This window comes from Lepisosteus platostomus, chromosome 5, assembly GCF_059453375.1.
Source record: "Lepisosteus platostomus isolate fLepPlt1 chromosome 5, fLepPlt1.hap1, whole genome shotgun sequence".
Lineage (NCBI taxonomy): Eukaryota > Metazoa > Chordata > Actinopteri > Semionotiformes > Lepisosteidae > Lepisosteus > Lepisosteus platostomus.
Genome location: NC_142615.1, coordinates 20,009,574 through 20,068,465, shown reverse-complemented (window position 1 = coordinate 20,068,465; position 58,892 = coordinate 20,009,574). Strand labels below are relative to the sequence as shown.

At 53.1% G+C, this 58,892-nt stretch overlaps 1 protein-coding gene, 1 long non-coding RNA gene and 6 other non-coding genes across 11 annotated transcripts; 5 read left to right on the top strand and 3 right to left on the bottom strand.

Moving 5' to 3' along the window:
* Window positions 1-703: 703 nt before the first annotated feature.
* LOC148664611 (uncharacterized) lies at window positions 704-4,962 on the bottom strand. The gene is made up of 5 exons (XM_088632881.1): window positions 4,813-4,962; window positions 3,607-3,654; window positions 2,826-2,873; window positions 1,309-1,469; window positions 704-1,180 (listed from the first exon to the last, which is right to left on the bottom strand). The coding sequence occupies exons 1-5, from the start codon at window positions 4,960-4,962 to the stop codon at window positions 1,153-1,155; spliced, it is 435 nt and encodes a 144-aa protein (XP_088489007.1). The 3' UTR covers window positions 704-1,152.
* Window positions 4,963-17,040: 12,078 nt separating this feature from the next.
* Window positions 17,041-17,113, top strand: trnav-aac (transfer RNA valine (anticodon AAC)). The gene has a single exon. It is a non-coding gene; the product is annotated as a tRNA-Val (tRNA).
* A 574-nt stretch (window positions 17,114-17,687) lies between these two features.
* On the bottom strand, window positions 17,688-17,759 carry trnah-gug (transfer RNA histidin (anticodon GUG)). The gene has a single exon. It is a non-coding gene; the product is annotated as a tRNA-His (tRNA).
* A 694-nt stretch (window positions 17,760-18,453) lies between these two features.
* Window positions 18,454-18,526, top strand: trnav-cac (transfer RNA valine (anticodon CAC)). The gene has a single exon. It is a non-coding gene; the product is annotated as a tRNA-Val (tRNA).
* A 621-nt stretch (window positions 18,527-19,147) lies between these two features.
* Window positions 19,148-19,219, bottom strand: trnad-guc (transfer RNA aspartic acid (anticodon GUC)). Its single transcript has one exon. It is a non-coding gene; the product is annotated as a tRNA-Asp (tRNA).
* Window positions 19,220-20,245: 1,026 nt separating this feature from the next.
* Window positions 20,246-20,318, top strand: trnaf-gaa (transfer RNA phenylalanine (anticodon GAA)). Its single transcript has one exon. It is a non-coding gene; the product is annotated as a tRNA-Phe (tRNA).
* A 1,526-nt stretch (window positions 20,319-21,844) lies between these two features.
* Window positions 21,845-21,917, top strand: trnav-cac (transfer RNA valine (anticodon CAC)). The gene has a single exon. It is a non-coding gene; the product is annotated as a tRNA-Val (tRNA).
* Window positions 21,918-38,994: 17,077 nt separating this feature from the next.
* On the top strand, window positions 38,995-56,505 carry LOC148664604 (uncharacterized). Of its 4 annotated transcripts, none has more exons than XR_015936498.1 (7): window positions 38,995-39,077; window positions 41,340-41,395; window positions 42,321-42,391; window positions 48,545-48,614; window positions 49,868-49,936; window positions 50,162-50,254; window positions 54,890-56,505. It is a non-coding gene; the product is annotated as an uncharacterized LOC148664604 (long non-coding RNA). The 4 variants fall into 4 exon arrangements; XR_015936500.1 differs by lacking the exon at window positions 54,890-56,505 and adding an exon at window positions 50,646-50,781; XR_015936499.1 differs by lacking the exon at window positions 38,995-39,077 and adding an exon at window positions 39,302-39,613.
* Window positions 56,506-58,892: the final 2,387 nt, after the last annotated feature.

Genomic DNA, 58,892 nt, shown 5'->3' with positions numbered 1-58,892 from the left:
CACTATACTGGGGCATCAGGACCCACACAGACCGCAGGGTGAGAGCGCCCCCTGCTGGCCCCACTCACACCTCTCCCAGCAGCAGCCTTGGGGGGGGGGGGGGAGGGAAAAAACCAAAAGCTAAACAGATTTTTTTTAATTTTTTTTTTATTGATCCTTAACAAAAGAATAAAAATTACAAGCTTCAGTCCAGTCCAGTCTGGTGTCTCTCAGCTCCAGTCCAGTCTGGTGTCCCTCAGCTCCAGTGCAGTCCAGACTGGGGTCCCTCAGCTTCGGTCCAGACTGGGGTCCCTCAGCTTCGGTCCAGCACAGTCTGGGGTCCCTCAGCTCCAGTCCAGTCTGGTGTCCCTCAGCTCCAGTGCAGTCCAGACTGGGGTCCCTCAGCTTCGGTCCAGCACAGTCTGGGGTCCCTCAGCTCCAGTCCAGCACAGTCTGGGGTCCCTCAGCTCCAGTCCAGTCCAGTCTGGGGCCCCTCAGCTCCAGTCCAGTCCAGTCTGGGGCCCCTCAGCTCCAGTCCAGTCCAGTCTGGTGTCTCTCAGCTCCAGTCCAGTCTGGTGTCCCTCAGCTCCAGTGCAGTCCAGACTGGGGTCCCTCAGCTTCGGTCCAGCACAGTCTGGGGTCCCTCAGCTCCAGTCCAGCACAGTCTGGGGTCCCTCAGCTCCAGTCCAGTCCAGTCTGGGGCCCCTCAGCTCCAGTCCAGTCCAGTCTGGGGCCCCTCAGCTCCAGTCCAGTCCAGTCTGGTGTCCCTCAGCTCCAGTCCAGTCCAGTCTGGGGTCCCTCAGCTTCGGTCCAGCACAGACTGGGGTCCCTCAGCTTCGGTCCAGCACAGTCTGGTGTCCCTCAGCTTCGGTCCAGACTGGGGTCCCTCAGCTTCGGTCCAGCACAGTCTGGGGTCCCTCAGCTTCGGTCCAGCACAGACTGGGGTCCCTCAGCTTCGGTCCAGCACAGTCTAGTGTCCCTCAGCTTCAGTCCAGACTGGGGTCCCTCAGCTTCGGTCCAGCACAGTCTGGGGTCCCTCAGCTCCAGTCCAGTCCAGTCTGGTGTCTCTCAGCTCCGGTCCAGTCCAGTCTGGTGTCCCTAGGCTCCTGTCCAGTCCCGTCTGGTGTCCCTCAGCTCCAGTCCAGTCCAGTCCAGTCCAGTCCAGTCCAGATCTTAGCCGGCACAGAACCAGGAAAGGAACCTGGAAAGAATATTGTTATTGCAGGTGTGAGGGACACAGACACAGACGTCACCATGACATCAAACAGCAAGAGGAGACTCCTCCTTGAATCACAGACACGACCAGGCGGCGCCCCCCTGTCTGCTCACCTGCACCTCCTCTTCCTCCTCTTGTCCTTCCCGGCAGCCAGCTCCTCCTCTCCCTCGCTCTTCCTCTCCTGAGCTACGGTCGCCACCTCCATCGGCTCGTCCTGGTCTTCTGTTCCCACCGACACGCAGCTCAGGGAGTTAAGAAGGGCGCACCAGCGCTTCTGAAGCAGAGACAGGAGAGTCACGTTAAGAGTCGGACTGGACACTCCAGTACATGAACACTGCACTGAGAGAGAGAGGGGTTCATACAGACACACTGACTGGACACTCCAGGACATGAACACTGCACTGAGAGAGAGAGGGGTTCATACAGACACACTGACTGGACACTCCAGTACATTAACACTGCACAGAGAGAGAGAGAGGGGTTCACACAGACACACTGACTGGACACTCCAGTACATGAACACTGCACTGAGAGAGAGAGGGGTTCATACAGACACACTGACTGGACACTCCAGTACATGAACACTGCACTGAGAGAGAGAGAGGGGTTCATACAGACACACTGACTGGACACTCCAGGACATGAACACTGCACTGAGAGAGAGAGAGGGGTTCATACAGACACACTGACTGGACACTCCAGGACATGAACACTGCACTGAGAGAGAGAGAGAGGGGTTCATACAGACACACTGACTGGACACTCCAGTACATGAACACTGCACTGAGAGAGAGGGGTTCACACAGACACACTGACTGACTGGACACTCCAGTACATGAACACTGCACTGAGAGAGAGAGGGGTTCATACAGACACACTGACTGGACACTCCAGTACATGAACACTGCACTGAGAGAGAGAGGGGTTCATACACACACACTGACTGGACACTCCAGTACATGAACACTGCACTGAGAGAGAGAGAGAGAGAGAGAGGGGTTCACACAGACACACTGACTGGACACTCCAGGACATGAACACTGTACTGAGAGAGAGAGGGGTTCACACAGACACACTGACTGGACACTCCAGTACATGAACACTGCACTGAGAGAGAGAGAGAGGGGTTCACACAGACACACTGACTGGACACTCCAGTACATGAACACTGCACTGAGAGAAAGAGGGGTTCATACACACACACTGACTGGACACTCCAGGACATGAACACTGCACTGAGAGAGAGAGAGGGGTTCATACAGACACACTGACTGGACACTCCAGGACATGAACACTGCACTGAGAGAGAGAGAGAGAGAGGGGTTCATACAGACACACTGACTGGACACTCCAGGACATGAACACTGCACTGAGAGAGAGAGGGGTTCATACAGACACACTGACTGGACACTCCAGGACATGAACACTGCACTGAGAGAGAGAGGGGTTCATACAGACACACTGACTGGACACTCCAGGACATGAACACTGCACTGAGAGAGAGAGGGGTTCATACAGACACACCTACTGGACACTCCAGGACATGAACACTGCACTGAGAGAGAGAGAAGGGTTCATACAGACACTGGACACTGGACAGGAGTAAAGAGAGGATCAGAGCATCACCCACCTTCTTTTTCTTCTGTCTCACAGGAGGTGGTGATTGGACCTCCTCCAGCTGGAGTCCGAGGAGGGAGAGAGGGGGCAGGAGAGGGACAGCACAGGGAGAGAAAGACAGAGACAGGTGAGTCAAGTGTCCCAAGAGTACAGAGACTCTGCTGAGATCACACTCGCAGGGAGTGAGCCTGGGTGTAGCCCACTAATACCGACCCACTGGACACCACAGGACAGAGAGGAGGAGGAGGAGAGAGACACACTGCCTGGACACCACAGGACAGAGAGGAGGAGGAGAGAGACACACTGAGGACAGAGAGGAGGAGGAGAGAGACACTGATAGACAGGGCTGAAAGAGAGAGAGACAGAGAGGCAGGGACAGGCAGACAGCAGGCCGAGAGAGACACTGACAGACAGGGCTGAAAGAGAGAGAGACAGAGAGGCAGGGACAGGCAGACAGCAGGCCGAGAGAGACACTGACAGACAGGGCTGAAAGAGAGAGAGACAGAGAGGCAGGGACAGACAGACAGCAGGCCGAGAGAGAGACACTGACAGACAGGGCTGAAAGAGAGAGAGACAGAGAGGCAGGGACAGACAGACAGCAGGCCGAGAGAGAGACACTGACAGACAGGGCTGAAAGAGAGAGAGACAGAGAGGCAGGGACAGGCAGACAGCAGGACGAGAGAGACACTGACAGACAGGGCTGAAAGAGAGAGAGACACTGAGACCCAGGGACAGACAAGACGGCGAAACTCCACCACAGACAGGACAGGGGGCAGGGTGGGACCAGCACTGACCTCCTTCCTCTCTCCTGCCGGAGGAGCTGTCTCCAACTCCTCTTCCTCCTGCAAGTCAAGAGACAGGCTGAGAGAGAGACGGGCTGGCGGGACATCGGCGAACAGAGCTGAAGGCAGAGAGCCGTGGAGACAGGCCCAGCTGGGACAACGCAGGACAGACAGAGAGCAGGGAGACACAGGGAGGGAGACCCAGCTGGGACAACGCAGGACAGACAGAGAGCAGGGAGACACACGGAGAGACACAGGGAGAAAGACAGGGAGAGAGGGACAAACACAGAGACTCAGACAGAAGGACAGAAAGACAGAAAGAGAGAAGTACAGACGGACAAAAAGACAGAGAAAAGGACAGATGGACTGATGGACAGAAAGAGAGAAAAGGACAGAAAGACAGATGGACTGAAGGACAGATGGACAGAGAAAAGAACAGAAAGTCAGAAGGACAGATGGACAGAGAAAAGAACAGAAAGACAGAAGGACAGTGAAAGGGACAGATGGACAGAAGGAAAGATGGACAGAGAAAAGGACAGAAGGACAGAGGGACAGATGGACAGACAGACAGATGGACGGACAGACAGATGGACAGAGAAAAGAACAGAAAGTCAGAAGGACAGATGGAAAGAGAAAAGAACAGAAAGACAGAAGGACAGTGAAAGGGACAGATGGACAGAAGGAAAGATGGACAGAGAAAAGGACAGAAGGACAGATGGATAGAAAGATAGAAGGATAGACGGACAGAAAGACAGATGGACAGAAGGACAGATGGACAGAGAAAAGAACAGAAAGTCAGAAGGACAGATGAAAGAGAAAAGAACAGAAAGACAGAAGGACAGTGAAAGGGACAGATGGACAGAAGGAAAGATGGACAGAGAAAAGAACAGAAAGTCAGAAGGACAGATGGACAGAGAAAAGAACAGAAAGACAGAAGGACAGTGAAAGGGACAGATGGACAGAAGGAAAGATGGACAGAGAAAAGGACAGCAGGACAGATGGACAGAAGGACAGACAGACAGACAGACAGACGGATGGACAGACAGACAGACAGACAGACGGACAGACGGACAGACAGACGGACAGACAGACAGACAGATGGACAGACAGACAGACAGACAGACAGACAGATGGACAGACGGACAGACAGACAGACAGACAGATGGACGGACAGACAGACGGACAGGCGGACAGACGGACAGACTCTGCCCCACTTGCCTCGTCAGACATCTCCGCCTCTCTCCTTGCCCTCCGCACCGGGGAGCCCCAGGCGGGGCCTGGCGGGGCCGGGCGGGCGATGGGGGGCAGGACGGGTGGGGGCAGGGGCAGGGGCACCGCCCCGGGCAGCAGGGGGGGCTCGAGGGGCATGGCGGCGAGGAAGGGGGGGCGGCGGGGCGGGGCGGTCAGGGGCCTGAGGGGGCCGGAGGGGGGGGCCGGGGGCGGGGAGCGGAGGGGGCTCTCGGGCGAGGACGGGGGGGACACCGAGCGGAACGAGCCGGGCGAGCCCGAGCGGGACGAGCCGGGCGACTCTGGGAGCTCCAGATGCAGCTCGGCCGCCCTCTCCAGCTTCTGGACGAGCTCGGGGAGACACGAAGACACCTCGGGATTCTGTCCAGCGGGGAGAGGGGGAGACACAACGCAGGGGGGATGAGACTACGCCTGGACAGGTGAGTGTGGACAGTGAGAGTGTGGACAGGTGAGTGTGGACAGTGTGTCCAGTGAGAGTGTGGACAGGTGAGTGTGGACAGTGTGTCCAGTGAGAGTCTGGACAGGTGAGTGTGGACAGTGTGTCCAGTGAGAGTCTGGACAGGTGAGTGTGTCCAGTGTGTCCAGTGAGAGTCTGGACAGGTGAGTGTGTACAGTGTGTCCAGTAAGAGTCTGGACAGGTGGGTGTGTCCAGTGTGTCCAGTGAGAGTCTGGACAGGCGAGTGTGTCCAGTGTGTCCATTAAGAGTCTGGACAGGCGAGTGTGTCCAGTGTGTCCAACAGTAAGAAGCTGTCTTACCCTGTAACCCAGCTCAGGGGTGTTAGGGGGTGCTCTGTCTCCTCCCCAGATCTCACCTTCAGGCCTGCTGAAATGCCGGACCACTAGGAGACGCTGGAAACGAGGACACAAGACAGAGGTCAGGTCCACAGAGCTCACTCAATCACTACAGCAAGCAGAGACCTCTCGGCCATCAGGACTGTGGGGGTCAGTGTGGGGAGCTGTAGGGTATCGGGAGTTTAGGGGTCAGAGTGGGGAGCTGTAGGGTATCGGGAGTTTAGGGGTCAGTGTGGGGAGCTGTAGGGTATCGGGAGTTTAGGGGTCAGAGTGGGGAGCTGTAGGGTATCGGGAGTTTAGGGGTCAGTGTGGGGAGCTGTAGGGTATCGGGAGTTTAGGGGTCAGTGTGGGGAGCTGTAGGGTATCGGGAGTTTAGGGGTCAGTGTGGGGAGCTGTGGGGTATCGGGAGTTTAGGGGTCAGTGTGGGGAGCTGTAGGGTAGATGTGGGGCACCGGGCCCACCACAGGGCGGCCGGTCCAGTCTCGCGGAAGGCGACCGGGTCAGACTTACGGAAAAGCACCGGGACTTGGGCCGGGACCTCTCCCGCTGCCAGTCCGGGTTCGGCCTGACCGGTGTGACCTGTGAAGACGCCAGACAGCCCATCTCTGAGACAGCTCTAACCACACAGCCCAGCCCAGTCGTGTCGAGACTAGGGGCCTTGGGCAGTCTCTACAGTGTGTCCAGTGAGAGTGTGGACAGGTGAGTGTGTACAGTGTGTCCAGTGAGAGTGTGGACAGGTGAGTGTGTACAGTGTGTCCAGTGAGAGTCTGGACAGATGAGTGTGTCTCTACAGTGTGTCCAGTAAGAGTCTGGACAGGTGAGTGTGTACAGTGTGTCCAGTGAGAGTCTGGACAGGTGAGTCTCTACAGTGTGTCCAGTGAGAGTCTGGACAGGCGAGTGTGTCCAGTGTGTCCAGTAAAAGTCTGGACAGGCGAGTGTGTCCAGTGTGTCCAGTAAGAGTCTGGACAGGTGAGTCTCTACAGTGTGTCCAGTGAGAGTCTGGACAGGTGAGTGTGTCCAGTGTGTCCAGTGAGAGTCTGGACAGGTGAGTGTGTCCAGTGAGAGTCTGGACAGGTGAGTGTGTACAGTGTGTCCAGTAAGAGTCTGGACAGGCGAGTGTGTCCAGTGTGTCCAGTGAGAGTCTGGACAGGTGAGTGTGTCCAGTGTGTCCAGTAAGAGTCTGGACAGGCGAGTGTGTCCAGTGTGTCCAGTGAGAGTCTGGACAGGTGAGTGTGTACAGTGTGTCCAGTGAGAGTCATGACAGGTGAGTGTGTACAGTGTGTCCAGTGAAAGTCTGGACAGGTGAGTCTCTACAGTGTGTCCAGGAAGAGTCTGGACAGGTGAGTGTGTCCAGTGTGTCCAGGAAGAGTCTGGGACGTCCAGAGGCAATCTGTGCTCTCAGAAGGCCATAACGGACCTGCAGCTTGGTGTTCCTCGGACCCGCGACCCTGTCTCTTGAGCCGAGGCGTGTCCTCAGTCAAGATCACCACTGGAAGTGTCTCTCCTCGTCTGGAGGTGTTACCGTGAGACCTGGTCTGTCAAGCGCTTTGCGCTGCTATGTGTGTGAAAGGTGCTCTATCAGTGAAGTTTATTATTATTATTATTATTATAATACAGCGAGCGCTGCTGGGGGCGGAGAGGCCAGTCGGAGGAGGGCTGGACACTGGACGCTGGACGGCGGGCGGGAGGGGAGGACTTACGACGCCTCGCCGGGCCTGGGTCCTGCTGCGACCGCGCACGGCCGTGCGGCATCTCTGTCGGTCCATCGTCCTGCCGAGACAAGCAGAGTCACAGAGGGGAGGGGAGGGGGCGGAGCCACACCGCTGGGCGGCTTGTTCCCCACCCCCGCCCCCCTCTGTGTACAGAAGAGCCCCCTGTCCTGACTGGAGGAGCTCACCCAGCTGTGTCTGGAGAGAAGCCAGGGTATCGGCTTCAACCACACGGACTGGGCGGCCTGTTCCCCACCCCCACCACCCTCTGTGTAGAGGTGCAGCTCCTCTCAATATCTTTTTACAGCACGATCACACCCATAAGAGTTGAGTAACGGTAAAAAAAACAACGTATTTCTCCACTTATTTTGTTATTTCTCACTTTTGACTGACTTACCGATTTCACGGGGATTCTGAAGAGCGTTTCTGAAGTTGAAACTAACGATCTAAGTCGAAGTAACTTTATTGGAAGAAACACGTGTTTAGAAAGGACTATATAGCGCTTTCCTCCTCTTCTCTCTTCACTCCTCTGAGCTCATGGGGCTCCGGCGCCACCCCCCCCGCTAGAATCCGCCGCTCTGTGACGTCAGGCGGCTCATTGTGACGCCCCCGTGACGTCACCCCCGACGCGCTCACGGCTCGGCCGCGAAACAAAAATGGCCGTCATTTTTCACGGTTGTTGTTTTTCTTGGGTGGACATTTTATTTTTCCAACTCTCGGCGGCCAGCCGGGTGTCCCTGTACGACCCCGGTAGTCGCCACCTCGGACAGGCAGGGGAAACGGGTCCAGCTGTTTCCGGCCCAAGGGTGACAAAAGCTGCACTTGAATTTAAAGACAAAATCACGTCGAGGGCGCATTCAGCACCCCCACGTCCAGCACGGGTTTCCGTGGGGTGGGGTTCAGTGAAAGTAGCACCCCCCCCGACCCCCAAGTCAAAGAAAGACCAACCTCCACCCCCCTCTAGCGCCCAAGGGCGGACATTTCGGGCCACGCCACGTCCAAAAAACACGGGTCCCCCCCGTCCTGCGGGGAAAAGAGACGCTATTTTCTTTTCCGAGCGCTGCGTGGGACCTCACGACCCCCCCCCCCCCAAAAAAAAACGGGCTTCCCAGACGAGGAAACCCAGGCACGTCGACCTCTCTACAACACCACCCGGCTGTTTCTGTTTCAGACCGTGGGGAAAAAATAAATAAAATAAAATTTCGCCCCTCACCGACCGCCGCGCAAAAAAACACAACTTCACGCTACAGAAACGGCCTGTGTGAGGGGGGGGCACGGGAAAAAAATAAAACCTGCGTGTTTTCGGCAGAGTAAGCTCAGCGGGGAAACTCCCTGAATCTCGGGGTTGCTTCTTGAACCCCGAAAACGACCTTTTCTCTCTCTCTCTCGTTTTCTTGTTGTCTGGGACGTTCACGAACTCCGCCGCGTCGGTGCGATTCCCAGCGGGACGTGAACATAACCCCCCCGTGGAGCCACAGCGCCCCCGTGTGGCCGAGAGGACCACCACCCGCAGGGCTGAGCTTTTACTGCCGTGTCCCGCTTTCACTCTGGCGATGAAGGAGGGAATCAAGGAGGAGAATTAATATTGTGATCCACCAGTCCATCACAGGACACACACACACCCTGGACAGGACAGCAGTCCATCACTGGACACACACACCCTCACACACCCTGGACAGGACACCAGTCCATCACAGGATGTTCAGTGCCTCTCTCTAATAAAGTAGAAACGCAACATTAAACTCCGTTCGAAACGGGAGAAATCACCAGGACACGATACACCTTGCTCCGGACGATGGGAGAAGACCTGTACCTTCACGAGTCCGGGTTGTGAAAACTTCTTCTGGCAGTTCAAAACGTTTCGAAGAGACTACAGCGCTACCCTGTGTTCCATTTCTATCGTGTATTATTATACAGTCATAAGTATCTGTACTGATCACAGAGTCCCCCTCTCACTGCCAGGACTGAAGCCCAGTGCAGCACGAATAATAATAATAATAATTAATAAGTCTGGACCCTCCACTCAGAGCTCTTCCCAGGTCAGGGGGATCCCCTCCAGTCCCCCCAGTGTGCAGCCCCCACCTGGATGATGCTCCAGTCCGCTCAGCACACAGCAGCTCTCAGTGGGGAGGAGAGCAGAGGGATGGAGCCAGTTCAGAGAGGGGGGGTGATTAGGAGGCCATGATGGGTCAAGACCAGGGGGGGAATCAGGCCAGGACACTGGGGTAACACCCCTACTCTTCTCCAGAGACACCCCGGGATTGTTAATGAGCACAGAGAGTCAGGACCTTGGTTTGACGGCGCCTGTTTACAGTCCAGTGTCCCCCGTCACTATACTGGGGCATCAGGACTCACACAGACCACAGGGTGAGAGCGCCCCCTGCTGGCCCCACTCACACCTCTCCCAGCAGCAACTTTGGGGGGGGGGGAGGGAAAAAACCAAAAGCTAAACAGATTTTTTTTAAAAAAAATTTATTGATGCTTAACAAAAGAACAAAAATTACAAGCTTCAGTCCAGACTGGGGTCTGGGGTCCCTCAGCTTCAGTCCAGTCCAGTTTGGGGCCCCTCAGCTTCAGTCCAGTCCAGTCTGGGGCCCCTCAGCTCCAGTGCAGTCCAGACTGGGGTCCCTCAGCTTCGGTCCAGCACAGACTGGGTTCCCTCAGCTTCGGTCCAGCACAGTCTGGTGTCCCTCAGCTTCGGTCCAGCACAGTCTGGGGTCCCTCAGCTTCAGTCCAGACTGGGGTCCCTCAGCTTAGGTCCAGCACAGTCTGGGGTCCCTCAGCTCCAGTCCAGTCCAGTCTGGTGTCTCTCAGCTCCGGTGCAGTCCAGTCTGGTGTCTCTCAGCTCCGGTCCAGTCCAGTCTGGTGTCCCTAGGCTCCAGTCCAGTCCAGTCTGGTGTCCCTCAGTTCCTGTCCAGTTCAGTCTGGGGCCCCTCAGCTTCAGTGCAGTCCAGTCTGGCGTCCCTCAGCTCCACTCCAGTCCAGTCCAGTCCAGTCCAGTCCAGATCTTAGCTGGCACAGAACCAGGAAAGGAACCTGGAAAGAATATTGTTATTGCAGGTGTGAGGGACACAGACACAGACGTCACCATGACATCAAACAGCAAGAGGAGACTCCTCCTTGAATCACAGACATGACCGGGCGGCGCCCCCCTGTCTGCTCACCTGCACCTCCTCTTCCTCTACTTGTCCTTCCCGGCATCCTGCTCCTCCTCTCCCTCGCTCTTCCTCTCCTGACCCACGGTCTCCGCCGCCTCCATCAGCTCGTCCTGATCATCTGTCTCCACCGACACGCAGCTCAGGGACTTTAAAAAGACGCACCAGTGCTTCTGAAGCAGAGACAGGAGAGTCACGTTAAGAGTCGGACTGGACACTCCAGTACATGAACACTGCACTGAGAGAGAGAGAGGGGTTCATACAGACACACTGACTGGATACTGACTGGACACTGGACAGATGTAAAGAGAGGATCAGAGCATTACCCACCTTATTTTTCTTCTGTCTCACAGGAGGTGGTGATTGGACCTCCTCCAGCTGGAGTCCGAGGAGGGAGAGAGGGGGCAGGAGAGGGACAGGACAGGGAGAGAAAGAGAGAGACAGGTGAGTCAAGTGTCCCAAGAGTACAGAGACTCTGCTGAGATCACACTCGCAGTGATTGACACCGACACTAACCAGCCTCAGGACAGCACTGCTAGAGCACCACAACCCAGACTCAACCACATCACAGCACAGATCAAACAGCAATATCTCACACACTGGGACACACACACACAAACACAACATAAACTGGAATGCTACAGAACCTTAAACAGACAATACACACTAGCTGAATATTTGACCAAAATAAAAAATAACAAACAGAAACAGACCCTGACGAAGTACAGGCTCAGTGACCACAACCTGGCCATAGAAACTGGGCGACACAGGCAGACCTGGCTGCCCAGAGAGGACAGGCTGTGCTCCCACTGCCAGCGGGGAGAAATAGAGACAGAGGTGCACTTCCTACTGCACTGTGACAGATACTCTGGGATTAGAGAAACATTCTTCCCGAAATTCAGAAATCTAATCCCAGAGTTCCCACACCTGCCAGAATCACAACGGGTCCCAATCCTACTGGGAGAGGGAGGAGTGAACTCAGTTGATCTGGCAGCCCAGTATGTGATCTCCTGTCACAGCCTGAGGAACAGTGAGTCTGTCTCCCAATAATGCTCCAGCCGCCTACAGTATATGTCAATATTTTATAATATGTCTTTGTTGTAAATGTCTGTAACGTGTCTGCTTTACGCAGAGAGTGGCGGGGGTTGGATGTCAAGGCCTGACGATACCGTATTACGCAGAGAGTGGAGGGGTGGGATGTCAGGGCCATACGACACTTCTTTATTCAGAGAGTGGAGGGGGTGGGATGTCAGGGCTAGATGACACTGCTTTACACAGAGAGTGGAGAGGTGGGTGTCAAGGCTATACGACAGTGCTTTCCGCAGAGAGTGGTGGGGGTGTGATGTCAGGGCCATACAACAGTGCTTTACACAGAGAGTGGTGGGGGTGGGATGTCAGGGCCATATGACACTGCTTTACACAGAGAGTGGCGGGGCTAGGATGTCAGGGCCATATGACACTGCTTTACACAGAGAGTGGTGGGGGTGGGATGTCAGAGCTTGACGACACTGCTTTATGCAGAGAGTGGAGGGGTGGGATGTCAGGGCTATACGACAGTGCTTTCGGCAGAGAGTGGTGGGGGTGTGATGTCAGGGCCATATGACACTTCTTTACGCAGGGAGTGGCAGGGGTGGGATGTCAGGGCCTGACGATACTACTTTACACAGTTAGTGGTGGGGGTGGGATTTCAGGGCCATACGACACTTCTTTACGCAGAGAGTGGCAGGGCTTGACGACACTGCTTTATGCAAAAAATGGAGGGGTGGGTGTCAGGGCTATATGACAGTGCTTTCCGCAGAGAGTGGTGGCGGTGTGATGTCAGGGCCATACAGCAGTGCTTTACACAGAGAGTGGTGGGGGTGGGATGTCAGGGCCATATGACACTGCTTTACACAGAGAGTGGCGGGGGTGGGATATCAGGGCCTGACAACACAGCTTAACGCAGAGTGTGGAGGGGTGGGTGTCAGGGTTATACGGCAGTGCTTTACGCAGAGAGTGGTGGGGGAGGGATGTCAGGGCTTGACAACACTGCTTTATGTAGAGAGTGGAGGGGAGGGTTTCAGGGCCATAAGACACTGCTTTATGCAGAGAGTGGAGGGATTGGTGTCAGGGCCATATGACACTACTTTACACAGAGAGTGGCGGGAGTGGGATGTCAGGCCCTGACGATACTACTTTACGTAGACAGTGGCGGGGGTGGGATGTCAGGGCCTGACGATACTTATTTACGCAGAGAGTGGCAGGGGTGGGATGTCAGGGCCTGAAGATACTGCTTTTCGCAGAGAGCGGAGGAGGTGGGATACAACCTCTCAGTGGGGCCAGCAGGGGGCACTCACCCTGCGGTCTGTGTGGGTCTTAATGCCCCAGTGTAGTGACGGGGGACACGATCTGGCCCACCAGCGACGAGCAGGTTACCAGATCTAGACAAAGGGGGCAACTCTTAGTCGTATGAGCTTAGTCACACATCGCAGCGATTAAAAAAACAAAACAAACATATTATGTCTGTTACTAACGACTTTTTTTTCCTACATTGAAAGTCTCTTTCCCGGGTGATTTTCTAGCGCGACTGGGGCTCTTCATTTCTCCTCGGTGTCTCATCGCGGGCGGAATTGAAACAGACCACAGAAGATGGTCACACACTATATTATTATTGAGAGAAAGGCTCACTGTACCTCAGGCTGGGACAGTAGATCACACTGTATTATTATTATTAAGATAATTGAGAGTCTGGCTCACTGTTCCCCAGGCTGGGACAGGAGATCCCACACTGTATTATTATTATTGAGAGACAGGCTTACTCTCTGTTCCTCAAGCTCAGACAGGACATCACATACTGTATTATTATTGATTGACAGGCTCACTGTTCCTCAGGCTGGGACAGGAGATCACACACTGTATTATTATTATTTAGAGACAGGCTCACTGTCTGTTCCTCAGAGTTGGACAGGAGATCCCACACTGAATTATTATTTTAGAGAGACAGGCTCACTGTATGTTCCCCAGGCTGGGTCAGGAGCTCACACAGTATTATTATAATTATTGAGAGACAGTCTCACTGTCTGTTCCTCAGTCTGGGACAGGAGATCACACACTGTATTATTATTATTGAGAGACAGGCTTACTCTCTGTTCCTCAAGCTCAGACAGGACATCACATACTGTATTATTATTGATTGACAGGCTCACTGTTCCCCAGGCTGGGACAGGAGATAACACTGTATTATTATTGAGAGACAAACTCACTGTCTGTTCCTCTGGCTGGGACAGTAGATCACACTGTATTATTATTATTGAGAGTCTGGCTCACTGTTCCCCAGGCTGGGACAAGAGATCCCACACTGTATTATTATTATTTAGAGACAGACTCACTGTCTTTTCCTCGGTCTGGGACAGATGGTCACACACTGTATAATTTTTGAGACAGGCTCACTGTCTGTTCCTCAATCTGGGACAGTAGATCACATTGTATTATTATTATTAATATTATTGAGAGTCTGGCACACTGTTCCCCAGGCTGGGACAGGAGATCCCACACTGTATTATTATTATTTTGAGACAGGCTCACTGTTTGTTCCTCAGGCTGGGACAGGAGATCACACACTGTATTATTTTTATTGAGAGAGAGGCTCACTGTCTGTTCATCAGACTGGGACAGGAGATCCCACACTGAATTATTATTATTGAGAGACAGGCTTACTCTCTGTTCCTCAGGCGAAGACAGGACATCACATACTGTATTATTATTGATTGACAGGCTCATTGTTCCTCAGGCTGGGACAGGAGATCAGACACTGTATTATTATTATAGTGAGACAGGCTCACTGTATATTCCCCAGGCTGGGACAGGAGGTCATACATTATATTATTATTATAGAGAGACAGGCTCACTGTATGTTCCACAAGCTGAGACAGGAATTCACACTGTATTATTATTATTGAGAGACAGGCTCACTGTCTGTTCCTCAGGCTGGGACAGAGGATCACACACTGTATTATTATTGAGAGACAGGCTCACTGTCTGTTTCTCAGGCTGGGACAGAGGATCACACACTGTATTATTATTGAGAGACAGGCTCACTCTCTGTTCCTCAGGCTGGGACAGGAGATCACACATTGGCTTGTTATTGAGAGGCAGGCTCACTGTCTGTTCCTCAGGCTGGGACAGGAGATCACACGCTGTATTATTATTATTGAGAGACAGGCTCACTGTCTGTTTCTCAGGCTGGGACAGGAGATCACACACTGTATTACTATTATTGACAGATAGGCTCACTGTGTCTTCACTTGGGCTTGAACAGGAGATCACACACTGGATTATTATTATTGAGAGACAGGCTCACTGTCTGTTCCTCAGGCTGAGACAGGAAATCACACACTATTATTATTACTGAGAGACAGGCTTACAGTCTGTTCCTCAGGCTGGGACAGGAGATCACACACTCTATTATTATTATTGAGAGACAGGCTCACAGTCTGTTCCTCAGGCTGGGACAGTAAATCACACACTCTATTATTATTATTGAGAGACAGGCTCACTGTCTGTTCCTCAGGCTAGGGTAGGATATCACACACTGTATTATTAGTATTGAGAGAAAGCCTCAGTGTTCCCCAGGCCGGGAAAGGAGATAACACATTGTATTTTTATTATTGAGAGACAGGCTCACTGTTCCTCAGGCTGGGACAGGAGATCCCACACTGTATTATTATTATTGAGAGACAGGCTCACTGTCTGTTCCTCAGGCTGGGACAGGAGATCACAAACTGTATTATTATTATAGAGAGACCTGCTCTTTCCTGACTGTTCCTTAGGCTGGGACAGCAGATCATAATCTGCTTTATTATTATTGAGAGACTGGCTCACTCCTGTCTGTTCCTCAGGCTGGGACAGGAGATCACACACTGTATTATTATTATTGAGAGACGGGCTCACTGTCTGTTCCTCTGACTGGGGCAGGAAATGACACACTGTATAATTAGTATTGAGAGACAGGCTCAGTGTTCCCCAGGCTGGGACAGGAAATCACACACTGTATTATTATTATTGAGAGACAGGCTCACTGTCTGTTCCTCAGGCTGGGGCAGGATATCACACACTGTATTATTAGTATTGAGATACAGACTCACTGTCTGTTCCTCCTGCTGGGACTGGAGAACACACACTGTTCTATTATAACTGAGGGACATGCTCACTGTTTGTCCTTCAGACTGGGACAGGACATTCCATACTAGGTTATCATTATTGAGAGACAGGCTCGCTGTCTGTTCCTCAGGCTAGTACAGGAGATCACGCACTGTATTATTATTATTTAGATACAGGCTCACTGTGTGTTCCTCTGGCTGGGACAGTAGATCACACTGCATTATAATTATTGAGAGGCTGACTCACTGTTTCCCAAGCTGGGACAGGGGATCACACACTGTATTATTATTGAGAGACAGGCTCACTGTCTGTTCCTCTGGCTGGGGCAGGGAATCACACACTGTATTATTATTATTGAGAGACAGGCTCACTGTCTGTTCCTCAGGCTGGGACAGGAGATCACACACTGTATTATTATTGAGAGACAGGCTCACTGTCTGTTCCTCTGGCTGGGGAAGGGAATCACACACTGTATTATTAGCATTATTAAGAGACAGGCTCGCTGTCTGCTCCTCAGGCTGGGACAGGATATCACACACTGTTGTAGTGTTCTCTCACGAGGCACCAGTTCTGTAGGGGTTTGGGCATTTACTGGGACAATTATTTTTGTGGCAGTAAATCACAAAATTGATTATTTTAATGGTTTAGAATCCAACCATGCGACATAACTCAAACAATGCACACACAGGTACTAATACACGAGGATACAATATATAGAATATGCATGCAAACCTAACAGATCTTATCGTAAGGCTTAACAGAATACAAAAGATATAAATTCATTCAGTTACAAAGAGTTACACATATCAAGAGGACATAAGTATATCATTCATTTAGACCGTTTCGTAATTGAACTTGTTTACAACGTCTACATGAGATACTCAAAACAAGAACATAACCCTTAGGAATTAAATTGATATCAACTGGTTGGGAGCAGTAATGCAATAAGGTTCAATACTCACTGCCAGTGGGTCCCTTTTCTCACCGTTTCCGTAGTGCAGCGGTTATCACGTTTGCCTCACACGCGAAAAATCCCCGGTTCGAAACCGGACGGGAACAGCCTCTTTCTGTACGCTCCTGTACTTCACAGAGGTCTTGAGCGACCGGTCACATGTTCCTTTCCTTCTGAGTGACGTTCCTGCAACACTCTCCCGCTCCTCTTGGTGCGCTCATGCCGCAACACAGGAAGGCTGGAGCAGGTGGCTGTGGGCTTTGCGCACTGCCGAAATAGCTCAGCTGGGAGAGCGTTAGACTGAAGCTCTGAAGGTCCCTGGTTTGATCCCAGGTTTCGGCATTTTGTTTCATCGCGCCCTTTGTTCCTCTCTCCAGCGCCCCCTGCCTACAGTGACGCGTCCCTTTCTCAGCCCGAAACGCAAGCGAGACACCAGCAGCGGTCCCTGCAGGTTTCCGTAGTGTAGAGGCTATCACGTTCGCCTAACACGCGAAAGGTCCCCGGTTCGAGACCGGGCGGAAACAGCCTCGTTTTGCACGCTCCTGTACTTCACAGAGGTCTTGAGCGACCGGTCATTTGTTCCCAATGTATTTCCGGTGCCTTCGTGCACTCTTGTACCAAACGCACGTTCCTTCTGTACGCGGAGCCGATCATTTGCAATTGGGCTGTGCCGACAGACCAGGTCGAGCTCTGTCGGCTCAAAAGCAGCGCAGGACCTGCAAGAACAACAGAAAGATTAGCATCCAGCGGGGGCCTCTTAGTGAGCCCAAGAGCTCATCAAGAATCGGCTCCAGCAACAGGGCTGGGCGCATTGTTCCATTCTCCGCCCACTCTCGGTGTAAACAAGTCCCTCCTGGTCTCTGCTTGAAATGCACTTTCCTGCGTTTGCTTTGGTGTAACTGGCTTCCCCTGCATGGGCGAATGTGAAGAAGATCCTTAGTAAGTCATTGAAGAAAACCGAGAAGAGGTCGGAGTGGCCTCTGTCGTTCATCAACGATCCAGTCAGGCAGTACTCCTCTGTAAAGCGCCGTTCGTTCACGTCGATTGGCTTTTTTTTGCCTTCATTCGTGCGAGTAGTAAAAGCAGACGCCCCTATTCTGCCGTGACCCGGATTCGAACCGGGGTTGTTGCGGCCACAACGCAAAGTACTGACCACTATACGATCACAGCGAGTTACCGAGACACACGCGGCAGGGCGGAAAGGGCTGTGCTCTCTTCGTGTGACATAATTCGGAAAAGTCCTGACGTTGCATTTCAACTGAGCCCCAGTATACATCGACCCTTCGACACTCTGAGTGACAACTCTCTTGCGTGTTTTCTCATATTTATGTAGTTTGCTTGCATGATGCCGGGAACAGCATGGTTGTTCGCTGCCATATAGTCTAGCGGTTAGGGTTCCTGGTTTTCACCCAGGCGGTTCGACTCGGTTTTGCCTCCTGCTTTCCAAAAGATCAGCACCGTGTACGAAAGAGCCGCATTAAAACTACTCGAACGTGCAAAACGTGCGAGAAGAGGGGGCGCTTGTTTCCAACCGAAACTTCTCGCGTGTGAGACGAGCTGATCATCGCTGTGGGAGGGTTACTCTGGTAGACAGGGCTGACCTTCGGCAATAGGATTTATAGTCTCCAAGATGATATTTGCACTTTCTGGAGAGGCGATTTTCTCCACTTCAGTAGCCCGATTTCGTCGATTGCGTGGAGAGGGCTGTAGAATGTGGCGCCGCCTTTCCTGCTCCGTCCATGACAGGCGTGCTGGTCTCTGGAGAGAGAGCACGGTCCATCAGCGCACTCCAATAAAGGCACTGGAAGCAGCTAAATCGCATTGGCGAAGCTCAGCACTGGGCCGCTGGGCACGTCTTACCACCGTTTCCGTAGTGTAGTGGTTATCACGTTCGCCTCACACGCGAAAGGTCCCCGGTTCGAAACCGGGCGGGAACAGACATCTTTTGTCGCCAGGCACAAAAGGGGATTGGGGATTCGCCTAGCGCTGTGATCGAACAGACCCACTGGACCCACCTCTTAGTGTGGCGGGATCTGCACAGTGCATGTCACAGCGCATCCTGCTTTCACTTCAAGGCGCGTCCTGATGCACCCCAGTCTCCCGCGTGACAGGTGGGGACAGGTGACAGGTCCTATACTAACGAGGAAGACATCGCTCTCTCCGACCCCCGGCATCGTGTCCCGACCCACCGTGCTGGAAGCCGACGCGTGCTGTGATTCCTTTACGGAGCAGAAATGACAACCGAGGAGCCGAGAGATCATTTCAGCATTTCGCGTCTGAACGGAAAACACAAACGACCAACTCGGAATGACTTGCCTTTGACGCTTCTCAAAGCGTTCTTTGTGCATCGAACAGACCCACTCACCTCTTAGTGTGGCGGGATCTGCACAGTGCATGTCGCAGCGCTTCCTGCTTTCACTTCAATGTGCTTCCTGATGTCGAGTCGTGTGCCGTGCGGAGGCTCTGAAAGCGAGAGCAATGAAAAGGTGCACGACGCTGTGAAAGAAAACAGAGAAGTGAAAGGCAGTCATTTCTCTAAGGAGGTGAAAGAAAAGCTACTCCCCGTCGGGGAATCGAACCCCGGTCTCCCGCGTGACAGGCGGGGATACTTGCCACTATACTAACGAGGAAGACATCGCTCTCTCCAACCCCCGGCATCGTGTCCCGACCCAGCATGCTGGAAGCCGACGCGTGCTGTGATCCCTTTACGGAGCAGAAATGACAACCGAGGAGCCGAGAGATCATGTCAGCATTTCGCGTCTGAACGGAAAACACAAACGACCAACTCGGAATGACTTGCCTTTGACGCTTTTCAAAGCGTTCTTTGTGCACGACGACTGCGCCGCCTAGCAGATACAAATGGTTTGTACAACTTTGAACTAGCAAATGGAAGAGGGCTTAGCCCCCTCTCTTTTAGCCCAGGTTCGATCTGTCTCCCAGAATCACCAGGGCGCACACACACACACACACCCGTGCCGTTGAAGTGCTCTGCTTCATTTCTAAGGGCAACTCAACATTCACTCCTACCCCGAGTGCAGAAAAGACAGCATCCACAGCAACAACAGCTCAGGTCTCTGCACAGGAGCTAAGCTGCCCTCATCTCCTCTGCTCTGCGGCTCCTGCGGAGTGGAGTCCTGCCTGGAGCCGTGTTTGCAGGCGGCGGCTCCCCGCGCCCTGTCTGTGCGTCGTGTCCAAGAGCTCCTGGGAGGAAGAGAGAGCCCTCCCACTCGGGGGCTTTTCCACGGTCTGTGTGAGGAGGGGCGGGTGTGTCCAGTAGCTTATCGAGCGGAAGCCTGGGGCGGCGGAGAGCTGTGATCGTGCAGACCTTGAGGTGTCACCTCTTTGTCTGCTTTCCCGCCCCCCCTCCGCCCAAGCTCTGCTCCAAAGTAGCCCGGCAACCCCTCACACCTGCACGTGTCACAACCTAAGGTGCGGTCATGAGACACCCATGGGGTGTCGTTCTGTTCTTGCTAATTGTTTCCTGCCCGTCGCAGGCAGGAGTCCATGCGAGGAAGATGCGCTGGACAGAGCTCAGAGGGCGCAGCTGGGTGGCTTTCCTTCTGAGTGACGTTCCTGCAACACTCTCCCGCTACTCTTGGTGCGCTCATGCCACAACACAGGAAGGCTGGAGCAGGTGGCTGGGGGCGCTGCACACTGTCGAAATAGCTCAGTTGGGAGAGCGTTAGACTGAAGATCTAAAGGTCCCTGGTTCGATCCCGGGTTTCGGCATTTTGTTTCATCGCGCCCTTTGTTCCTCTCTCCAGCGCCCCCTGCCTACAGTGACGCGTCCCTTTCTCAGCCCGAAACGCAAGCGAGAAACCAGCAGCGGTCCCTGCAGGTTTCCGTAGTGTAGCGGCTATCACGTTCGCCTAACACGTGAAAGGTCCCCGGTTCGAGACCGGGCGGAAACAGCCAGCCTCGTTTTGCACGCTCCTGTACTTCACAGAGGTCTTGAGCGACCGGTCATTTGTTCCCAATGTATTTCCGGTGCCTTCGTGCACTCTTGTACCAAACGCACGTTCCTTCTGTACGCGGAGCCGATCATTTGCAATTGGGCTGTGCCGACAGACCAGGACGAGCTCTGTCGGCTCAAAAGCAGCGCAGGACCTGCAAGAACAACAGAAAGATTAGCATCCAGCGGGGGCCTCTTAGTGAGCCCAAGAGCTCATCAAGAATCGGCTCCAGCAACAGGGCTGGGCGCATTGTTCCATTCCCCGCCCACTCTCGGTGTAAACAAGTCCCTCCTGGTCTCTGCTTGAAATGCACTTTCCTGCGTTTGCTTTGGTGTAACTGGCTTCCCCTGCATGGGCGAATGTGAAGAAGATCCTTAGTAAGTCATTGAAGAAAACCGAGAAGAGGTCGGAGTGGCCTCTGTCGTTCATCAACGATCCAGTCAGGCAGTACTCCTCTGTAAAGCGCCGTTCGTTCACGTCGATTGGCTTTTTTTTGCCTTCATTCGTGCGAGTGGTAAAAGCAGACGCCCCTATTCTGCCGTGACCCGGATTCGAACCGGGGTTGTTGCGGCCACAACGCAAAGTACTGATCACTATACGATCACAGCGAGTTACCGAGACACACGCGGCAGGGCGGAAAGGGCTGTGCTCTCTTCGTGTGACATAATTCGGAAAAGTCCTGACGTTGCATTTCAACTGAGCCCCAGTATACATCGACCCTTCGACACTCTGAGTGACAACTCTCTTGCGTGTTTTCTCATATTTATGTAGTTTGCTTGCATGATGCCGGGAACAGCATGGTTGTTCGCTGCCATATAGTCTAGCGGTTAGGGTTCCTGGTTTTCACCCAGGCGGTTCGACTCGGTTTTGCCTCCTGCTTTCCAAAAGATCAGCACCGTGTATGAAAGAGCCGCATTAAAACTACTCGAACGTGCAAAACGTGCGAGAAGAGGGGGCGCTTGTTTCCAACCGAAACTTCTCGCGTGTGAGACGAGCTGATCATCGCTGTGGGAGGGTTACTCTGGTAGACAGGGCTGACCTTCGGCAATAGGATTTATAGTCTCCAAGATGATATTTGCACTTTCTGGAGAGGCGATTTTCTCCACTTCAGTAGCCCGATTTCGTCGATTGCGTGGAGAGGGCTGTAGAATGTGGCGCCGCCTTTCCTGCTCCGTCCATGACAGGCGTGCTGGTCTCTGGAGAGAGAGCACGGTCCATCAGCGCACTCCAATAAAGGCACTGGAAGCAGCTGAATCGCATTGGCGAAGCTCAGCGCTGGGCCGCTGGGCACATCTTACCACCGTTTCCGTAGTGTAGTGGTTATCGCGTTCGCCTCACACGCGAAAGGTCCCCGGTTCGAAACCGGGCGGAAACAGACATCTTTTGTCGCCAAGCACAAAAGGGGATTGGGGATTCGCCTAGCGCTGTGATCGAACAGACCCACTGGACCCACCTCTTAGTGTGGCGGGATCTGCACAGTGCATGTCACAGCGCATCCTGCTTTCACTTCAATCCGCGTCCTGATGTACCCCAGTCTCCCGCGTGACAGGTGGGGACAGGTGACAGGTCCTATACTAACGAGGAAGACATCGCTCTCTCCGACCCCCGGCATCGTGTCCCGACCCACCGTGCTGGAAGCCGACGCGTGCTGTGATTCCTTTACGGAGCAGAAATGACAACCGAGGAGCCGAGAGATCATTTCAGCATTTCGCGTCTGAACGGAAAACACAAACGACCAACTCGGAATGACTTGCCTTTGACGCTTCTCAAAGCGTTCTTTGTGCACCACGACTGCGCCGCCTAGCAGCAACAGGGGTTTATGGCAGGAAAGGGGGTTTACTGATTATGATTCCAGATGTGAGGGGGCATAATCTTAAACTGACCATTTGGCCAGGGTCTCTTAACTGGACAAATACCATGACCCCCCCTTACCATAACACCGAATGACGTCTGAAGCAGCAAGGAAGGACTATATAACCTAAAAGTTTGTACCGGCACATCGAACAATACTTCCGTTTTGTTGTTTCTTGCGGGAAACAAGACTTCGGCTTTATTGTTTCTTGCGTGCAATACACTCATCTGTTTTACTTCATCTCGGGATCCAGAACCTTATTCCTTCTGTTACAACAAATTTGGCGTAGTTGGCGGATGCTCCAGAAGGCGCAGAACTTCCCATCCGCAGGAGAGACGGTCAGCGCTCACATTACTAAGAGGTAAGGACTCCTCTTTTTTTAAAAAACAAGTCCCGACTCTCTCTGATCGATTGGGAAGTCTCTGCTCCCTGCGAGAATCGCCTGAGATGACGGAGTAAACGTGAGTTCCTGAATTCCTCTGGCCCGGGGAAGACACCGGTGTATGTAATGGGTGGTTTGCTGTAAGCCCAGAATTTGGTCTGGCAGGCGGTCCGCGGTATTGTGTACAGGCGTTCGAAGCTGGTGTAGGCGTCCCACACTGACAGATTGAAGAAACTGAGTCTCTTTAGTCTGAAGGGAGTGTCTCACACTGACAGGCTGGAGGAACTGAGTCTCTTTAGTCTGAAGGGAGTGTCTCACACTGACAGATTGAAGAAACTGAGTCTCTTTAGTCTGAAGGGAGTGTCTCACACTGACAGGCCGGAGGAACTGAGTCTCTTTAGTCTGAAGGGGGTGTCTCACACTGACAGGCCGGAGGAACTGAGTCTCTTTAGTCTGAAGGGAGTGAACCCAGGTGCCCTGTGCTGAGCCAGGATCAGGGTGGAGTGGCGATTGCCATGATCCGGCGAGCACAAAGCTTCATCAGCTGCCCTTTGCCACAGGAGGTAAGAGGATGTCCAGTGATGACGTGCTTCCCTGTCCGTCGTGGCAGTGAACAGGTCCTGGTTACAGGACCTCTAAAAAAGGAAATAAAGACTGAAATCAGATCCGACCCACCATGCTGCCACGGCGACGGTGCTCTGCCCAGTGAAAGTGGCAGCCTGTCCCTGGACTGTGGGTGGAAACTGGAGCACCTGGAGGAAACCCCCACAGACCAGGGAGAGAACATGGAAACTCCACACAGACAGCACCCACACCCCAGGTCCAGCACTGTGAAGCATGCCCGACGATGCGGAAGGGCTTTTACAAATGAGTGTGTAACTCACGCTGGTGCCCAGGATGGCCTGCTACCGGAACGCAACCTAATTTTCTTCATGCAGTTTGTTCGAAGCGGTTCACAGGAGCTGGAGGTGAGGACTGAGCTGGGGTCCAGTGTGCGAGAGTGACTGCTGATGTCACGTGTGTGTGTGTGTGTGTGTGTCTGGATCATTGTGAGCACCATCAGGTTTGTGTATTTGTTTAAACAAGAGGACGTCTCTGTACGGGTCTGACTCTGTGTGAAGGTGCAGCTCTAACTGTGTCTATCTCTCTAGCTGTGAGCGCCTGTCTATCTCTACAATGCATGAGGGGCTAAATCTGCCTCCGAGAACCCGACTTTTCAGAAGAAAAATCTATGAAAAGGCACGGCCTGGCCCTCTTCTCTTGCTCCCGATATATAACACACTGGGGGATGAAGCTGGTGTCTTCAGCTGTAACCCTAGCTATTTATGCAAACAGCTCTTTTATGAAAAGCAGCTCTAGGCCTAGACAAGAGGAACAGATAAAACAAATCTTGGACTTATGACTTATTCAAAGCAGACTGAGTGCTGCTATACTGTATGTAGGAGCCAGAGATGAAGAATGAGCTATTTAAGGAAATCAGGAGTGTGAGGGAGGGACTGTGTGCTTTTCCTCCCAAAAGAGAAGACTTGTGGTTCTTTATGCTTTTCTGCACAGGCTGCCAACGTTTGGGTTCTTGGTTTGAATGCTCGAGTTGTCAGGCTGGCGTTTTTAGTTCCTGTTGGAGCCCATAATTGTGAACAAGGCGCTTTAGGACGTCTCTGTGCGGGTGTGTGTTTGTAATGACGTGTGTGTGCCTCTCTGTTTCAGTATAAAAAATGCATTTAAGACATTCAGCCTTTTCATGTTCCTAATATTCTTTCTTTCTCGACAATAATAACTAAGGTGGCTGCTGGAAGAGGTGTTAATGGGGCCAGCAGGGGGTGCTCACCCTGCGGTCTGTGTGGGTCCTAATGCCCCAGTCTAGTGATGTGGACACTGGACTGTAAACTGGCGCCGTCCTTCGGATGAGACGTAAAACCGAGGTCCTGACTCTCTGTGGGCATTAAAAATCCCAGGGTGTTTCTCGAAAAGAGTAGGGGTTTTACCCCAGTGTCCTGGCCAAATTTCCCATTGACCCTTACCAATCATGGCCTCCTAAAAACCCCCATTTATGAATTGGCTTCATTACTCTGCTCTCCTCCCCACTGATAGCTGGTGTGTGGGGAGCGTTCTGGCGCACTATGGCTGCCGTCGCATCATCCAGGTGGATGCTGCACATTGGTGGTGGTGGAGGGGAGTCCCCATGTCCTGCAAAGCGCTTTGAGTGGAGTGTCCAGAAAAGCACTATATAAGTGTAAGCAATTATTATTCATTATAAAGTAATAAGTCAATTTTTTCTCACCCCTCCATTGCAAGGCATACACAACACAAACACCAGGAACAATTATCTCAGAGCCAGTTAACCTCCCAGAAGAAATAAAAGGTGTTAAAAGTAAGTATCTCCTTTAGGTGAGGACAGACTGGATCAAACAAAAACAACATTTGAAGTGAATTGCAAATGTATTGAGTTGTGATGCAACTGTAACTTGAACCTAACATGACTGGGGCGTGCATTTTTGAAATTGCATTTTCACAGCTGAAATACAAAATGAAGCTGATCGCAGTCCAAACTCAAGGTATTGTTGTAAAACTAAATATTCAACATGTTTCTACCTGTCCCTTTTCAGCTCACTCAGAAGTCCACAGCCTGCAGCCTGGTGCCTCTCTGTCTCTCTCCCTCCACACTGCTGGTCCAGTGGAGGTGCTGTTTGATCCTGCAGGATCTGTCCAGTCTCGTATAGTCTTACTGAGCAGCGCAGGGCTCCCTGGCCCCAGGTACGAACAGTGAGTGTCAGTGCAGAACAGCTCTCTGACACTCCGCTCCCTCACTCCAGCTGATCAGGGCAACTACACAGTGAGGGACCTTAAGGGAAGCAGTATCAGCACTGTGATCGTCACTGTGGGTGGTAAGCAGGTCTACAGTAGGGCTCTATATTCTTGACAGAGTGTGTTCTTATATCATCCTCTGTCCTGATTGTCTTTCAGCTCATAGAAACACTGTCACCCTGCAGCCTGAAGCCTCTCTGTCTGTCCCTCCGTTCACTGGAGAGCCAGTGGAGGTGCTGTTTGATCCTGCAGGAGGTGGAAACTGGACCTCAGTGTGTTCTGTCCAGAACAGCACAGCCAGCTGTGTCCCCCAGTACAGTTTTTTTCTATTTTTGATGATTAGCCATATGTTGATTACAATATTGTACATAATGTATAATTTGAACTCGATATTTTTCAGGAGTGAATGATTGTAAATTTTCAGAATAAATTTCGAAACCAAATTATTGTCCCTCGATCTCTGTCTCTCTCACCCTGCTGTCTGTCTGTCCCTGCCTCTCTGTCTCTCTCTTTCAGCCCCGTCTGTCAGTCTGTCTGTCCCTCGATCTCTGTCTCTCTCTCTCTCCTTCCTCTCTCTCTCTCGGTTTGTTTGTCCCTCAATCTCAATCTTTCTCTTTGCCCGCTGTCTTTCTGTGCCTTCATCTTTGTCTCTCTCTCTCCTTCCTTTCTGTCTGTCACTCTGTCTGTCCTGCGTTGTCCCAGCTGGGCCTGTCTCCCCGGCTCTCTGCCTTCAGCTCTGTTCGCCGATGTCCCACCAGCCCGTCTCTCTCTCAGCCTGTCTCTTGACTTGCAGGAGGAAGAGGAGGTGGAGACAGCTCCTCCGGCAGGAGAGAGGAAGGAGGTCAGTGCTGGTCCCACCCTGCCTCCTGTCCTGTCTGTGGTGGAGTTTTGCCGTCTTGTCTGTCCCTGGTTCTCAGTGTCTCTCTCTCTTTCAGCCCTGTCTGTCAGTGTCTCTGTCCTCAGTGTGTCTCTCTCCTCCTCCTCTCTGTCCTGTGGTGTCCAGTCAGTGTGTCTCTCTCCTCCTCCTCTCTGTCCTGTGGTGTCCAGTCAGTATGTCTCTCTCCTCCTCCTCTCTGTCCTGTGGTGGGTATGCTTTATATAGGCAGTGTGTCTCTCTCCTCCTCCTCTCTGTCCTGTGGTGTCCAGGCAGTGTGTCTCTCTACTCCTCCTCCTCTCTGTCCTGTGGTGTACAGTGGGTCAGTATTAGTGGGCTACACCCAGGCTCACTCACCGCGAGTGTGATCTCAGCAGAGTCTCTGTGCTCTTGGGACACTTGACTCACCTGTCTCTCTCTTCCTCTCCCTGTGCTGTCCCTCTCCTGCCCCCTCTCTCCCTCCTCGGACTCCAGCTGGAGGAGGTCCAATCACCACCTCCTGTGAGACAGAAGAAAAAGAAGGTGGGTAATGCTCTGATCCTCTCTTTACTCTTGTCCAGTGTCCAGTCAGTGTCCAGTCAGTGTGTCTGTATGAACCCCTCTCTCTCTCAGTGCAGTGTTCATGTACTGGAGTGTCCAGTCAGTGTATCTGTATGAACCCCTCTCTCTCAGTGCAGTGTTCATGTACTGGAGTGTCCAGTCAGTGTGTCTGTATGAACCCCTCTCTCTCAGTGCAGTGTTCATGTACTGGAGTGTCCAGTCAGTGTGTCTGTGTGAACCCCTCTCTCTCTCTCTCAGTGCAGTGTTCATGTACTGGAGTGTCCAGTCAGTGTGTCTGTATGAACCCCTCTCTCTCTAAGTGCAGTGTTCATGTCCTGGAGTGTCCAGTCCGACTCTTAACGTGACTCTCCTGTCTCTGCTTCAGAAGCGCTGGTGGGTCTTTTTCAACTCCCTGAGCTGCGTGTCGGTGGAGACAGGTGATCAGGACGAGCCGATGGAGGCGGTGGAGACCGTGGGTCAGGAGAGGAAGAGCGAGGGAGAGGAGGAGCAGGCTGCCGGGAAGGACAAGAAGAGGAAGTGCAGGTGAGCAGACAGGGGGGCGCCGCCCGGTCGTGTCTGTGATTCAAGGAAGAGTCTCCTCTTGCTGTTTGATGTCATGGTGACGTCTGTGTCTGTGTCCCTCACACCTGCAATAACAATATTCTTTCCAGGTTCCTTTCCTGGTTCTGTGCCTGATAAGATCTGGACTGGACTGGACTGGACTGGACTGGACCGGAGCTGAGGGACACCGGACGACTGGACTGGAGCCTAGGGACACCAGGCTGGACTGGACCGGAGCTGAGAGACACCAGACTGTGCTGGACCGAAGCTGAGGGACCCCAGACTGTGCTGGACTGAAGCTGAGGGACCCCAGACTGTGCTGGACCGAAGCTGAGGGACCTCAGACTGTGCTGGACCGAAGCTGAGGGACCCCATTCTTTGCTGGACTGAAGCTGAGGGACCCCAGACTGGACTGGACCGGAGCTGAGGGGCCCCAGACTGGACTGGACCAAAGCTGAGGGACACCAGACTGTGCTGGACCGAAGCTGAGGAACCCCAGACTGTGCTGGACCGAAGCTGAGGGACCCCAGACTGTGCTGGACTGAAGCTGAGGGACCCCAGACTGTGCTGGACCGAAGCTGAGGGACCTCAGACTGTGCTGGACCGAAGCTGAGGGACCCCATTCTTTGCTGGACTGAAGCTGAGGGACCCCAGACTGGACTGGACCGGAGCTGAGGGGCCCCAGACTGGACTGGACCAAAGCTGAGGGACCCCAGTCTGTGCTGGACCGAAGCTGAGGGACCCCAGTCTGGACTGCACTGGAGCTGAGGGACACCAGACTGGACTGGAGCTGAGGGGCCCCAGACTGGACTGGACTGGAGCTGAGGGGCCCCAGACTGGACTGGACTGGAGCTGAGGGGCCCCAGACTGGACTGGACTGAAGCTGAGGGACCCCAGACCCCAGTCTGGACTGAAGCTGAGGGACCCCAGTCTGGACTGAAGCTGAGGGGCCCCAGACTGGACTGGACTGGAGCTGAGGGGCCCCAGACTGGACTGGACTGGAGCTGAGGGGCCCCAGACTGGACTGGACTGAAGCTGAGGGACCCCAGACCCCAGTCTGGACTGAAGCTGAGGGACCCCAGTCTGGACTGAAGCTGAGGGGCCCCAGACTGGACTGGACTGAAGTTGCGGGGCCCCAGACCGGACTGGACTGAAACTGAGGGACCCCAGACCCCAGTCTGGACTGATGCTGAGGGACCCCAGACTGGACTGTGGAAAACTTTCACATTATCTCCACCTGAGTCCTCAGACCGTCTGCATAAGATCTGGACTGGACTGTGCTGGACCGGAGCTGAGGGGCCCCAGACTGTGCTGGACCGGAGCTGAGGGGCCCCAGACTGTGCTGGACCTAACCTGAGGGTCCCCAGACTGGACTTAATCTGTATTGTAATTTTTGTTCTTTTGTTAAACATCAATAAAAAAAAAAAATCTGTTCAGCTTTTGGTTTTTTCCCTCCCCCCCCACCGAAACGAACGAACAGAGTCTGTCCTTCTCTTTCATCCCGGAGAGTTTGTGGTTGACGGATTGAGGCCGAGAGCCCTCGTCGTCGGCGTGCCACCAGTTGGCGGGGATATAGCAGGGGGGGCATCGTGTCCAATACTCCTTGAAACGAGACAGATTTCAAGCCACCTCCGTCTGAAGAGAAGGAAGTCGACCACGAAGTCCAGGGTGTCCTAGGAAGCTCTTTAGCCATCGTTTGCCCAGCAGCCATCTCACCCTGCAGCTCCCAGCTGGCAGCCCCCTCCCCACTGGAGCCCAGCAGGTGGGAGCCTGGTCAGTACCTGGAGGGGAGACTCCTGGGAAAAACTGAGGTTGCTGCTGGGAGAGGTGTTAGTAGGGCCAGCAGGGGGCGCTCACCCTGCGGACTGTGTGGGTCCTTATGCCCCAGTATAGTGACGGGGGACACTGGACTGTAAACAGGCGCCGTCCTTCGGATGAGACGTCAAACCGAGGTCCTGACTCTCTGTGCTCATTAACAATCCCGGGGTGTTTCTGGAGAAGAGTAGGGGTGTTACCCCAGTGTCCTGGCCTGATTCCCCCCATGGTCTTGACCCATGATTGCCTCCTAATCACCCCCCCTCTCTGAACTGGCTCCATCCCTCTGCTCTCCTCCCCACTGAGAGCTGCTGTGTGCTGAGCGGACTGGAGCATCATCCAGGTGGGGGCTGCACACTGGGGGGGCTGGAGGGGATCCCCCTGACCTGGGAAGAGCCATGAGTGGAGGGTCCAGACTTATTAATTATTATTATTATTCGTGCTGCACTGGGCTTCAGTCCTGGCAGTGAGAGGGGGACTCTGTGATCAGGACAGATACTTATGACTGTATAATAATACACGATAGAAATGGAACACAGGGTAGCGCTGTAGTCTCTTCGAAACGTTTTGAACTGCCAGAAGAAGTTTTCACAACCCGGACTCATGAAGGTACAGGTCTTCTCCCTTCGGCCGGAGCAAGGTGTATCGTGTCCTGGTGATTTCTCCCGTTTCGAATGGAGTTTAATGTCGCATTTCTACTTTATTAGAGAGAGGCACTGAACTTTGGGGAACGTGACATCCACCCAGTATTACTAGTAGGTTGATAAATATAAATGTTCTTTTTCCCCCCGTATTATACCTCGCGAAATATAATATGTGTGTGTGTCCTGTGATGGACTGGTGTCCTGTCCAGGGTGTGTGAGTGTGTGTGTCTGTGTGTCCTGTGATGGACAGATGGTACCCAGCCTGGACACCCATGAGACATCGGCTGTGATGGACTGGTATCCTGTGAAGGACTGGTGTCCTGTCCAGGGTGTGTGTGTGTCCTGTGATGGACTGGTGGATCACAATATTAATTCTCCTCCTTGATTCCCTCCTTCATCGCCAGAGTGAAAGCGGGACACGGCAGTAAAAGCTCAGCCCTGCGGGTGGTGGTCCTCTCGACCCCACGGGGGGGTTATGTTCACGTCCCGCTGGGAATCGCACCGACGCGGTGGAGTTCGTGAACGTCCCAGACACCAAGAAAACGAGAGAGAGAAAAAAGGTCGTTTTCGGGGTTCAAGAAGCAACCCCGAGATTCAGGGAGTTTCCCCGCTGAGCTTACTCTGCCGAAAACACGCAGGTTTTATTTTTTTCCCGTGCCCCCCCCCTCACACAGGCCGTTTCTGTAGCGTGAAGTTGTGTTTTTTTGCGCAGCGGTCGGTGAGGGGCGAAATTGTATTTATTTTTTTCCCACGGTTTGAAACAGAAACAGCCGGGTGGTGTTGTAGAGAGGTCGACGTGCCTGGTTTTCCTCGTCTGCGAAGCCCGTTTTTTTTTTGGGGGGGGGGGGGGGTCGTGAGGTCCCACGCAGCGCTCGGAAAAGAAAATGGCGTTTCTTTTCCCCGCAGGACGGGGGGGTACCCGTGTTTTTTGGACGTGGCGTGGCCCGAAATTTCCGCCCTTGGGCGCTAGAGGGGAGTGGAGGTTGGTCTTTCTTTGATTTGGGGTTCGGGGGGGATGCTAATTTCACTGAACCAAACCCCACGGAAACTCGTGTTGGACGTGGTGGTGCTGAATGCGCCCTTGACGTGATTTTGTCTTTAAATTCAAGTGCAGCTTTTGTAACCCTTGGGCCGGAAACAGCTGGACCCGTTTCCCCTGCCTGTCCGAGGTGGTGACTACCGGGGTCGTACAGGGACACCCGGCTGGGTGCGACGTCACGGAGGCGTCACAATGAGCCGCCTGACGTCACAGAGCGGCGGCTTCTCTCCAGACACAGCTGGGTGAGCTCCTCCAGTCAGGACAGGAGGCTCTACTGTACACAGAGAGTGGCGGGGGTGTGGAACAAAGCTGATACCCTGGCTCCTCTCCAGACACAACTGGGTGAGCTCCTCCAGTCAGGACAGGAGGCTCTACTGTACACAGAGGGTGGCGGGGGTGTGGAACAAAGCTGATACCCTGGCTTCTCTCAGGACACAGCTGGGTGAGGTCCTCCAGTCAGGACAGGAGGCTCTTCTGTACACAGAGGGGGGCGGGGGTGGGGAACAAGCCGCCCAGCTGTGTGGCTCCGCCCCCTCCCCTCCGCTCTGTGACTCTGCTTGTCTCGGCAGGACGATGGACCGACAGAGATGCCTCACGGCCGTGCACGGTCGCAGCAGGACCCGGGCCCGGCGAGGCGTCATAAGTCCACCCCTCCCGCCCACCATCCAGCGTCCAGCGTCCAGCCCTCCTCCGACTGGCCTCTCCGCCCCCAGCAGCGCTCGCTGTATTATAATAATAATAATAATAAACTTCACCGATAGAGCACCTTTCACACACATAGCAACGCAAAGCGCTTGACAGACCAGGTCTCACGGTAACACCTCCAGACGAGGAGAGACACTCCCAGTGGTGATCTTGACTGAGGACACGCCTCGGCTCAAGAGACAGGGTCGCAGGTCCATTATAGCCTTCTGAGAGCACAGATTGCCTCTGAACGTCCCACACTCTTCCTGGACACACTGTAGAGACTCACCTGTCCAGACTCTTACTGGACACATTGTACACACTCACCTGTCCACACTCTCACTGGACACACTGTAGAGACTGCCCAAGGCCCCTAGTCGCGACACGACTGGGCTGGGCTATTTGGTCAGAGCTGTCTCGGAGATGGGCTGTTTGGCGTCTTCACAGGTCACACCGGTCAGGCCCGGTGCTTTTCCGTAAGTCTGACCCAGTCGCCTTCCGCGAAACTGGACCGGCCGCCCTGTGGTGGGCCCGGTGCCCCACATCTACCCTACAGCTCCCCCCACTGACCCCTAAACTCCCGATACCCTACAGCTCCCCACACTGACCCCTAAACTCCCGATACCCTACAGCTCCCCACACTGACCCCTAAACCCGATACCCTACAGCTCCCCACTCTGACCCCTAAACTCCCGATACCCTACAGCTCCCCACACTGACCCCTAAACTCCCGATACCCTACAGCTCTCCACTCTGACCCCTAAACTCCCGATACCCTACAGCCCCCCACACTGACCCCTAAACTCCCGATACCCTACAGCTCCCCACACTGACCACTAAACTCCCGATACCCTACAGCTCCCCACACTGACCCCTAAACTCCCGATACCCTACAGCTCCCCACACTGACCCCTAAACTCCCGATACCCTACAGCTCTCCACACTGACCCCTAAACTCCCGATACCCTACAGCTCCCCACTCTGACCCCCACAGTCCTGATGGCCGAGAGGTCTCTGCTTGCTGTAGTGATTGAGTGAGCTCTGTGGACCTGACCTCTGTCTTGTGTCCTCGTTTCCAGCGTCTCCTAGTGGTCCGGCATTTCACACGACCTGAAGGTGAGATCTGGGGAGGAGACAGAGCACCCCCTAACACCCCTGAGCTGGGTTACAGGGTAAGACAGCTTCTTACTGTTGGACACACCTGTCCACACTCTTACTGGACACACTGGACACACTCGCCTGTCCAGACTCTTACTGTCCACACTCACCTGTCCAGACTCTCACTGGACACACTGTCCACACTCACCTGTCCACACTCACTGGACACACTGTCCACTCTCACCTGTCCAAACTCTCACTGGACACACTGTCCACACTCACCTGTCCACACTCACTGGACACACTGTCCACTCTCACCTGTCCAAACTCTCACTGGACACACTGTACACACTCACCTGTCCACACTCACTGGACACACTGTTCACTCTCACCTGTCCACACTCTCAGTGGACACACTGTACACACTCACCTGTCCAGACTCTTACTGGACACACTGTACACACTCACCTGTCCGGACTCTTACTGGACACACTGTACACACTCACCTGTCCAAACTCTCAGTGGACACACTGTACACACTCACCTGTCCAGACTCTTACTGGACACACTGGACATACTCACCTGTCCAGGCATAGTCTCTGCTCCTCATCCCCCCTGCGTTGTGTTTCCCCCTCTCCCCGCTGGACAGAATCCTGTGGTGTCTTCGTGCTTCCCCGAGCTCGTCCAGAAGCTGGAGAGGGCGGCCGAGCTGCAGCTGGAGCTCCCGGGGTCGCCCGACTCGTTCCGCTCGGTGTCCCCCCCCTCCTCGCCCGAGAGCCCCCCCCGCTCCCCGCCCCCGGCCCCCCCCTCCGGCCCCCTCAGGCCCCTGACCGCCCCGCCCCGCCGCCCCCCCTTCCTCGCCGCCATGCCCCTCGAGCCCCCCCTGCTGCCCGGGGCGGTGCCCCTGCCCCTGCCCCTGCCCCCGCCCGTCCTGCCCCCCATCGCCCGCCCGGCCCCGCCAGGCCCCGCCTGGGGCTCCCCGGTGCGGAGGGCAAGGAGAGAGGCTGAGATGTCTGACGAGGCAAGTGGGGCAGAGTCTGTCCGTCTGTCCGTCTGTCCTTCTGTCCATCTGTCTGTCTGTCCTTCTGTCCATCTGTCTTTCTGTCCTTTTCTGTCTTTCTGTCCATCAGTCCATATGTCCTTTTCTCTGTCTCTGTCATCTGTCCATCTGCACTTCTCTCTTTCTGTCTTTCTGTCCTTCTGTCTGAGTCTCTGTGTCTGTCCCTCTCTCCCTGTCTCTCTCCCTCTCTCTTTCCATGTCTCCCTGCTCTCTGTCTGTCCAGCATTGTCCCAGCTGGGCCTGTCTCCCTGTGTCTCTCCGTGTGTCTCCCTGCTCTCTGTCTGTCCTGCGTTGTCCCAGCTGGGTCTCCCTCCCTCCTCTCTCTCTCCGTGTGTCTCCCTGCTCTCTGTCTGTCCTGCGTTGTCCCAGCTGGGTCTCTCTCCCTGTGTCTCTCCGTGTGTCTCCCTGCTCTCTGTCTGTCCTGCGTTGTCCCAGCTGGGCCCTGTCTCCCTGTGTCTCTCCGTGTGTCTCCCTGCTCTCTGTCTGTCCTGCATTGTCCCAGCTGGGTCTCTCTCCCTGTGTCTCTTCGTGTGTCTCCCTGTCTGTCCTCTCTGTCTGTCCTGCGTTGTCCCAGCTGGGCCTGTCTCCCCGGCTCTCTGCCTTCAGCTCTGTTCGCCGATTTCCCGCCAGCCCGTCTCTCTCTTAGCCTGTCTCTTGACTTGCAGGAGGAAGAGGAGGTGGAGACAGCTCCTCCGGCAGGAGAGAGGAAGGAGGTCAGTGCTGGTCCCACCCTGCCTCCTGTCCTGTCTGTGGTGGAGTTTCGCCGTCTTGTCTGTCCCTGGGTCTCAGTGTCTCTCTCTCTTTCAGCCCTGTCTGTCAGTGTCTCTCTCGGCCTGCTGTCTGTCTGTCCCTGCCTCTCTGTCTCTCTCTCTTTCAGCCCTGTCTGTCAGTCTGTCTGTCCCTCGATCTCAGTGTCTCTCTCTCGGCCTACTGTCTGTTTGTCCCTGCCTCTCTGTCTCTCTCTCTTTCAGCCCTGTCTGTCAGTGTCTCTCTCCTCCTCCTCTCTGTCCTCAGTGTGTCTCTCTCCTCCTCCACTCTGTCCTGTGGTGTCCAGGCAGTTTGTCTCTCTCCTCCTCCTCCTCTCTGTCCTATGGTGTCCAGTGGGTCAGTATTAGTGGGCTACACCCAGGCTCACTCACTGCGAGTGTGATCTCAGCAGAGTCTCTGTACTCTTGGGACACTTGACTCACCTGTCTCTCTCTTTCTCTCCCTGTGCTGTCCCTCTCCTGCCCCCTCTCTCCCTCCTCGGACTCCAGCTGGAGGAGGTCCAATCACCACCTCCTGTGAGACAGAAGAAAAATAAGGTGGGTAATGCTCTGATCCTCTCTTTACTCCTGTCCAGTGTCCAGTCAGTGTCCAGTCAGTGTCTCTGTATGAACCCCTCTCTCTCTCTCAGTGCAGTGTTCATGTACTGGAGTTTCCAGTCAGTGTGTCTGTATGAACCCCTCTCTCTCTCAGTGCAGTGTTCATGTACTGGAGTGTCCAGTTAGTGTGTCTGTATGAACCCCTCTCTCTCTCAGTGCAGTGTTCATGTACTGGAGTGTCCAGTCAGTCAGGGTGTCTGTGTGAACCCCTCTCTCTCTCAGTGCAGTGTTCATGTCCTGGAGGGTCCAGTCGTGTGTCTGTATGAACCCCTCTCTCTCTCTCAGTGCAGTGTTCATGTCCTGGAGTGTCCAGTCCGACTCTTAATGTGACTCTCCTGTCTCTGCTTCAGAAGCGCCGATGCGCCTTTTTAAAGTCCCTGAGCTGCGTGTCGGTGGAGACAGAAGATCAGGACGAGCCGATGGAGGCGGCGGAGACCGTAGCTCAGGAGAGGAAGAGCGAGGGAGAGGAGGAGCAGGCTGCCGGGAAGGACAAGAAGAGGAAGAGGAGGTGCAGGTGAGCAGACAGGGGGGCGCCGCCCGGTCGTGTCTGTGATTCAAGGAGGAGTCTCCTCTTGCTGTTTGATGTCATGGTGACGTCTGTGTCTGTGTCCCTCACACCTGCAATAACAATATTCTTTCCAGGTTCCTTTCCTGGTTCTGTGCCTGCTAAGATCTGGACTGGACTGGACTGGACTGGACTGGAGCTGAGGGACACCAGACGACTGGACTGGAGCTGAGGGACCCCAGACTGTGCTGGACCGAAGCTGAGGGACCCCAGTCTGGACTGAAGCTGAGGGACCCCAGACTGTGCTGGACCGAAGCTGAGGGACCCCAGACTGTGCTGGACCGAAGCTGAGGGACCCCAGACTGGACTGGACCGAAGCTGAGGGACCCCAGTCTGGACTGCACTGGAGCTGAGGGACACCAGACTGGACTGGACTGGAGCTGAGGGACACCAGACTGGACTGGACTTTTGTAAAGCATCAATAAAATGTTTTTAAAAAAAATCTGTTTAGCTTTTGGTTTTTTCCCTCCCCCCCCCCCAAGGTTGCTGCTGGGAGAGGTGTGAGTGGGGCCGGCAGGGGGCGCTCTCACCCTGTGGTCTGTGTGAGTCCTGATGCCCCAGTATAGTGAGGGGGGACACTGGACTGTAAACAGGCGCTGTCCTTCGGATGAGACGTCAAACCGAGGTCCTAACTCTCTGTGCTCATTAACAATCCCGGGGTGTCTCTGGAGAAGAGTAGGGGTGTTACCCCAGTGTCCTGGCCTGATTCCCCCCATGGTCTTGACCCATGATTGCCTCCTAATCACCCCCCCTCTCTGAACTGGCTCCATCCCTCTGCTCTCCTCCCCACTGAGAGCTGCTGTGTGCTGAGCGGACTGGAGCATCATCCAGGTGGGGGTTGCACACTGGGGGGGCTGGAGGGGATCACCCTGACCTGGGAGGAGCTCTGAGGGGAGGGTCCAGACTTATTAATTATTATTATTATTGGTGCTGCACTGGGCTTAAGTCCTGGTAGTGAGAGGGGGACTCTGTGATCAGGACAGATACTTATGACTGTATAATAATACACGATAGAAATGGAAAACAGGGTAGCGCTGTAGTCTCTTCGAAACGTTTTGAACTGCCAGAAGAAGTTTTCACAACCCGGACTCGTGAAGGTACAGGTCTTCTCCCATCGTCCGGAGCAAGGTGAGAGGCCACCCCCTCGGGGCGCAGTATCCCCGATGCACCCCCCCACCACCACCCAAAACGACACACACTTCTGTGACGATTGGGAGACCCCGGTTCGACCAGCCCCTGCGGTGGAGGAAACAACCCGCTGGAGAGAACACGCAGACTCCACACAGAAGGGTCACCTCGGCATTTATTCCAACAGCAAAACAACACCAGAGAAAAACGGTCTCCGAAAGAGAAGCGTACACCGGGAAAGACATGACGGGGTCATTACAAATGGGAATAGGAGTTCTTTTTTTCTTTTTTTTTCCGGACATCAGTTGTATCGTTTCCTGGTGATTTCTCCCGTTTCGAACGGAGTTTAATGTTGCGTTTCTACTTTATTAGAGAGAGGCACTGAACTTTGGGGAACGTGACATCTACCCAGTATTACTAGTAGATTGATAAATATAAATGTTCTTTTCCCCCCCGTATTATACCTCGCGAAATATAACGATGGCCAACTCCTTAAGTCGAAATTTAAACCCTTTTCACGCTACAAGACTCCGGACGTTTCCTTTTTTGTCCTCTTTGGCCTCCAAAATAAAAAAAACTGGGATCCATCATGGCGTTTCCAAATTAAAACGTCAACCACTTTTCGGGCTTTCGTGCTGTCCATGATGAAACCGTCATGGTTCTGTAAGGATACGTTACGTCACAGACCGGCGGCGCTCGGACGTGAGGAGTGTCGTTACGTTTTTGAAACGGGCACGTCAGACAAGATCTCTGACAAGATCTCTGAAAAACCCAAACCTGTAAGATTCAATTTCAATTCAGTTTTTTATATAGTGCCTTTCACAACAAGAATGCCCCAAGGTCCCGAACAAAGGAGTTGTTCCACACCCCCGCCACCCTCTGTGTACAGTAGAGCCCCCTGTCCTGACTGGAGGAGCTCACCCAGCTGTGTCTGGAGAGAAGCCAGGGTATCGGCTTCAACCACAGGTCTGGGCAGCTTGTTCCCCACCCCCACCCCCTTCTGTGTACAGAAGAGCCTCCTGTCCTGACTGGAGTGACAGTAGAGATGGGGTTCATGGGTTATCTGGAGGGGGACTTCGCTCCAACAAAACGCCCAGCCCTGCTGCTCCTACCTCGGACAGAAGACATTTTCCCCAGCTGCTTCATCGTCTTCTCCCTGCGGGAGACCGGCCGCCTGCCGGATCGGGGGGCGCTGTCGCCGGGGCGGGCCGCGGCCCCCGACGTCGAGGAGCTTTCGGGGGGCGCCCTGCTCGTCGTCGCCACCGGCGCCGCGTTCTCTGCCGCTGCCACCACCGCCACCACCGGCGTCGGGCTGCGGGCCTCACCTGGAGGCAACACACCGGCTTCTTTTAACAGATCACCTCGGGAATCGGGAACAACGGAGCGGCCGTTTGTACGGAGGGGTTCAGCGCGGGGGGGCTCCGGGCTCGGGTCTGGTCCCGGGGGGGGGGGGGGGACTGTTTGTGTGGAGTCTGCATGTTCTCCCTGTGTTCTCCGGGTCCAAAGACAGGCTTTTGGGCTAATTGGCTTCTGGGAAAACTGGCCCTGGTGTGTGTGTGTCCTGTGATGGACTGCTGTCCTGTCCAGGGTGTGTGAGTGAGTCTGTGTGTGTCATGTGATGGACTGGTGTCCTGTCCAGGGTGTATGAGTGTGTGTGTCTGTGTGTCCTGTGAGGGACTGGTGTCCTATCCAGGTTGTGTGTGTGTGTCCTCTGAGGGACTGGTGTCCTGTCCAGGGTGTGTGAGTGTGTTTGTGTGTCCTGTGAGTGACTGGTGTCCTGTCCAGGGTGTGTGAGTGTGTGTGTCCTGTGATGGACTGGTGTCCTGTCCAGGATGTGTGAGTGTGTGTGTCTGTGTGTCCTGTGATGGACAGATGGTACCCAGCCTGGACACCCATGAGACACTGGCTTCCTCAGAAGACTCTCACGGAGGGCACACTGTCCCTAACCCGGGTCCAGAAGAAACTACAGTGATCTATAATTCCTGCGCCTCGGAAGGGGTTATGACGTCTATGTCCGGCGCCCGCGCCCGCGGACCGGCGGTTCGGCGTCGAGCTCCGCAGCTCGAGCTTCGGTGCGAGGCAGGGCGGGAGGGAGTCGATGTGGCCTCGGCGCCATCTTTGCTGGTGAGTCAATTGTGACCGTTGCGGTACAATAAACCATCAATAAACCTTTTCCCACCCCGAGCAGTATTTCTGTCGCGGCCCACGTCCCTTACAATCGACAACCTATAAAAAAACAGTAGCCCTTCGCAACATTACACGCCATTTTTTTTATTTTAAACGTCCGTTAGATACGCAGGTGGCTCGATACTTGTCTTAACCTCGCCGGCGTCTTTATACCGGCAAGTGAATTTTATTTGGGGTCCCTCAGAATTGTGACAGAAATGTCAGTGAACCACAATAAAAAACGAAACTTTTTTTTAAAGGCGATGAATGGATTTTAAGAGTAACCGTGTAGCGACTGACGTAAGGAAAAAAAAGTTGTCTTTCCCTACGAAGACGTTTTGGTACAGGACTTTCTTTAAATATCAGTTGTGCATAGCGTTTTACAAAAAGTTGATAATGATCTTGGAGATAATTGCAAAGGAAAATTGAGATAACTACCAAAACATTACGTGTGAAACGACAGGACAGAACTTTGAACCCACAAAGAAACAAAGGTATGAAATATTGCCTCGTCATGGGGGGTTGATAATTGTAATAAGTGTTCCTAATTTTCGTAAAGAAATGTATATTATGGGAGTCACACGTGAGATTTAGTGTATATACGTTTCATATTGTGCATATATACGGGGTTAACAAGTGGAATGAGTATGATTATAAACTCGTGTGTCCTATAATCAGATAATTTTTGAACAAGCTTTGATTAGACAGGTGAAAAACAACACCAGATCCTTTTTTAAAATATATTCTCACGTCTGAATATCAGCTTCTCCCCTCTGGCCAACATTTCAGGGCTCCCAGATGTAGATCCCAAATTGAAACAAATATTCATTTGTTACCCTTATTAAAACAGTTAATAGAAGTGAGTGACCAGGGTAAATAAAGGTGGGTCAGTGTAAACTGTTTATTCTGGACCAGACTTCGTCATGTGTGATATGTCATGACTTCTTATATTAAGTTTTATCTTTATATTTAGTTATACATGTGTAATAGATGCGATGTGTCCATAAAAAGGTTTCTCCAGGGGAAAATCAAGTTGGTTTTAAAACCGTGTTTCCTTTTTAGGGTACTTTGCATTCCAAGTGTGGTGTTTTTGCCTTTTTATCATGTTTCGGATGTGAATCCGTGGTATTTTTGCCGAGACAAGTTGCCTTTTTATACGCAGAGGGATCTGCTCATGAAATGTCCGCTCGGTCCATTTCTGAGCTCAGTATAAGGTGTAGAAAGCATGACTGTCATCATAACCCGCCTCTCACCCTGGCCCGAGCATGAAGCATGCCCCCTAGTGCAGGGTTAGAGGTGTGGAATAATGTTGTGACTATTGCTTCATCAATAACATGCTGATTGCATGTTTCTAGATGGGTATAATAGAGATCTCAACTACTGAGGGGCCTTACTAATAATTGCTTACACTTATATAGCGCTTTTCTGGACACTCCACTCAAAGCGCTGCACAGGGAATGGGGAATCCCACTACCGCCACCAATGTACAGCCCCCACCTGGATGATGCGACGGCAGCCATAGTGCGCCAGAACGCTCCCCACACACCAGCTCTCAGTGGGGAGGAGAGCAGAGGGATGAAGCCAGTTCAGAGAGGGGGGTTATTAGGAGGCCATGATTGGTAAGGGCCAATGGGAAATTTGGCCAGGACGCCTGGGTTACACCCCTACTCTTTTCGAGAGACGCCCTGGGTTTTTTAATGACCACAGAGAGTCAGGACCTCGGTTTTACGTCTCATCCGAAGGACGGCGCCTCTTTACAGTATAGTGTCACCCGTCACTATACTGGGGTATCAGACCGCAGGGTGAGCGCCCCCCTGCTGTCCCACTAACACCTCTTCCACCTCTTATTAGCCAGTGAAAAATGCTAGCTTCCTCAGAGACACCGCAGTAAGACAGGAGTTTGTGATGAAAGTTCGAGAGGGATGGCCACACCCTAGTTCGGTCAGACTCGGCTGTCGATATTTTAGCAATCACTCCTGACTCCTCTCCTGAAACACTGTCAATACTGCACGTGATCCCCCTCTCTCCCTCGCGTCCCTCTCCCACCCCGTCTCCACCTGTGTAGCTGCCCCCCCTGGTCACTCCTCCTCGCTGTGCAGGGGGGGTCCCAGCCACTTCGTCCTCTGGCCAGGAGCCCTCAGCCAAGTGGGTTCAGCCAGATCATCACTACATGATCCTTTCAGTATGCTAAATTCCTGGTGTTGTTTTTTTTCTCCCCAGAAAACTGACTGTCCACCCCACCTCTGCGCTAAGTGGACGTTTACAGGTGTTTACAGGTAATACTTCAGACTGGTCGGTCTCACCTCAGGGTGTCTGGGCGTTTGATATTATACAGTTGCAATGCTGAGGCCTTTGACTGTGATGCTGTAAGGCTACAGGAGTCTCTCTGGAGATCCTGAGTGATTTCCGGCGTTCGTGTGGAAACACAGCCCCACCCTCCCGCAGTGTCCAGTCCGCAGAATTTCCTGGAGACGTGGCCTAGCCGATGGGCGACCCCGCCAGCGAGAGACTAGCTGAGGCAGGATGTTCTGTACGGTTCAGTTAATTAGACGCGCACAGATGTTGAGCTCATCGTCCTTTTAATTGTGCCATCTATGCTAACTGTAGCCGAGATTGAACTATCAAGGTGACAGATCAATAATTTTAAATTAAATAGATGCATGATATTGCTAGCGCTGATGCGAGAGGCAAGTCAGAGGAACTGAACACAGAATGGATAGGAGTCGCAGTGAGTGAGAGAGGAGTGAGCTAAATTATTTAAGAGGATTAAAACACTGAAGAACAGGAGACACAGTGAGAGAGAGGAGATCACAGGAAATACATCAGTAACAAACATACTAACACACAGGACAGGAGACACAGTGAGAGAGAGAGGAGATCACAGAGAGTCCCTCAGTAACAAACCCACAGGACAGGAGACACAGCGAGAGAGAGGAGATCACAGAGAATCCCTCAGTAACAAACACACAGGACAGGAGACACAGCGAGAGAGAGGAGATCACAGGAAATACCTCAGTTTTAAGTGCAGACAGCCGGACAGGAGACAGAGTGAGGAAGAGTAAATGAAACACAGTAGGATTGATAGGAGACGGGTTATGATAGGAGATATTGATAGGAGACGGGACACACAGAGATGGAGAGAAGGGAGGCGACAGTTGAACTCGCTGGCTGAGTTAATTGACGCTGCTGTTTCTTTGGCAGATGAAGTCGGGGTCCAGAGTTTCGCTGACATGGCAGAACCGTCCCAGCTCGGTCTCCTCCCATTCCTGCAGGTCAGTGCCCCTTCAGAAAGACCCTGTGTTCAGGGAGACACACAGGGAAGTCGCACACTGTGACAAAAGGCTCTAGAGACATCGCCGAACCACAGAATAGGTCCGGAGCATTTGTGCACCTTTTGGAATTCTTCACGTATAGTGAAAGGTGAAAATAAAACCAAGAATGGGTGACGCGTCTTTACACAGAGGCGGGTTGGGAACAAGCTGCCCAGCCTTGTTGTTGATGCCGATACCCTGGCTTCTCTCCAGATACAGGTGGATTAAATCATGGGTCCAATTAATCACTAACTACCAGACAGGCTTGAAAAACCGAATGGCGTTCTCTCGTTTTTAACCTTTCTTCAGTTCTTAGAAAACCTGCATGCAGAAAAAAAATAATTTGCATATTTTTACAACTTCCAACGGTCAGGTCTGTGGGTATTTAAATCTGACTAGAATGTGTATTGTTCAAAATCTCTTGTTCACTATCAGTGTTGTTGTTTTTAGTGTCCTTCTCATTACTCCTGTGGGTTTTATACTGTGGTAAAGAGTTAAAAAAGTCCTCACTTTGTGCTGCTCTCGGTTTGTTGACGGTGGCGTACTCCACATCACTGTTGGGTAGTATGATGTCTGTAGCGAACAGGATACGGGTCAATACTTATGTTAACTTATACTATACAGGATAAGACTTACATTAACACCATACTGAACAACAGGGCTCACTGTTCACACTCGTATTGACACTGTACGGACGACAGGACTCACAGTTCACACTTATATTAATACTTTTTTGATCAAGAGGACTCAGTGTTCACACTCATGTCGACACTTATACCACTCGTATTGACACTGTACTGAACACCTGGACTTACTGTTCACACTCGTATTGACACTGTACTGAACAACAGGGCTCACTGTTCACACGCGTATTGACACTGTTCAGACGACAGGACTCACTGTTCACACTCGTATTGACACTGTACACAACAACAGGATTCACTGTTCACGCTTGTATTCACGCTGGACACAACAGCAGGACTCACTATTATTACAAATGTTCACACTTGAGTTAAAACTGGACAGAGCAGCAAGAAGTTATCATGATGTTTTCTTTCTGCTAGTTTAATAGATAGAAGTAAAAGATCCTCACTTTGTGCGGCTCGGGATTTGTTGACTGTGGAGTATTCAACAGCAGTATCTGTCTGTGTTAATTCTGCAAAGAATAAAACATGTGTTCTCACCCGTTAACACTGTGCAGAGCAAGAGGGAATTCAATGAGTTAACACTGTACAGAACCGGACTCACTGTTCACACTCGTATTGACACTGTACAGAACCGGACTCACTGTTCACACTCGTATTGACACTGTACTGAACAACAGGACTCACTGTTCACACTCGTATTGACACTGTACTGAACAACAGGACTCACTGTTCACACTCATATTGACACTGTACTGAACAACAGGACTCACTGTTCACACTCGTATTGACACTATACTGAACAACAGGACTCACTGTTCACACTCGTATTGACACTATACTGAACAACAGGACTCACTGTTCACACTTATATTGATAGTTTTTTGATCAACAGGACTCGCTGTTCACACTCGTATTGACACTGTACAGATAACAGGACTCACCGTTCACACTTCTATTGATACTTTTTTGATCAACAGGACTCACTGTTCACACTCGTGTCGACACTGTTCGCACTCGTATTGACACTGTACTGAACAACAGGACTCGTGTCGACACCGTTCACACTCGAATCGACGCTGCTCACACTCGTGTCGACACTTGACACTCGTATCCAGTAATGATTGCCCAACCCACCACTTAGCAGAGCTCCCGGTGGTTGGGCTGTGGTCCAGGAGCTCTGCCCCGACTTCACCTTGCACTGACCTAGCAAGCCCGCGCACCACAGGCGTCTCGCCGCCCCCCGCCGCTGCCGTGTGAGCCCTGCGAGCCCTTACACGCAAGAAGGCAAAACCTACTTCCGCCCGCGGGCCCGGGATCCCGGATCACGGAGTAGTGGCATTCCTGCGGTGCCCCGGTTCCTGAAAGAGAGAGATAACGGTCAGGGAAGCGTCGCTGAAGACGCGCGGCAGGTAGGGATAACGGTCAGGGAGGGGGCCGTGTTGGCCACCCGCAGGCCGCAGAGGCAGCAGGTACGGGATCGTTCCACGCGGCCGAGAGAGAGGGGAAAGAGACGCGACATTTCGACTGTGGTCTTTTCCGGCTTCACGCGCCCGAAGGAGGCTCCGCGGCCGAAACGCCGCGTCTCTTTTCCTGTCCTTTCAGCGCAGGGATAAACCTTGACCTGCTCCGCTGCGGGTGAAGACAAAGTCGGCGTCGCTGGGTTTTTTAAAAAAACCCGCAGAGCCACTTCATACTTCTGACGACGATGGAAGGGGAATATTTACAAGTCCTGTTCTAAAAGGTCTTCGGATCTCACCGTTACCAGCTGGGAGTGGGGTTTGCACCAGGCAGTAGTCGGAGTCCGTTTTCTCCAGGCGTTCTGAAACAACCCAAAACACAGGATGAGAGACCGCAGTTGTGAAATGAGTTGAAAGCCGATCGTGGGCCGCCCGTTTGCTAACTGAACCAGGCTTGCTCAGGCCGGATCCATTAAAACCCACAAACGTCATGAATTGATACTTGAGCTTGCGTTGTCCTGTTCTGGGAGTGACCAGCTTTGACTTTGCTGGACTTTTTATTGACCATCATATCGGACTGCTCCAGTGAGAGCTCAGCATTACAGATCTCTCAAGGTCAAACTCACAGAAGAGCCACAGACAGACAGAGACAGGATCAGAGACACAGTGGAGAGTCAGGACAGTGAAGGCATCATCATGGAGGAGATCAGATACACTGAGAGAAGAGCCACAGACAGAGACAGGATCAGAGACACAGCGGAGAGTCAGGACAGTGAAGGAGTCCTCATGGAGAAGATCAGATACACTGAGAGAAGAGCCACAGACAGAGACAGGATCAGAGACACAGCGGAGAGTCAGGACAGTGAAGGAGTCCTCATGGAGAAGATCAGATACACTGAGAGAAGAGCCACAGACAGAGACAGGATCAGAGACACAGCGGAGAGTCAGGACAGTGAAGGAGTCCTCATGGAGAAGATCAGATACACTGAGAGAAGAGCCACAGACAGAGACAGGATCAGAGACACAGCGGAGAGTCAGGACAGTGAAGGCGTCCTCTACTTAAATTATTACATTATACACAATTTGAGTTCATTTTAAAAAGTAAAAGGTAATGAAAGGAATGCATTTTCATAAGAAAGATAATACCGATATGTATGTGATAATCTTCCTTATATCATGTAGTGTGTCATTTGGACACTTTGTGGGCTTGAAATACAAAGAAAATCATGTTCTATGGTACAAGATAAATACAAAACTTAAGCTTTTATTTTAATTAGATTTGTTTCTTAAGCATAAGCAATCATTTATTACATTAATATATGTGAAAATAACATTTTAGCATCATATGTTTAGTTTATTTAGTCCCTAATCCCAAGGACTCCAGCTGTCTTACAACCACTGCCCTGTTTGCCTCACCAGACACGATCTGATCCTGATCCTGATGCCCCAGTATATGCCCCAGTATAGTGACGGAGGACACTGGACTGTAAACAGGCGCCGTCCTTCGGATGAGACGTCAAACTGAGGTCCTGACTCTCTGTGCTCATTAACAATCCCGGGGTGTTTCTGGAGAAGAGTAGGGGTGTTACCCCAGTGTCCTGGCCTGATTCCCCCCCTGGTCTTGACCCATCATGGCCTCCTTATCACCCCCCCTCTCTGAACTGGCTCCATCCCTCTGCTCTCCTCCCCACTGAGAGCTGCTGTGTGCTGAGCGGACTGGAGCATCATCCAGGTGGGGGCTGCACACTGGGGGGGCTGGAGGGGATCCCCCTGACCTGGGAAGAGCCATGAGTGGAGAGTCCAGACTTATTAATTATTATTATTATTATTCGTGCTGCACTGGGCTTCAGTCCTGGCAGTGAGAGGGGGACTCTGTGATCAGTACAGATACTTATGACTGTATAAAAATACACGATAGAAATGGAAAACAGGGTAGCGCTGTAGTCTCTTCGAAATGTTTTGAACTGCCAGAAGAAGTTTTCACAACCCGGACTCGTGAAGGTACTGGTCTTCTCCCATCGTCCGGAGCAAGGTGTATCGTGTCCTGGGGATTTCTCCCGTTTCGAACGGAGCTTAATATCGCATTTCTACTTTATTAGAGAGAGGCACTGAACATCCTGTGATGGACTGGTGTACTGTCCAGGGTGTGATTGTGTCTGTGTCCTGTGATGGACTGCTGTCCTGTCCAGGGTGTGTGAGTGTGTGTGTGTGTCCTGAAATGGACTGGTGTCTTGTCCAGGTTGTGTGAGTGTGTGTGTATCCTATGATGGACTGGTGTCCTGTCCAGGGTGTGTGAGTGTGTGTGTCCTGTGATGGACTGGTGTCCTGTCCAGGGTGTGTGAGTGTGTATGTCCTGTGATGGACTGCTGTCCTGTCCAGGGTGTGTGAGTGTGTGTGTGTCCTGTGATGGACTGCTGTCCTGTCCAGGGTGTGTGTGTGTCCTGTGATGGACTGGTGGATCACAATATTAATTCTCCTCCTTGATTCCCTCCTTCATCGCCAGAGTGAAAGTGGGACACGGCAGTAAAAGCTCAGCCCTGCAGGCGGGGTTCGTGAACGTCCCAGACACCAAGAAAACGAGAGAAAAAAGGTCGTTTTCGGGGTTCAAGAAACAACCCCGAGATTCAGGGAGTTTCCCCGCTGAGCTTACTCTGCCAAAAACACACAGGTTTTATTTTTTTCCCATGCCCCCCCTCACACAGGCCGTTTCTGTAGCGTGAAGTTGTGTTTTTTTGCGCGGCGGTCGGTGAGGGGCAAAATTTTTTTTTTCCCACGGTCTGAAACAGAAACAGCCGGGTGGTGTTGTAGAGAGGTCGACGTGCCTGGTTTTCCACGTCTGCGAAACCCATTTTTTTGGGGGGGTTGTGAGGTCCCACGCAGCGCTCCGAAAAGAAAATGGCGTCTCTTTTCCCCGCAGGACGGGGGGGGGGGGGGGGACTCGTGTTTTTTGGACGTGGCGTGGCCCGAAATTTCCGCCCTTGGGTGCTAGAGGAGGGTGGAGGTCGGTCTTTCTTTGACTTGGGGGTAGGGGGGGTGTCTATTTTACTGAACCCCACCCCACGGAAACCCGTGTTGGACGTGGGGGTGCTGAATGCGCCCTCGACGTGATTTTGTCTTAAAATTCAAGGGCAGCTTTTGTAACCCTTGGGCTGGAATCAGCTGGACCCGTTTCCCCTGCCTGTGCGAGGTGGCGACTACCGGGGTCGTACAGGGACACCCGGCTGGCCGCCGAGAGTTGGAAAAATAAAATGTCCACCCCAAAAAAAACAACCGCGAAAAATGTCGGCCATTTTTGTTTCGCGGCCGAGCCGTGAGCGCGTCGGGGGCGACGTCACGGGGGCATCACAATGAGCCACCTGACGTCACAGAGCGGCGGATTCTAGCGGGGGGCGGTGCCGGAGCCCCGTGAGCTCAGAGGAGTGAAGAGAGAGGAGGAGGAAAGGACTATAGAGTCCTTTCTAAACACGTGTTTCTTCCAATAAAGTTACTTCGACTTCGATCATTAGTTTCAGCTTCAGAATTGCTCTTCAGTATCCCCGTGAAATCGGTAAGTCGCTGAAAAGCGCCGCTGGCAAGAAATAAAATAAGTTGAGAAATAAGTTGTTTTTTTTACTGTTACTTCACTCTTATTGGTGTGATCGTGCTGTAAAAAGATATTGAGAGGAGGTGCACCTCTACACAGAGGGTGGCAGGGGTGTAGAACAAGCCGCCTAGCCCTGTGGGTGAAGCCGATACCCTGGCTTCTCTCAGGACACAGCTGGGTGAGCTCCTCCAGTCAGGACAGGAGGCTCTACTGTACACAGAGGGGGGTGGGGGTGGGGAACAAGCCGCCCAGCCCGTGTGCTTGAAGCCGATACCCTGGCTCCTCTCCAGACACAGCTGGGCGAGCTCCTCCAGTCAGGACAGGAGGCTCTTCTGTACACAGAGGGGAGCGGGGGTGGGGAATAAGCCGCCCAGCTGTGTGGCTCCGCCCCCTCCCCTCCCCACTGTGACTCTGCTTGTCTCGGCAGGACGATGCACCAACAGAGATGCCGCACGGCCGTGCGCGGTCACAGCAGGACCCGGGCCCGGCGAGGCATCGTAAGTCCACCCCTCCTTTCCGCCGTCCAGCGTCTAGCGTCCAGCCCTCCTCCGACTGACCTCTCCACCCCCAGCAGCGCTCGCTGTATTATTATAATAATAATAATAATAATAATAATAATAAACTTCACTGATAGAGCACCTTTCATACACATAGCAGTGCAAAGCGCTTGACAGACCAGGTCTCACGGTAACACCTCCAGACTTGGAGAGACACTTCCAGTGGTGATCTTGACTGAGGACACGCCTCGGCTCAAGAGACAGGGTCGCGGGTCCATTATGGCCTTCTGAGAGTACAGATTGCCTCTGGACGTCCCAGACTCTTCCTGGACACACTGTAGAGACTCACCTGTCCAGACTCTTACTGGACACACTGTAGAGACTCACCTGTCCAGACTGTTACTGGACACATTGTACACACTCACCTGTCCGGACTCTTACTGGACACACTGGTCAGACTCTCCTGTCCAGACTCTTACTGGACACACTGTACACACTCACCTGTCCGGACTCTTGCTGGACACACTGTACACACTCACCTGTCCAGACTCTCACTGGACACACTGGTCAGACTCACCTGTCCAGACTCTCAATGGACACACTGGTCAGACTCACCTGTCCAGACTCTCACTGGACACACTGTAGAGACTCACCTGTCCAGACTCTTACTGGACACACTGTACACACTCACCTGTCCAGACTCTCACTGGACATGCTGGTCAGACTCACCTGTCCAGACTCTCACTGGACACACTGTCCACACTCTCACTGGACACACTGTAGAGACTCACCTGTCCACACTCTCACTGGACACACTGTACATACTTGCCTGTCCAGACTCTTACTGGACACACTGTACACACTCACCTGTCCAGACTTTCACTGGACACACTGCACACACTCACCTGTCCAGACTCTCACTGGACACATTGTAGAGACTCACCTGTCCAGACTCTTACTGGACACACTCGTCAGACTCACCTGTCCAGACTCTCACTGGACGCACTGTACACACTCACCTGTCTACACTCTCACTGGACACACTGGACACACTCGCCTGTCCAGACTCTTACTGGACGCACTGTACACACTCACCTGTCCAGACTCTTACTGGACACACTGTACACACTCACCTGTCCACACTCTCACTGGACACACTGTAGAGACTGCCCAAGGCCCCTAGTCTCGACACGACTGGGCTGGGCTATGTGGTCAGAGCTGTCTCGGAGATGGGCTGTTTGGCGTCTTCACAGGTCACACCAGTCAGGCCGAACCCGGACTGGCAGCGGGAGAGGTCCCGGCCCAAGTCCCGGTGCTTTTCCGTAAGTCTGACCCGATCGCCTTCCGCGAGACTGGACCGGCCGCCCTGTGGTGGGCCCGGTGCCCCACATCTACCCTACAGCTCCCCCCACTGACCCCTAAACTCCCGATACCCTACAGCTCCCCACACTGACCCCCACAGTCCTGATGGCCGAGAGGTCTCTGCTTGCTGTAGTGATTGAGTGAGCTCTGTGGACCTGACCTCTGTCTTGTGTCCTCATTTCCAGCGTCTCCTTGTGGTCTGTCACTTCACCAGACCTGAAGGTGAGATCTGAGGAGGAGACAGAGTACCCCCTAACTCCCCTGAGCTGGGTTACAGGGTAAGACAGCTTCTTACTGTTTGACACACCTGTCCACACTCTTACTGGACACACTGGACACACTCGCCTGTCCGGACTCTTACTGGACACACTGGACACACTCGCCTGTCCGGACTCTTACTGGACACACTGGACACACTCGCCTGTCCGGACTCTTACTGGACACACTGTACACACTCGCCTGTCCACACTCTCACTGGACACACTGTAGAGACTCACCTGTCTACACTCTCACTGGACACACTGTACACACTCACCTGTCCAGACTCTTACTGGACACACTGTACACACTCACCTGTCCAGACTCTTACTGGACACACTCACCTGTCCAGGCATAATCTCTGCTCCTCATCCCCCCTGCGTTGTGTCTCCCCCTCTCCCCGCTGGACAGAATCCCATGGTGTCTTCCTGTTTCCCCGAGCTCGTCCAGAAACTGGAGAGGGTGGCCGAGCTGCAGCTGGAGCTCCTGGGGTCGCCCAGCTTGTCCCGCTCGGGCTCGCCTGGCTCGTTTTGCTCGGTGTCCCCCCCCCCCTCCTCGCCCGAGAGCCCAATCCGCTCCCCGCCCCCGGCCCCCCCCGTCCGGCCCCTGCCCGCCCCGCCCTGCTGCCCCCCCTTCCTCCCCGCCATGCCCCTCAAGCCCCCCCTGCTGCCTGGGGCGGTGCCCCTGCCCCTGCCCCTGCCCCCGCCCGTCCTGCCCCCCATCGCCCGCCCGGCCCCGCCAGGCCCCGCCTGGGGCTCCCCGGTGCAGTGGGCAAGGAGAGAGGCTGAGATGTCTGACGAGGCAAGTGGGGCAGAGTCTGTCCGTCTATCCGTCCATCTGTCTGTCCGTCCATCTGTCCTTCTGTCCGTCTGTCCGTCTGTTCCTCTGTCCTTTTCTCTGTCCTTCTGTCTGTCTTTCTGTCCTTTTTTCTGTCCATCTGTCTTTCTGTCCCTTTCTCTGTCCCTCTGTCCTTCTGACTTTCTGTTCTTTTCTCTGTCCATCTGTCCTTCTCTCCATCTGTCTTTCTGTCCTTTTCTCTGTCTTTTTGTCCATCTGTACTTCTCTCTTTCTGTCTTTCTGTCCTTCTGTCTGAGTCTCTCTTTTTCTCTGTGTCTGTCCCTCTCTCCCTGTCTCTCTCCCTGTGTCTTTCCATGTGTCTCCCTGCTCTCTGTCTGTCCTGCATTGTCCCAGCTGGGTCTCTCTCTCCCTGTGTCTCTCCGTGTGTCTCCCTGCTCTCTGTCTGTCCTGTGTTGTCACAGCTGGGTCTCTCTCCCTGTGTCTCTCCGTGTGTCTCCCTGTCTGTTTCTCTGTCTGTCCTGCGTTGTCCCAGCTGGGCCTGTCTCCCCGGCTCTCTGCCTTCAGCTCTGTTCGCCGATGTCCCACCAGCCCATCTCTCTCTCAGCCTGTCTCTTGACTTGCAGGAGGAAGAGGAGGTGGAGACAGCTCCTCCGGCAGGAGAGAGGAAGGAGGTCAGTGCTGGTCCCACCCTGCCTCCTGTCCTGTCTGTGGTGGAGTTTCGCCGTCTTGTCTGTCTCTGGGTCTCAGTGTCTCTCTCTCTTTCAGCCCTGTCTGTCAGTGTCTCTCTCCTCCTCCTCTCTGTCCTCAGTGTGTCTCTCTCCTCCTCCTCTCTGTCCTCAGTGTGTCTCTCTCTTCCTCCTCTCTGTCCTGTGGTGTCCAGGCAGTGTGTTTCTCTCCTCCTCCTCCTCTCTGTCCTGTGGTGTCCAGGCAGTGTGTCTCTCTCTTCCTCCTCTTCCTCTCTGTCCTGTGGTGTCCAGTGGGTCAGTATTAGTGGGCTACACTCAGGCTCACTCCCTGCGAGTGTGATCTCAGCAGAGTCTCTGTGCTCTAGGGACACTTGACTCACCTGTCTCTCTCTTTCTCTTTTGTGGTTGACGGATTGAGGCCGAGAGCCCTTGTCGTCGGCGTGCCACCAGTTGGCAGGGATATAGCCGGGGGGGCATCGTGTCCAATACTCCTTGAAACGAGACAGATTTCAAGCCTCCTCCGTCTGAAGAGAAGGAAGTCGACCACGAAGTCCAGGGTGTCCTAGGAAGCTCTTAAGCCATCGTTTGCCCAGCAGCCATCTCACCCTGCAGCTCCCAGCTGGCAGCCCCTTCCCCACTGGAGCCCAGCAGGTGGGAGCCTGGTCAGTACATGGAGGGGAGACTCCTGGGAAAAACTAAGGTTGCTGCTGGGATAGGTGTTAGTGGGGCCGGCAGGGGGCGCTCACCCTGCGGTCTGTGTGGGTCCTGATGCACCAGTATAGTGACGGAGGACACTGGACTGTAAACAGGCGCCGTCCTTCGGATGAGACGTCAAACCGAGGTCCTGACTCTCTGTGCTCATTTACAATCCCGGGGTGTTTCTGGAGGAGAGTAGGGGTGTTACCCCAGTGTCCTGGCCTGATTCCCCCCCTGGTCTTGACCCATCATGGCCTCCTTATCACCCCCCTCTCTGAACTGGCTCCATCCCTCTGCTCTCCTCCCCACTGAGAGCTGCTGTGTGCTGAGCGGACTGGAGCATCATCCAGGTGGGGGCTGCACACTGGGGGGGCTGGAGGGGATCCCCCTGACCTGGGAAGAGCCATGAGTGGAGAGTCCAGACTTATTAATTATTATTATTATTCGTGCTGCACTGGGCTTCAGTCCTGGCAGTGAGAGGGGGACTCTGTGATCAGTACAGATACTTATGACTGTATAATAATACACGATTAAATTTAAAACAGGGTAGCGCTGTAGTCTCTTCGAAACGTTTTGAACTGCCAGAAGAAGTTTTCACAACCTGGACTCGTGAAGGTACAGGTCTTCTCCCATCGTCCGGAGCAATGTCGCGTTTCTACTTTATTAGAGAGAGGCACTGAACATCCCGTGATGGACTGGTGTCCTGTCCAGGTTGTGAGTGTGTGTGTGTGTCCTGTGATGGACTGCTGTCCTGTCCAGGGTGTGTGAGTGTGTGTGTGTCCTGTGATGGACTGCTGTCCTGTCCAGGGTGTGTGAGTGTGTGTGTGTCCTGTGATGGACTGCTGTCCTGTCCAGGGTGTGTGAGTGTGTGTGTGTCCTGTGATGGACTGCTGTCCTGTCCAGGGTGTGTGTGTGTACTGTGATGGACTGGTATCCTGTGAAGGACTGGTGTCCTGTCCAGGGTGTGTGTGTGTCCTGTGATGGACTGGTGGATCACAATATTAATTCTCCTCCTTGATTCCCTCCTTCATCGCCAGAGTGAAAGCGGGACACGGCAGTAAAAGCTCAGCCCTGCGGGTGGTTTCATTTTTTTCCCATGCCCCCCCTCACACAGGCCGTTTCTGTAGCGTGAAGTTGTGTTTTTTTGCGCGGCGGTCGGTGAGGGGCAAAATTTTTTTTTTCCCACGGTCTGAAACAGAAACAGCCGGGTGGTGTTGTAAAGAGGTCGACGTGCCTGGTTTTCCACGTCTGCGAAACCCATTTTTTTGGGGGGGTTGTGAGGTCCCACGCAGCGCTCCAAAAAGAAAATGGCGTCTCTTTTCCCCGCAGGACGGGGGGGGGGGACTCGTGTTTTTTGGACGTGGCGTGGCCCGAAATTTCCGCCCTTGGGCGCTAGAGGAGGGTGGAGGTCGGTCTTTCTTTGACTTGGGGGTAGGAGGGGTGTCTATTTTACTGAACCCCACCCCACGGAAACCCGTGTTGGACGTGGGATGCTGAATGCGCCCTCGACATGATTTTGTCTTAAAATTCAAGGGCAGCTTTTGTAACCCTTGGGCTGGAAACACCTGGACCCGTTTTCCCTGCCTGTGCGAGGTGGCGACTACCGGGGTCGTACAGGGACACCCGGCTGGCCGCCGAGAGTTGGAAAAATAAAATGTCCACCCAAAAAAAAACAACCGCGAAAAAAAGGTGAGCTCCTCCAGTCAGGACAGGAGGCTCTTCTGTACACAGAGGGTGGCGGGGGTGTGGAACAAAGCTGATACCCTGGCTCTTCTCCAGACACAGCTGGGTGAGCTCCTCCAGTCAGGACAGGAGGCTCTACTGTACACAGAGGGTGGTGGGGATCTTTCCTCCCGGCGGCTGTCAGGGTGTATAACGCTGCCCTAGGCTAGGACTGTTAGCCCTTCTTTTGCTCGTCTATGGACAGCATGTTTACTCCATTGTACTTTTTGGACAATCAGTCTGTATAAACCTATGCACACACCTATTTATTTATTTTATATTTATTTTGTTTTCTTTTGTTTTTTAACTATTCTGATGTCTGTTTTTGCTTGTCTTGGGCTGGACTGCTGTAACACATCAATTTCCCTACGGGATTGATAAAGTCTTATCTTATCTAAATCTACTAGATCCTTTAAAAAAAGCCCCCGGGCTTTAATTTTCCCACCTCCATCTTGAAAGCGCTCTGCTAGGCCGTTACCGACCCCCAAGCCAGCACTGTGCTTGTGGGCCATTGTGGGCTGAAGTGAATGGATACACTCAGGGGAACTGTTGTCCTTGCTGTCACCGTGCACCATGGGAGTTGTAGTTTACCACCGTGCACTGTGGGAGTTGTAGTTTACCACCGTGGACCGTGGGAGTTTTAGTTTCTGTCAAGTGTATGCAGCACAGTCTCGCAGATGCATTTCCCCGTAAAGTTTTAGTGAGCGCTGTAATTGATCAGAATTTTCCTGCTATTTTTTTTTCTGTCCACAGGTGGAGACTCCCATTTCTTGTACCTCTGGATCCTGGTCCCTGTGGTCCCTGTGGTGCTGCTGCTGGTGCTGGGAGCCAGGCTGGTGCTGTACAGGTGGAGGCAGGGGCGCCGCTTGGAAACCACAGTGAGATACTCTCCCAGGAAATGGGAGAGACGGCTAGACTGCGGAGAATCCCGGAGCCGGGAGAGAGAGAGTCCAGGCTGCTGTGAGCGATCCGCCAGCGTCTGGTTTCCATGTGTATTGGGGTGAGGCTGTACCCCAATGCGCGCACACACACACAGACTTCACAGGCTGCTCGCAGATGACGAGACCTGATCCCTGATCCAGGATCACGGTTCCACACGGCCCGGCAGAACTGCCCAGAGACTGACACCCTGTACCGCCAGGCTTGTTTGTGGGTTCCTGCTGGCAGACGCTCTGATGCTGGTGACCTATCCCAGGAGGGTTTGTCTGTCTACAACAGGGGCTGTACTGTTGCGCTGGACCCCAGTCTTATAGCTCAGGGGTCACCAGTCCCGTAAGTCTTATAGCTCAGGGGTCCCCCAGTCCAGTGAGTCTTATAACTCAGGGGCCCCCCAGTCCAGTGAGTCTTATTGTTCAGGGGACCCCAGTCCTGTGAGTCTTATAGCTCAGGGGTCCCCAATCCTGTGAGTCTTATAGCTCAGGGGTCCACCAGTCCAGTGAGACTTATAGCTCAGGGGTCCCCAGTGAAGTGAGTCTTATATCACTGGGGATCCCAGTCCTGTGAGTCTTATAGCTCAGGGGTCCCCAGTGAAGTGAGTCTTATATCTCTGGGGATCCCAGTCCAGTGAGTCTTATAACTCAGGGGCCCCCCAGTCCAGCGAGTCTTAATGTTCAGGGGACCCCAGTCCAGTGAGTCTTATAACTCAGGGGCCCCCCAGTCCAGTGAGTCTTATTGTTCAGGGGACCCCAGTCCTGTGAGTCTTATAGCTCAGGGGCCCCCCAGTCCAGTGAGTCTTATAACTCAGGGGCCCCCCAGTCCAGTGAGTCTTAATGTTCAGGGGACCCCAGTCCAGTGAGTCTTATAACTCAGGGGCCCCCCAGTCCAGTGAGTCTTATTGTTCAGGGGACCCCAATCCTGTGAGTCTTATAGCTCAGGGGTCCACCAGTCCAGTGAGTCTTATATCTCTGGGGATCCCAGTCCTGTGAGTCTTATTGTTCAGGGGACCCCAGTCCTGTGAGTCTTATAGCTCAGGGGTCCCCAGTCCTGTGAGTCTTATAACTCAGGGCCCCCCCCAGTCCAGTGAGTCTTATTGTTCAGGGGACCCCAGTCCTGTGAGTCTTATAGCTCAGGGGTCCCCAGTCCAGTGACTCTTATAGCTCAGGGGTCCCCCCAGTCCAGCCCCTGGGGTCTCCAGTCCAGCAGGTCTATGATTTACAGTCCTGGCTGCTCGAACGGATTGGGATCTTCTTTAATAGGAGTCTTGGCTGCTGCCTTGTGTCTCTCACAGCAGAAAACAGCATTAATACTGACTACGCGAACCCCTGTGTATGGCAGCATTCACTCTCTCTGTGAATTGATATTTATTGGTAAGTTCTCTGCAAAAGAAAGTGTCTCTTTGTCGAATAAAAAAGCAGTTATGCACTTCAGAATTTGTTTACGGTGTGTTTGTTCACCTCCTGTACATTTTCACCCAGGTAAACACTTGCAGTCCACTGAAAGGCAGCAGAGAGCTGAAGCCTCTCACCACAGACACTGCTACCCGTTGGAAGGTTCTGATCTCGGCATAGGTCGTCTCCGGTGCACTGCACCTCTCTCCCTTCCATCTGGAGCTCCTTGTGGGGACTACAGTTGAGTAGTGCAGCCCTTCCTCTTCCTCCTGCTCACAGACACAGGGCAGGTCAGGCATTAGTAATCACTCTTCCCCCCACTTCCTCATCACAGGCATTATTAATAGCTCTTCCCCCCACTTTCTCATCAGAGGCATTAATAAACAATCCCCTCCCCCACTTGCTTATAAGAGGCATTATTAATCGCTTTTCCCCCACTTCCCCATCACAGGCATTATTAATCGCTCTCCCCCACCACCACTTCCTCATCACAGGCATTATTAATAGCTCAAATTTGTCTCCAGGTTCCTGAATGGGATTTACCATTTTTGTACACTGCACTATTCTGCACAGTAGTTCGTCACCTATTACCTGGTTGTCTTGACTGGCTCTCTTGACACTCCTCATCTGGCGGCTCCCTTCATTGGAGCTCCTGTCTCTGCAGTCTAGAAATAATTCAGGAACGGTAAATCAGGGTACCAGGCCCAGCAACAGGGCTGGGCAGCTTGTTCCACACCCCCACCACCCCTTTGCGTAAAGAAGAGCCTCCTGTCCTGACTGGAGGATCTCATCCAGCTGTGTCTGGATAGAAGCCAGGGTATCGGTCTCAACAACGTGGCAGGGTGGCTTGTTCCCCACCCCCGCCCCCCTTTGAGTACAGACGTGCCTCGCGCTTTCAGATATAAATCCAATGTAGTTTCAACTTGAGTGGCTGCGGGTTCTTATTTTAGACGGGGGCGTATTTCTGACCTGATGTGTATTTCTGTTTGTGAGAAAAGGCACTCCACTCGGTTGGCAAAATGCACCGTTTTGTGAAGGGGTACAAACGTGAGTCATTTGTAGATCAAAGCACCAGCCAAAATATTAGGTAGGAGGAGGAATGAATGATAATAATGGTAACAAGACAGCACCAGACACAATAGAGTTAAGCTCAGACTGATTGAGTGTGTGGGCATATTCAAAGGGAATAAAGAGACAATATGAATGTAATCTATGTGCGATGCGTATTCTCTGCTTTACAGCATCAAAAGAAAATTATCGACACCTTGTGAGACAACCGAGGTTGTGCAGACTTGGCCTCTGCGTGTGCAAAGACACCTTTCGGGCTGATGCAGCCCGTTGCAACACAAGTTGCACCTCCACGCGTCTGCTGTCGTGTCTCTGGGTGCGACTCTCCACAGTTTGACACTTTTAGGCAGAAGCCAGTGACAATCCAACAGACAACAGGAAGCCATCAACATGAAACGTTTTGGGGTTTTTTTTGGCTTTTTCGAGACTGGATGTTAAGAGAGAGAGAATTATTTTTTTCCCAGCAACATCCTTACACAAAGAGTGTGACTGGAACAAACTGCCTGGCCCAAGCTGGGGGACACTGAGGCACAGCGGACTGAAATGTTACCGCCCATTACGTTCTAAGGAGAAGATGAGAGACTGGGGAGCAGGGACAGATTCAGGGGAGGGTTTCCTCTGACATCTACAGTCAAATGGGGCCACCAGTGTACGACAGGGTAACTGTCTGGTTTAAATTTTTTTCACCAGCTTTGATACAGAAGTGGGGCAGTACAGTGGCCCAGGCAGGGGTAAGCAATGCCATCCTGCAGCCCCGGAGCCCTGGGTTCAAATCTGGACCTGGGGTGCTGTCTGTGGGGAGTTTGCATGTTCTCAGCTGGTAGCCACTGAGAACCTCACACTTGTTTCTGTGCTCGTCAGAACTGTTAGCTCGCACAGCTTGGGGGCTGCCATCTACAACACCCGAGCTGTCATAGTGATGATACGCGCAGATTCACACCTGTCTCCTCTCTCTGTGCTTCAGAACTGTGAGATCTCAGAGCTGTGGCTGCTATTGGATATATCTTTTTGACCCGAGCTCACATCCAGCACATGCACACAGAATCACGCTTTGTTCATCTCTGGCCTCACCAGAGCATTTAGACGCAGTGAATGTGCACACAGAATCACATCTGACTCATCTCTGGGCTCACCAGAGCATTTGAACACACTGAATGTGCACACAGAATCACGCTGGAGCTTATCCCAGCAAGCAACAGACACAAGCTGGACAGGACACTAGTCCATCACACACACACACACACCAGGGCCAATTTTCCTACCCCACCAGCATGTGTTTGCACAGTGAGAGGAAACTGGAGAACCTGGAGGAAACCCACTTGAATGCAGGGAGAACGTGCAGACTCCACACAGACAGCACC

Excerpts from the sequence above, each read along its gene's own strand:
- LOC148664611 (XM_088632881.1), bottom strand. The coding sequence starts at position 4,962 with ATGCCCCTCGAGCCCCCCCTGCTGCCCGGGGCGGTGCCCCTGCCCCTG. Across the intron at positions 3,655-4,812 it reads AGGCGGAGATGTCTGACGAG|GAGGAAGAGGAGTTGGAGAC; the intron begins GCAAGTGGGGCA and ends CTTGACTTGCAG. Across the intron at positions 2,874-3,606 it reads CGGCAGGAGAGAGGAAGGAG|CTGGAGGAGGTCCAATCACC; the intron begins GTCAGTGCTGGT and ends CTCGGACTCCAG.